Genomic DNA, 72,089 nt, shown 5'->3' on the forward strand with positions numbered 1-72,089 from the left:
GCATGGCATAGAATGGATAAAGCCTGCCAAACGTCAGGCAAATATATCCAGGGCCTTTTGTGCTAAACAACTGTTAATGACTTACTTATTTTTTTAAGAGGAAATGTCTATAAACTTTAAATTTGGGGGCAGGCAATGCTGCCCCTTCTAATGGAATGAATCCTGCCAAATTTCAGAAAAATAACTGCAATGTTTTTGGACCAATATAGCCACTATACAGTTCTTCCCATTCACTAATGGGAAATCATAATAACCGCTTACTACAACTTTTTGTTTTGTTTTGACAGGTGTTGATGAAGCTTGCAGGTATACTAGCCCCTCTGCCAAATTACACACAAAAGGGGAACTGGGCACCTTCAAAGTGTGTGTGTACGTGGAACCGCTATACCTTTTAAAACAATTTTGTGTGGAAAAGCAGGGAAGGCTCCTCCAGGAATGCAAATGCAGTGGTTTTCCTGCAAAGGCTGCCATTATAGTTTTAGGGCTGGTAAAAAAAAAGGGTGGGGAATTCCTCAATCTCTTCCTGTGTTTTAAAAGGAATTGGTTTGAAAATTACAGAGGTGCCCCTGGGAAAGAAACCTGCCAAACTGCAGACAAATAAATCCAGGGGCTTCTGTGCTATTCACCTTTAAAGTTGGTTTTGAGGTGAGAAGAACTGAAGAGGAATCACAACTAAAGAGAACTCATTTCTGGGGTAAAATCATTCTCCCTTGACGTATCAATCACTAAAGAGCTCCGCCTTCTCCTTCTCCATATGCTGGTGTTTGTTTTCCCATCATCTCATCCTGGCATTCTGTTAAACTGTCACTTTTGGTTTCAGCAGACACTTGTCTGCAATACAGTGGTACCTCAGGTTAAGTACTTAATTCGTTCCAGAGGTCCATTCTTAACCTGAAACTGTTCTTAACCTGAAGCACCATTTTAGCTAATGGGGCCTCCCACTGCCACTGCGCTGTCAACGCGCAATTTCTGTTCTCATCCTGAGGTAAAGTTCTTAACCCAAGGCACTATTTCTGGGTTAGCAGAATCTGTAACCTGAAACGTATGTAACCTGAAGCGTATGTAACCCGAGGTACCACTGTATTTTGTGATGTCTGAATCATCATGGTACAACAAAGTGCTTCCAGGGTTCCTGCTTTGACCCATTCTGCCTTGTCCAGATTTTGCTTCTGAAAAGCCAAAACTCCCTTTAGGTAATTTTTGCCTCAGGACTTGCCCAACTAACTGACACAGCACAATCAAGGGCCTCCTTACTGAATGTAGTGTTTGTTCAGAACTATGCTCGCATGTTGTGCTTGCAAATAAAAAAAAGATGCTAAATCCTGAAGGAACAACACAACTCTCTATCTTTGTGAGACTGCTATGGGGAAAGGGGAATGGTTCTCCATGAAATATTTTTTCTGGCATGAGTTAAAAACACACACATGCACACAATACAGCCGACTTTCAGAATGCAGGGCATATTTATAAGGCTCACAGTCATGCTAAACAGCAGAAGGTTGGAACAGAAACCTTTGAAAGAAAATAAATATGGATTCCTACCAGGCTGGTTTTTAAAGCACTTCACAAAGAAGCAACAATCTTAAAGAAATTTATTTTGAGATGCTGTCATTAGACCTTCACCTTAGAAAACTATTGCATTTGAGTGTAGGTCAGAGATATAAGTAACTTGCACGTGCTGTTTATTATTATACTTGGGATGACATGGTATTGTTCAAAATCATACTGGCTTATAATATCAAACAGCCATTGGAAATAATTTTTTAAAAAATATTCAAAGTGAAGTAAGGGGACGCGGGTGGCGCTGTGGGTAAAACCTCAGCGCCTAGGACTTGCCGATCGCATGGTCGGCGGTTCGAATCTCCGCGGCGGGGTGCGCTCCCGTCGTTCGGTCCCTGTGCCTGCCAACCTAGCAGTTTGAAAGCACCCCTGGGTGCAAGTAGATAAATAGGGACCGCTTACTAGCGGGAAGGTAAACGGCGTTTCCATGTGCTGCGCTGGCTCGCCAGATGCAGCTTTGTCACACTGGCCACGTGACCCGGAAGTGTCTTCGGACGGCGTCGGCTCATGGCCTCTAGAGTGAGATGAGTGCACGACCCTAGAGTCTGTCAAGACTGGCCCATAGGGGCAGGGGTACCTTTACCTTTAAGTGAAGTAAGCATCTAAGAGTCGTATCTAAAAATGAGTTGGCAGAGTTTATTTCCCATTGATTTCATGGCTGAATTTGTTTCTCTGGTGCAGTGGGATTGCTCAGACTTACACTCTTTTAAAATAATAAAAGGTTATAGCCAACTGAGATTGGCTCAGAGTAGACCCATTGAAATTAATCAGCTGGAGTGAGCCGTAGCTATTAATTTCAATGGGTCTACTCTGAGTTGGACTAGCATGGGATACAACCCAAAACTGATACTCCAGACAGCCTGTAGTAATTTCCCACAAAGCCTTGGGATGCTGCTACGTTGGAAGCAATGTGAGAAATTTCAGTGGCCGCTTCTAGCCACCTGGTGCTGATTCACAGCACCACTGTTGTCCATTGCTTTTAATAACTTTTAAGCAAACTTTTAAATACATATTAGCACCATGTTTGGCATCCCTACTTTTTAATGGTAGCTGGCTGGCTTTTAATTTTTCAAGATGGTTCTTCCTGTTCTGATGCATAAAATGAGTTGTTGTGTTTGGCATTTTTTTAACTACTACAATGTACTCTGTGTGGGGCTATTCTTGAAGAGAGAATGGGAATCCCCAGATATGGAACATTCTCCCCAGAGAAACTTGTCTGGTGTCAGCCCTGTCCTAGGAGGCAAAAATGTCCAGCCTTTTGACTTAATTTGATCGTAATGTGGTATGCGTCTACCCTGTTCTGATATTCACCTTTCAGAAGGGTAGGCTGGATAAGTTTTTTCCATTATTATTGATGGAAGAACGTTCTTGTGTTTTATACTGTGCAATGGCTTTTAAATGTTTGATAAGTTGCTCTGTAGTTTAACATTTTGCAAGCTGCTACCAGACATTCATCATCATTCATTTTAATAATAATAATAATAAAGTATTATAATAATAGGGACGCAGGTGGCGCTGTGGGTTAAAGCCTCAGCGCCTAGGACTTGCCGATCGAAAGGTCGGCGGTTCGAATCCCTGCGGCGGGGTGCGCTCCCGCTGCTCGGTCCCAGCGCCTGCCAACCTAGCAGTTCGAAAGCACCTCCGGGTGCAAGTAGATAAATAGGGACCGCTTACCAGCGGGAAGGTAAACGGCATTTCCGTGTGTGGCTCTGGCTCGCTAGAGCAGCAATGTCACGCTGGCCACGTGACCCGGAAGTGTCTCCGGACAGCGCTGGCCCCTGGCCTCTTAAGTGAGATGGGCGCACAACCCCAGAGTCTGTCAAGACTGGCCCGTACAGGCAGGGGTACCTTTACCTTTACCTTTATTATAATAATATTTTTTGTAAATAAGAGCTTACTGGAAGGTCTTCTTCCTCAGCCCCCTCATCTGCAACAGAGGGATACTGACTGACCTACCTCACATGACTTTGTAAGAATTACTGAGAAAATGCATCAGAAGCTCTTTGCCCTATATAAAAAAGCCAAACATAAATACAAGGGCTTCTGTCCACACCCACTTCCTGGGGAGTAAATCCCATTGAACTCAATGAGGCTTACTTCTGTAATGTACAAGCATGTGCTGCAAATGATATTTACAGTTTGATTTGCATAAAACTTTTTGTTGTTGTTGTTGTTGTTGTAAGTAACAAAATGCTTTTTCATTGTGTTGAGGGCATTTTCAGTTTTAAAACTGAATTTAAAACTGGATTCCCATTTAAAACTGGATTCCCATTTTTCTCTTTGCGCACCCTGGAATATAAGAAAACTAATAGGAAAAATATTGCTGTCATAAACCCAGGAGTATTGGCTGTGGGATAGTGGGGACACAAATAAAAGACCAATAAAGTTTGATGTATTTTCTGTACCAGTATATGCAGTAGAGACAGCATGGTTAAGAAATATAAGTGATATTTTTGTGATATTCATTCTGACAAACGTTAGGATGGAATGCATACTTTTTTATTAAAAAGAAAAGAAACACAACAGCAGCCTTCAAATATTGTCTGATATTGAATTCTCTTGAACAGCTTGTGACAATTGTATTGAAATTGAGTAGGAAAAAACCTGAACTTCCACACACAGAGAGAGACAGCAGCATAATAAAGCAAATTAACACTGAAAAACTTCCAAAGGAATTTAGGCTTCCACAATCCTTTCAGTTTTAATCATCTGAGGGCCTCTCGCACAACACAAAAAGAAATGATATATGCGGTTGTGCAATCCCAGCTTCCTGACACAGAGGCCGTACAGTGAATCATCCTGCTCAATTACCAGGTGGGATTCCAGGGTGAGATGGAAAAAAACAAGCCTTAGAATTGTATACCTACTACTACATCCTTGTGCAAGCAAAAAGCACTTGCAGAGAGGTGAGGGGTGAATGATTCACAAGGCAGGGGGCATAATTTTTCCTCCTGGCATTAGATCTTCAAAGCTAAAGCTTCGGAAGACTCCTGACTTTGGGCAGGGGGTGGCTGGTGCCAGAAGGAGGGAGCTGAAATGCTGTTTTGCACAAGAAGAAGTAATTCTCTGCAAGCTAAGAAATGGGTGAGGGTTCATTTCAGCTGTGATGACTAAATAATACCGTTTAGGATGAAGAACTTGAATAGGTAGCATCCTCACATGTATCTGGTTGATTCCATGTGGTCCCTTCCTTCTTTTCAAGGGCTGGGGCACAGTGGTTGAGCACACAACAGATCCTAGGTTCAAGCTCCGGTGTCTCCAAGCAGGGCTGGAAAACAACTCCTGCCTAAAGCCTGGAGAGCTGCTTCCAATCAGTGTAGACATTACTGAGCCAGATGGAACAATTGTATCTCAGTATAAAGGTAAAGGGACCCCTGACCACTAGGTCCATTCGTGACTGACTCTGGGGTTGCGCCGCTCATCTCGCTTTATTGGCCGAGGGAGCCGGCGTACAGCTTCCGGGTCATGTGGCCAGCATGACTAAGCCACTTCTGGCTAACCAGAGCAGCACACGGAAACGCCGTTTACCTTCCTGCCGGAGTGGTACCTATTTATCTACTTGCACTTTGACGTGCTTTCGAACTGCTAAGTTGGCAGGAGCAGGGACCGAGCAACGGGAGCTCACCCCGTTGTGGGGATTTGAACCGCCGACCTTCTGATCAGCAAGTCCTAGGCTCTGTGGTTTAACCCACAGCGCCACCCGCATCCCTATCTCAGTATAAGGCAGCTTCAAATATCCAGCTATCTTTCCAACAAGCATATGACGGATCCCAAACCAGATTCCCACAGCACAGCTCTCAGACCCTTCTATCTATCAACTCTGCAATGTGTGAACAATTGTCATAACAGATTACGCAAATTGCTCCTAATGTTTTCATTTACACAAAGCAAGCTTTGTCATTCACAAGTGCTGCTTTCACTCAGTAGCCAGTAGTTTTCCTTCAAAAATCAGAGCTAGTGCACTCACTCAGTATATAAGTACCAAACAGATTTTTTAAAAAATGAACATGCCTCGAAAGTATTCTCTTCCTGGAACATCGTGAAATTAAACAGATAAACCAGACAGTTCAAGCTGATATGCTTAAAATTCGATTTTAACCAGTTTGCAGAGAAGCCCCTTTTCAGAGCAGCTAGGGGATTGTCCTTAGCGACTTTGTTTCTGTTGGAGATTCCTCTGCAGTCAGGCAGTAGCAGACAACGAGAAACACAGGACGCTGCTCCAGGAAGAGAATATATCAGGGCTAGGATATCTCAGGGGCCTAGGAGCTGCCACAGTGTGAAAGAGAACGACCACAACAAGCACAATTTGGCTAGCATGTGTCGGGAAAACTGAATGGCTATAAGCACCAGGGCGGAAACAACGAAGCCTTTACAGAGAAGCACTTTGCTGCTTCCTTGAATCAGAACAAGCCTCCCAATGTGGAAATGCACTGAGAACTGGTGTGCATATGCTGCCGAATTGCAGCCAATCAGAGCTTTCCAGCAAGTGCAAGCACAGCAAAACCAAGCATATGTCAACAATAAAAAAAGAAGTCATGAGCTATACATGCACTTTGTGTTCACTCAGTCTTTACAGTCTTAACCAATTCCCTCCCCACTCCCTCCTCCCAGATAACTGCAGTGAGGTTATATTCCAAAGATGGTTAAATGGGGTCTAGGCCTTGGTTCTCAGACTGTGGATTGGGACACCGTATCGTCGGGCTGTAGACTTGGTGTGGGTTCATGAGACATCTGCAAGGGTTTGGTTGCAAGGCTTGCTGTTATGGGACTGATCCACTGTAGATGGAAGACAAGTAGTGACTAAGGGAACCTTCACCTTGCTCCCCCCCCAAAAAAAAAAAAAAAAATTCAGCAATTGTGCAAGCAATACCAGGAGAAAGGAAATGTTCAGTTACTGTCCTGTGACTTGATGCAAGGCAGGTCCCAGCAATACCAACTAAGGGCATGAGTGAGTGAGGGAAACTGATCAGCACTCATGCCAAAATTGTCTAATACTCCTCCTGTCATATGCATGTTTATTTCTGGAAGGACCGTAGCTCACTGGTAGAACATCTTTGCATGCAGATGGTCGCAGGTTCAATCTCAGGGAATATCTGAAACCCTGGAGATCCACTGCTAGACGCGGAGCTAGATTAACCAATGGTCTGACTCAGTAAAATTCAGTTTTCTATGCGTCTATGCATGTGGTTCCTGGGCCATACAGCTGGTATGGTGCAGGATTAGGGGTCCTGGGCAAATTGTGGAGGGGGGGGGTGAGTTTAGAAGAGAAGGTAAATTCAAAAGGCCTATGGAATATTTTTTTAGGTGCCTGGCTTTTTCTTGTTTGTTTGTTTTTAATGGCTTGAGGGGTGAAGCACGCAATCCCGAGACAAGTGACTAGCCGGGAACAAAACAACAGCCAAAGACCACTGCTCCGTCTGTATGCATTCAGGCGATGTGTTGCGCATTCGCCCTCCAGAGCTGCCAAACAAGTCTCCACCTGGGAGAGGATGCTTTTTTGTTGACATCTCAGGTTGCCCGCTCGCTGCCATTGGTGGGTGGTTCCCCCCCCCCTGGAAGGGAGGGGTCGGCCTGCAAGCAGAGGCTGGGGATGCTGCCCCCTGTCACATGATGGAAATTTCCACTCTTTCCCGAAAGAGAGGAAAGGGAAGAAAGGCGAGGGAGAGGGTCTCTGCCCACACTTTCTTTGCGCGTCTTCTGAGCAAGAACATCCTCATGTCCCAAGTGCCTCTACCTAAAAGAAATCGCCAGCATTCAAGGTGAGTAACTCACTGGAGATTAACTCTCTTTCTCGATGAAATACTAAACGGCTTTAAAGCCCCCCATGAGCTGCTCTATTTTTCTTCCTAAGGAATTACAGGCGAGACGGCACAGCCAGATAATTGACGTTACCGATCTACAGGTATCTTTCTGTGTCCCCCGCAGGGAGGCTGCTGGGCGGCTGCAGCTTGGAAACGAGTGTCTCTCTCTCGGAATCCCGGGTTGGCTTTTCCTATTTCAAACCATCCCGCGTCGTTGGCGGGGTGGCCGCAGCTGCGTGTGTGTGTGCGCGCGTGTGGACTGCCAACCACGTCTGATCGAGGCTCTCGCGATCAGAGAAGGTGGCGGGGGGGGGGGTGAGAAGAAGGGGCTTCCAACTGACAGGCAGAGCCCTTGTGGGTGCCTATGTTTCTCAGGCGCGTCGCTCCCCGCCACGAGAGGAGCGGGCGTTCAGACGTAATCGGTTCCGTGTCAACCCTTGAGCTGACGATTGCGCGAGCGTAGAGAGGAAGGAGAGAGGCGCGGAAAGTCGGTGTGGCAAGGAAATGGGGTCAGGGTGCTGGAGAGACGGGGTGCCAGGGACCCAACGGAATGGATATGGATGATCCAAAGTATATGGGGAAGCGTAAGGCAAAGTTTAGTTTCGGCCAGACGCTGCCGTGCGATTTAACTAAATACTGGGGTACAGGAAGGCGAGAATTGCTGCAGCCTGGGCTTGCAGGATGACCCCCCCCCCAAAAGCTCCGATTGTCTTTATTCAGTAAGAAAGGCGCTCAAAAGCAGCAGCAGTTTACTTTGGCAACCAAGCGCAGCCGCAGCTGCCCAGGCTATATATGCGTTTCGCTCGTCTCCCTCCCTGGTTGGGACTCCCGCGGAGCGTGGCTCCCCCGCCCGCCCGCCCGCCCGCCTTGCCTCGGCGGCTTGACCGCGGAGCACGATGCCCCCGACGGCGGAGAGGAGGAGCCTCTCACGGGAAGGTCTCTTGCGCACGCGCTCCTCTCCCAGCAAGCGGGGAGCCCCCTGCGCCTCGCCGCCCGCTTCCTTTGTCTCCGCCCGGGAGACGCTCGCCGCTCGGAGGCCGAGCTCCGTCTGGGCGCGTGGAGCGCGCGGCGGGGAAGCCGCTTTGCGGGCTCGCGCGGCCTCCTCTTGCTCGAGGGGAGCGCCGCTTTGCTCCTTCCAAACGGCCCGGGGCCAGCTGAGTTGCGCTAGGAGGCTTCTCCCTCGGGGGGCGTTGCAGAGCAACAGGCGCCATTTGGACACGCATGGACAGAGGGTTGGATGTGCTGCGTATCAGCTCCCTCTTTGCCTTCAGGCCCCAAGGGGACAAGCGTCAGGCTTGCTAGAGAGATCTGGATGGCCATTGGGATAACATAATTCTGCAGGAGATGAGCCTCTTATGTTCTGACATGTGTGGCTTCGCAAGCTGGTAGCCCCAGTTTTCATTTGAGTGGAAAGAATATTGCTGGCAAACTAGCTAAGCTTTCCTGGGTAAGAATTGCTCAGCTAGCAGCCTGGGTGTCTTTTCCCTGGGCACCTGAAGGAGAAGAAGGAGTGGAATTGGTGATCATGTGAAAGGTCCTATTATCCCCCACTAGCGATTTGAAGAAGGGACTTGAGCTTGTCTAGAAAGCAGGTGTGTTCCGGCATTTCCACGTATATCCCAGTCTGTGGCCCTGATTTTGCATCAGTTCTGTCATAAACTTGTCCTGCAAGTTATAACCACCGCTGTGAGGTGGCCTTGTTAGATAGGGCCAGTGGAAAGGGCAACAAAAATAGCGCTGCTCCTGCGAAACTGAAACAAAATGTTGCATTGCTCCTGCAAAAGCGGAAACAAAATGTTGCACTGCTCCTGCAAAAGCGGAAACAAAATGTTGCATTGCTCCCACAAAACAAATAAATGTTGCTCCTTTTAAATGTTCTAGCCACCAAGCCATGTTTTTTCCCCAGAACAGTTTTTGTATGCAGTTTCAACTAATACACATTTTTGCAATCAGTTTTCCCCAATATAATGCATTTTTATGTAATTGTCATGAATATATGCCTTTTTATTCACATTTGCCCCTAATATATGCATTCGTTGGAGAATGAATAATTTGGAGAAGGGCTAATTTTAAAGGATAGCTGTGTTTACATTTTGGTTTGAGTAGTGCAACTTAGGTAGTTTCTTGTTAAAAGTGCAAATAAAATGGAATGTCTCCCCTGTCCCTATGCATATATAAGGACATTTTTCTGCTTTGGAGTAAACTTTACAGAAAAAGGAAAGCATTGAGAAAATAACTGGTTCCAGAAGAGGAACAGATATAAGAAGGCAAGTTTGAGCCGCAGGATCACTGGAAAGAAACCGAGCCTATTTTTCTGTGTCATTTTTATCTATTTAGTCTGATAGACATAGTTGAAGGAACATTTTCAGGTGTGGTATTGCTATACAAAAGCAAAGGTCTTGGCTGAGGAACTAAAATGACAGCAGGCTATATTTTGTTGCATGATGTGTGTATATGTGTGTGTTATATACATGTCAGTGCCGGGCTCTTTTGCACCCTATGCAAGGCTAACTGCTTGCCTCGTTGCAAAAAAAAAAAAAAAAAAAAAAAAAAAAAGATTATTATTTTAATGCTAACTTCAATTTTCAAAAACATGTCTTGTAAAAACGATAAACTTCCTCAAAATATAAAAGAAAAGCAAAACATTACCAGAAACTTTATAACTAATCAGTATAAAATTGTCCCTCAAAGATCAGTTTCTGCACCACTCTGAGATTTGCGCCCTAGGCAATGGCCCAGTTGACCTAATGATAGCATGGGCCCTGGTGATCTATAAAATGTGGAAATGATAGCGATCTTTCAAACAGTCCTCTATGTTTCTTCCAAAAGGTCCTCTGTTTCTTAGAAGCAGCATGGCAGCTATGTGATGTGGAGGTTGCTATGGTGAATCCACAGCCTTTATTTAATGCTGTATCAAAGTAAACAGCCACGCCATCACAGCCATCTCTGTTAGTGCTGTTATTCAGCAAGGCTGTCTGCACCACCGTCGCTGGTTGCCTCCCTCCCACCCCTTGTTTTGATCTGGAAGTTGTCTTCTGGGGAAGTCCAAGCAAAAGAAGAAGAAGAAAGCAGTAGTTGAAAACAAAATCAACACTTTTTAACACAGCCATGATTTTTATAGGTGTTTTAGATATACTTCAGCTTAAAAGATGCAACTTCACCCACTGATGTTTACGAGGAGACTTGCTCAATATCTCATGCCCCTTCAAATAAAGTAGGCTAGGAATAAACAGTGGTACCTCGGGTTACATACGCTTCAGGTTGCATATGCTTCAGGTTACAGACTCCGCTAACCCAGAAATAGTGCTTCAGGTTAAGAACTTTGCTTCAGGATGAGAACAGAAATCGTGCTCCAGCGGCGCGGTGGCAGCAGTAGGCCCCATTAGCTAAAGTGGTGCTTCAGGTTGAGAACAGTTTCAGGTTAAGTACGGACCTCCGGAACGAATTAAGTACTTAACCTGTAATTTGATCTGGTTATATACATTTTTAAAAAGTCGGTTCCACGCTTTCTGCTGGTCCCCCAATATACTGAAAATTCACCTGATATAAGTTGTAGTGCTCAACTTATTAGGAGTTGATGGGGAGGAAGAGAATGTAGAGAGAAGATGTAATTAACTTCCTCCTCCAGTGTTGGCCAACTCACAAGCCCTCCCCTTCCCCAAAATAGTGCCTAAGCAGGCCACTATGAGGGGAGGCAGGTTGCCTCTCCCCTATAATGTGTGGTGGATGAACACTTCCCTCCCCTGTGAGAGGATATTCCCAGATATTCTGCCCATTAATTAGCAGGAGGAATTGAACGTTGGGGGTGGAGACACTGCTTCAGGTATACCTGAACGGTCAAGGCCATTTAGGGTTTTAAAGGTCAGCACCAACCAGTGGCGTAGCGTGGGGGTGCAGGGGGGGCCGGCCACACCGGGCGCAACATCTGGGGGTTAGGGTTAGGGGGCGCAAATCCATGGGTTAGGGGTCGCAAATCCACGGGTTAGGGGGCGCAAATCCACGGGTTAGGGGGCGCAAATCCACGGGTTAGGGGGCGCAAATTACTTGCCTTGCCCCGGGTGCTGACAACCCACGCTACGCCACTGGCACCAACACTTTGAATTATGCTTGGAAACGTACTGGGAACCAATGTAGGTCTTTCAGGACTGGTGTTATATGGTCTTGGCAGCCACTCCCAGTCACCAGTCAAGCTACCACAATGGCCTTTTCACTTCTGGGCAAAGGAAACACAGGTCCTGTCTTCCCCACAAGAGTAACCATAGGGAGGGACATAAAAACATATGAAGAGCACTGCATGGTCAGGCCAATGGCCTGTTATAGTTCAGCATTCTTTCCCAGGCTAACCATTTGCCTATGGGAAGCCTGAAAGCAGGAGTTAAGTGCATCAGCAGTCTCCCCATCTGCGATTTTCAGCAGCTGGTTGGAGGAAGAAGATAAACTGCAGTCATTTTAAGGGATACATACTTGTTAATCCATAGTACTGCTTATGAATTTGGATATATTGGGCCTCTATGGGGATGTTTTGTACCTGTGCACATGCTGCTTAGAGCATATACGTAGAAATGTCTCCTGTGCATTTATGACAAACTTAAAGTCCCGAGCTATATAGAAACTTGAATCTTAAGTGCTCTAAGCTCCATTGGTATCAAAGGCTCTAGCATAGTGAGCCACTTTGAGAAGTCGGCTATGAGCTATTATGCATTACTGATACAGTTAATGTGTACTTTCAATAACTATTTAGGCTCTAGAGAACAGTCATAGATTAAATTACATTTTTAGAAAGAGAGCTCTTTATTAGAAATTTATTTTATTCATTTTGGCTATATGAGAGATGGGATATTTTTAGCCAATCCAATGATATTTCTGAGGATTTGTTTTTCTTTTCTGTGAACAAAAGTAAGAGCTGCATATGTTACATAAGTCTTAACAAAGTATTCTTTTCTATATTACCAATAAACATTGTATATGCAAATGGGCTGACATGGGAATAGGCTATGGAGATATATCTAAATCTATCCCTGCTTTGTTCTAGAAAATCCGAATGGATGGAACATGTTGTTTGTTCCAACTGACTATATGGAAAGCTGTTGAAGACTGCTGAGCAAGCCATTCTTTCTCAGCAGTCAGTAATGATGAGCGGAATAAAATGGGGGGGGGGGTAAGAGGAAGAGAGATATTCAGGTACCAGTAACTCAGGTTTCCCCTGATGAAGTCACTTACACAGTCATTGTATAATGGAATTGGATCATATGAAGGTTCCCAGGACACAGTGAGTGCAGTTTTGGAAAGTCACAGAAAACTACCATAGAGGATTTTTGTCACACCTCCTAAGACAGGCAGCTAGGCATGTCTCTGGTACTCCTATACAGTCAGAAATGTGCAGAAATCCAGATTCTATAACCTAGTCTAATTTACCTAGGTAGGAATCTACCCATATTCTAGGTAATATTCACTGAACCACACTCACTGCTTCACAGGCACCTGACGTGAGGCTATGTCCACATACAGTATCAACCACGGTTCTTTTAGGGGTTCTGTTATCATGCCACATTTATACAGGTGCAAGCAAAAGCAATTTTTGTATGATGATAGTATTTTGGGAAAAGCAACTTCCAAAAATAGTAATATGTATTCTTAAAAATTGCACTGCCTATTTTGTTTTCCATTTTCTTAGTGAAATTTAAGGTTTTCTCACACTTTTTTTTTTAAGCTTAGCAAGTAAACCCCACCACACGTCACTGTTTGGTACTTATCTTCAAAAAGCATTGTCTAGGATAAATGGTTGACATACACCCGTTAATGATTAGCTTTGTTAATTCATAAAATAAATGCATACTCTGTCTTGGTAAGTTCATTGTGAAATTGATGGAAGAAGAGAGAAGAATCTTGAGTCCAACACAGGGAACCCCAGAATATGACCAAATAATGTACTACACAGGGACTCAGTCATGCATTTGTTCAACTGATAGTGTGCATGTCTGTTCAGAAGTCCCATTGAATTTAATGGGACTTAATCTCAAGCAAGCGTACATAGGCCTTCAGTCCAAATTGTGCTTTATCATGTAACCGCAAGCACATTCTTAATAAGATGCTGATTTTAAATAATAGATGAGTATGAACATAATTTGCATTGCATTACAATATATAAATGAGTCAGACCATGCTATGATTTGTTCATATTTGTTAGCAAATATGAATTTAATGGAATAAGCTTTTAATAAATGCATTTTAGACACAATGACACTTGCCTTCAATAGATCATTTAATAAAGCATTTAGAAAAGTCACCATGCAAATTAGCTTATACCCTCTGGTGGCTAAAGATTGTACATTGCTAGTCCTGAAAAGCAAATCATCCCCTCCTGCCTATCCTTTCAGTTTTAGCAATCTGTTCTGATGCAAAACAGGAATGAGGAAGCTCCCAGCACAACTGCCAACCTGCCCATCAACAGAAGGGTACACTGAGTCTGCTACCAAAATAAAACCATCTGCAAATATCAGAGAACAGATTTTGAAGGAGGCCCATTCATATGTAGCCATGAGAACTGGCTATATCCAAGACCATGAAATGTAACTGTTCCAGCCTAAAGAGTCTAACCTCCACATTAACATACCAAATGCCACTCACAACATACATGCTTTTTTCCATATTGTGGCAGGGATGTGGAAGAGCTACCTGGTCCAGAAACCCTTCCTTGCTATTGTCACTTTCTTGCTTTCCTATCTCATCTCCTGCCACTTGGAATGAGAAACACATGCCATGTGTGATATTCCTATCACATTTCAAATTAGACACATGCAGCCCATCCACAGTCTCTCTGTACAGAAATCTTTCCCTTTCCTCACAAGCCCATGGCTCCTCTGTCACAAGCGTTTTAGAAATAATTTAAAGTAGGAATCCTAGGGAATAATACAATCACCTGAAAAATAAAATAAAATAATGAGTGGAAAGCGTATCCAACACACTAGTTTTAATGCGAAATGTAACTCACCATGGATTACTTCTTGCTATTGATAAAAACATCTGTGAAGACTTTTTTTGATAGGCAGGCTAAACACACACACACACGCACACACACACACACACACACACACTGGTGTATCACATCATATTTAAATAGTGCCTCTGAGAAAGGATTCAGGAACAAATATGTACCAAAGCACTGGGCAGACGTACTTGTGGAGTTCAAGCTAAGCAAACATCTGTTGCAAAGTCTCATAATGGGCTTGTTTTCTTAGATCCACCCCCCCAAGGGGGTCATGGACACAACCTTGCAAATTGTGTTTTTGAGATTTACGAAATTGCAAATCAGCATTAGCACAAAATTACACCATTGTGTCATAAACGCAGTGCAAGGACTTCCTGATACATGAAAATGCATTTGCTACCGAAAGATCCTTGCTCATTTTTCAACTTATTTTTTTGCATAGGTCGTTTGAGCAGGGCACCCATTTCATGATGATCCATTGCTACATGACTACAAAAAAATAATAATACAATTCAAAGACTTTGGGCCTCTTTTTATTATAAGTTTTCCTTGAAAAAAACAAGCAAACATTGTCCTGTCAAAATATGGAAAACTTGCTTAACAATAGTTGCATTTTCATGGACATTTCTCCCACGTGATCATTGCAAACATTATTGTGGCTTGTATGGTAGCTACAGGAAACACACCTGCATCTTAACAGTCCAGCTCCATCCTCTTTCCCCACCCTACAAATGTTTGCCAAAGCTGTGGTGGTGGGTAGAGGGGAAGTAAATATCGTGCGGCAGAAATAATGGATGGAGTAGAGAGGGGCATGAGAAGGGTAGTAGGAGAGACAGGATTAGAACCCTCCTCTTCCTCCTCCTCTTTTCCTTTTTTTAAAATCCCCACTTTCTCTGTAAAAAAAATAATGGGCTATTGTACAAGTTCCTATATGCCTGGCACATTCTGCTAAGCGTAACCAGTAGAATTATTTTAGCCAAAAGGTTTTCTTAGTAGATTGAAGGCAAACATCATTTAGAAGAGTGCAACCTTGCCAAATTCAGGCTTCTCTCTAATCTGCCGTGTATTGCATAACACAAGGAGGGTGTTGCTTCACAGAGCTTACATCACTTCTGAACTGGTCGCTTTCTCCCAAAAGCAAGGCCTCTGGTTCTTTATCGTTTATCATACACCTCTGGGCTGACCTCAGCCAAAAAGGTTGTCCCCAGGGATTTCTCACTGTGGTTCTCTTCGCCCAGCATATTGTCGGGTGGGTGCTGTTTGACCTCTGCATAGTATTGATCAGGCCTTGGTGGGTACGGCCTGGAGGAACATGGGTTCAAGTCGCTGCTGCCTAGCCATGAACTCTTTGGATGAGTCACAGACTTGTTATCAGCAACTGATCTCTTGGCAATGGGCTGGAACTTTTTACTGGCTCGATCACATTAGTCAGCACGGGAATTAAGCATTAACTTTTCCCCGTCTAGGTCTTCATCTTCTTTCAAAATGCCGGGTCATATGCTCAAGAATCAAGCTGCGGTATTTCACATGTAGGGGCTGGGATTGGGAGATGGGGTGGGGTGGAGGGGCGGGTGCCGTGAAGTAACAGCTCAAACACTTTGTGCTCTAGAATTAGTTTCTCCCCATCCCACAAATGAACCATCTGCTTGAGGAGTTGAGGAGTGGTAAGAGTTGTGTCGATTGTAGGTTCAGGGGTGGAGGTGGCACTTAGGACAAGATGGGGGCCCCTTCTCTTCACTGTCATCACAACTGCCAAAGGGAAAGGCAACTCGGGAAAGGGTCCCCCTTTGCCTGCTTGTCACTTCTGAATAAAGACAGGCATTTTATGCCTGCTTTTCTAAAGTCAAATGACTCCTGTGCAGCATCCATAATGATGGTAGCTGTGCCACCATTGGGCACTGTTCACTATGTGATGTCAGAAATGCCCTTTTCACTGATGGCATGCCAGTTTTAGAATATCTTTCCCTTTAAAATAGGGACTTGGTGCCTAATCTTTTTCTCACTTCAGTGCCCAGTGAAAACCTATCTGTTTGCAGAGGAATTTGCCGAGGATATCAGATTTAATTATTCTCTGCATTTGGAAGATTTTGGTTTTAATTAGACTTGTCTTATCTGCTTTTGTGATTAAGTGGGTTTCTTATGGTGATTGTTTCATTTAAACAAGTTGTAATCATACTGAGCTTGTTTATAATGAAGGACAGGTTAGAGATATTTTAAATAAATGTATAAATATAATAAGAAATCTACAGAAAGGGTCAGCGTATTGGATAGAATGAGATGATAGACATTATTATTCTAAACTTATATGTGGAATAATGGCTGACACCAGTTTTTTTAAGTGAGGAAAAGCCACAAAATGAAGCATGTTTGTTGAGTGTAAAAAATATTCTTTTGCTAGTGGTGCACTTAGGAGGTGCTTTTTAAAAAGATGGTAATGTGTGTTATTTCAGTGTGGAGAGTGAGTCTTGTTATTTTTTTTGAGGGGTGCACCTGCTCATTCTGCTGAGTTGGGTTCTACATATCCACCCCAATGTTCTGTCCTGGTGGCATTACGAAATATATCCTTGAACTTTTTTTTGTATGTGTACTTTGTGAAGTTTGCTTTTCATTAAAATCATAGGTAAACTTGTGAAAATGACGGGGTGAAAATTTGGTTTCTTTCTGTTGTGCCACATTCCAAAGGAAGTTGTTTTGTTTTGTTTGTCATCTGCAAATCATTGTAAGGCTAATTGACAACAATTTTGGCATCTCTCAGTTTTTAATTTTTCCAGTCTTGTTCCACATTTCCACAACAGTTCACAAATTGCTTTTTTTCTGAAGTCCTCATGAAAATTCATCATCAGCGTTTTAGTGTGAATATCTTCTAATAGGCAAATTTTCATGAAATGCAGCTTAATGTATTACATTTTTTATGTTGTCTTCACTATATATACATTTTTGGGCATGTTTTACTCTAGCAAATCCATTTCTTGTCTGGAGAACTGCATTTCAAAATTAGAAGAATTGTCAATTTTGAAGAAGAGCTGTGTTTCTGTTTGCATATTGTTTCTGGAAGTGCGAATTAAGTAGGTTTGCCTTCAAATGAGAACCCAGCTGAAGTGACTCAGGCTAATGTATCTGGCAGAAACCTTAACTTGTCAAATGCTAGATGTTGACCAAACTGCACTTCTCTTCTCATTCTGTGAATACTTACATGGCTTCCCCAGAGCCCTTTCCCTTCTCTCAAGGCAGACATTTCCCTGAGGACACTTTTTCACAGCTGGAGAAGTGTTGTGTCTTCGCTGCTGGTACACAGAAGGAGCTTGTCTAAGGTAGATCTATACCCTTGAGGGAATAGAGTTTCAAGACTAGAGTGCGATGTGTGACCAGCTTTAATGCAGACCCACCTAGTCCATATTTTACTCTTTGGAATCAAATGCACATTTGGGGTGTAGGGGCAGAATTAGATGTTACAGTCCTCCTGAGAGTGGACCACTTCAGGTTACGAGAGATGGTGGGTCAAAAACATTTGAATGTTTACCCCTATAAAAATCACAGCGTTGCCAGTGGAAATCTAGCATATAACAGAATAGTTTTAGACTATTCTCCTGCTGGAGAATATATTTCTACCTATAATTTGTTTTTAATGTTGCACTGTGTCCAGCTACATGATTTTCCAATGGGCAGTCAGAAATTGGACGGACCCAAAATGGCTACCTTACCTGATATTTCTAAATTGATAGATTCTTCCTAAATCTGTTATCATCACTGGTTTTCCATGGAACCGGGATGGCACTGATGATAGATTAGAATTAGAATTAATAAGAACAGAAATTAGAATGAATGCTGGTATGCGGGTAGAGGACTGCCATAACTATTGTTATATCCTGGGTTTTGGTTGGATTGGGTAGTTGGGTGGTTGGATTCAAAGGTGCTTGGCTTGTTGCAAAGTGTTGTGCAAGAGTTGTGCCCCAATCCCATTGATTTTCCCCCTTGCCTTGCAGCCTTTTCCACCCATCCCTCATAGTTCTAGAGAGTCTCCTGGTTCTCGGAGTACAACTTCTCAGATGTGAGTCCCATTGACTTCAGTGGAACTGACTCCCAGCTGATTGTATATACTCTACACTGTATAGCATTAAAACCTCAACAGCAGACTTTCAGAGGTATGGTAGTTGGGAGATGCCCTGGGATAGGACAGCTTCATTGCACAAGAACAAGGTGGCTTGTGCGTCTCTGGACCTGACATATTATTCTGTATTGACTATCTGAAAGTAGATAACAGAGGTTTGTTTTTGAGGTACTTTTTAAAAAATAAGAGAAACCCAGACCTCAAATACTCATATTTCCTGTGCAGTATGAAATTAAGACAATAACTGTGGTTGTGCTTGGATCAATAAAATGATCCAATTCAGCATTCTATTTTCTGAGTTTGAGTATCCACAGGGAGGTTTACGTGTAAGGTATGAGAACAATATCAATACCAGAAGCTAATGCCCAACTTCTGGGAATCAGGTATACTGCCACTGATCATGGAAGTTCACAACTCATTTACTACCATGATTGACTTATCACTTTTATAGTAATATTTTTTCCAGTGACGTGTTAATTAGTGGCTTCTTGCAGCAAGGAATGTCATCACTGATTCTGCATTATGTGAAAAAGTACCTCACTCTGTTGCTTTAGCTTCTCAACCTCTTTGAAAACCTCTGCAGAGCATCTTTGTATTTGAGGCAAAGAGCAAGATAAAAGCAAGAGTAGCTGTTGACCTCTTGTAGTCTTGCTTTAGTCTACAGAAATTGTAATATCCAGAAAAAATACCTTATAATTCTTATGCCACTTCTTTGAAAGTACAGATGAGTGAAATAGGCAGCCTACAGTTGCAAAAATCTATGTCAGACCTTCTACAGATGTGCATTTTGTACAACTTCCAAGTCCAAAAAGCAAATAGCTCCAGTAACAGTGATGTTTGACCTGAACGTGCACCAGGATTTTTTTTTATCTTTTTCCTCTCTTTTTTTTTTAAAAAAAAAGCTGACGCAAGTAGGACAAATGGAGGTGTTGGGTTATCTTCATTGATGATTGGTTTATCTGATACACTCCCATTTGCTTTTAAATCGTTGTCTAGCTCTAGAAGGTCTTAAATGAGAAAACTCTGAAAGACAGGTGCCATTTTTAAATTAATAAGTTATATCTTGGTGTGGAAACAAGAGAAAGAAAGAAAGAAAGAAAGAAAGAAAGAAAGAAAGAAAGAAAGAAAGAAAGAAAGAAAGAAAGAAAGGTATTTTTTGCAAGATTCATTATGTTTTTAAGAAAGGGGGTCTTAAAATGAATATGAAATTAACAATTCATATTTAAATAGAAAAGGGTTACAAAATATTCAGTAGCAGATTTCATATGCTTCTTTTTTACTGCCAAATGTTCAACAGTTGGAATTGACTTTGCGCGCATGTGTGTGTGTGTGTGTGTGTGTGTAGAAATTCCATACAATCTTTGATTCTAAATTCTGAGATAATTTAGCTATCATTGGCTAGATTCGATTTATGTAGCTAATTATTACATTCATAATTGACCAAAGAAAAGGGGAGGTTTTAATTTTGCTCATCTTACCATGGAGGTCACGGAGCTTTTCATCTTCAAAAACGTTAATGCTTTATTTCCCAGAAGGGAGTGCCTTTGTGGCTCTCATTGAAATCTTGTCTGCAGTGCAATTGGCAAATTAATGCACGTAATAGCGAGTTAAATTCCCATCAATCTATAAATTGAAAATGATTAAGTCCAATTCATTTGCTTCTGTGTTTCCTTGTGTTTTCTTCATGGAGCACAAGACAGTATACAGGAATTTCCTGGGTGGTCTCCCATTCAGGTGCTGATCAGACCAGAACCAGCTTAGTTTCTACAAAATTGCTGTCTTCAGGCGATACCCCAAACCAATGGAATTTAGTTCCATGGAAGTCCATACCTGTAGAAACATGCAAGATTTACAACCTGCAAACATGGATGTTATCAAATCTGTGGCTTGATAATTAGGTATGCTCTTCAGAGAATGGGGCCCAACTCTTCATTGTACTTAAAGGAATGTAATATTTCTGTGGATGTGGTTTCCACTAGGACTGGCCCACCCATAAGGCAAGGTGAGGCATCCGACTCAGGTGGCAGGATCCATAGGGTCAGCAGATTTTGCCTGCAAGGAATGCATCACCCAGTGCTGCTGCTGCCACCATGGTAGCAGTGACAGTTCCAGCATTGTAGACCGGGTCTGCCTTCTCTTCTGCAGCACCCCCTCGTGCCACCTGCACAGCGTCCTCTTGGCAAATAGGAGGCACTGCTGGTCTCCTCCCAAACTTGTTCCCAATGTAGATCTTTATTCCCCACTTGCTCCTGATGTGCCTCTTCACTTACCCCTTCTTCCCTGGTGGGGAGAGCACCATTTTGCAGTTTTGCCTGAATACCACTGACAGCTTGCAGAACCCATGGCCAGGGGCAGATTTTGGTAATCTTTGGTAATATGGCACCCTGAGTGAGGCTAAAATTTCATGCCCCCAATGCATCTTCTCAGTTATGGATCTTTTCAACTTAGTGCCCCATTGGCTCGGCTTCCTGTGTAGGGGAACGTCAAGGCTCCAGGAAAGCTATTCCTCCCCTGGTTGTAGCAGAGGAAACAAAGTAGAGTCCTTTTTAATGAGTTTTATTCAATCCTAATAGCGAGAGACAAAAGAATGCAACAAGCCTTAACAACGGCATTGCTCCAAACTGGGCTCCTCCTTCCTAGCAACAGCATCTCCCCTTACGGTGGCCACTTGTGATCAAATGTCTTTGAGTCCTTTGTTCCTGTACAGTGGTACCTCAGGTTAAGAACTTAATTCATTCTGGAGGTCCGTTCTTAACCTGAAAATGTTCTTAACCTGAGGTACCACTTTAGCTAATGGGGCCTCCTGCTGCCGCCGCTGCTGCGCAATTTCTGTTCTCATCCTGAAGCAAAGTTCTTAACCCAAGGTACTATTTCTGGGTTAGCGGAGTCTGTAACCTGAAGTGTCTGTAACCTGAAGTGTCTGTAACGTGAGGTACCACTGTACTATTAACAAACACCACGTTCTGGGAGAAGGGGGATCAGAAATACAGTTGTACCTCGGGTTACATACGCTTCAGGTTACAAACTCCGTTAACCCAGAAATAGTACCTCGGGTTAAGAACTTTGCTTCAGGATGAGAACAGAAATTGTGCTCCGGCGGCGCAGCAGCAGCAGGAGGCCCCATTAGCTAAAGTGGTGCTTCAGGTTAAGAACAGTTTCAGGTTAAGAACAGACCTCCGGAACGAATTAAGTACTTAACCGAGGTACCACTGTACTCTTCAGTGACAACGTGTCATCTGGCTGCCCTGCCGCGGTCCCCCCCCCCTTCTTCTAACACTTCCCAACTTTTCTGTTCGTCTCTCTGTGAGCTGTGACTTTCCTCAAACCCCTCAAAGCTCTGCTGTATATCAAATCTGTCTCCCTCTTCTCCTGCAACATCAGGAGAAAGGGGGATTGGTTTCCACCATTCCTCCTCCTCCATCTTGCCCTCTTGAGTCCAACCCCTGATAGGGAACTGCTTGAATCCAATGTTGCCATGGCTCCAGATAACTCCTAGATTATGCAGTTCCAGCATATGCCTACATAATCCTTCCACCTCCTTTGAAACCAAATGGGAAGCTAGGAAGCTCCCATAACCAAATGGTCTTTCCAAGTATCATTGCTTCGTGTTGACGCCTCTGTGTGCCATTGGCAGAAATATCTGCAGTACTGGGTGAAATATACAGCTCACATTGATGGTACACAAACATAAGTAATGTTATACTCCATTTGAACAACTTCAGAGTTTGCATGCACCAGCAAGGATTGTGGAGTTGTTAAGGTTTACTCAGGCTTTCCTTGAATCTGTTTACACAGCTAGAGCATCCCAGGCAATTGTACAGCCTGTCCTATTCATGCTTAATGAAATGTAAGTCTCTATTTAATAGTGATGACATCTAAGTGAGGATTTTTATGACTGTATCCTTATTGCACTATTCCAGGGGTCAGCAAACTTTTTCAGCAGGGGGCCGATCCACTGTCCCTCAGACTTTGTGGGGGGCCGGACTATATTTAGAGGGGGGGGGGATGAACAAATTCCTCTGCCCCACAAATAACGCAGAGATGCATTTTAAATGTAAAAACACACTGATTCCCGGACCGTCCGCGGGCCAGATTTATAAGGCGATTGGGCTGGATCCGGCCCCCGGGCCTTAGTTTGCCTACCCATGCACTATTCTCTAATCAGAAGGAAAGCCCATATAGTTCAATAGGACTTGCTCCCACGTCAATGAGTATAGGATTACAACCTTAGTCGCATTCTTTGTTCACCATCTTGGGTCAATCTCAGGTCACCATGTGCCTGCTATGAGTTTTGAACTCTGTCTGATGGCCTTGGTTACACTGCCAGGGTCACCTCTCCTGTGATGGAGAGAGAATAGGCAAGTGACTGTGTTCAAAAGAGGCATTTTACTTTCTTTGAACTCAGTTTAGTTTGATTCTGCAAGCAAATCCAAGATAGAAGCCATTTAAGTGTTTCTCAGGTTGGAATAACACACTATAGGAAACAAGTCCTCCATTTCAATGTTGGACTAAAACAATATTGGCCTGAATCCAGCTTTAATTTTATTCAGCTAGTTGCAGAGTCAACCACATATGGGGTGCACAACTTGCATCCACATTGCAGAATGCACCCAGGAAATTCAGTATGCCCCAGATGAGCATTGGGATATGGATCCACATCCAAGCGTGCATTGATGTGCAAGTAAATCGGATGTGCACAACAAAGACTGTGCAAGGATCTGCCTTGCTAGATTGTAGTGATCATTTTGTAAACCAGGGCTCAGCTAAACTGGAAAAACAAAAAGAAGACATTATAAATGCCTTATAACATTGTGACACCAGATGGTGCAGTAGAGCTGAAATTGAAACTTCATGAAATGTTCCATTGTGAACTTTAAAACAGGTTTTTCCCCAGAGCATTTTAGAGTGTTTTTTTATAGCTATGTAAATGCAGGCCCAAAGCTATAGCAAAAAGGGGGGGAAAGTTGAATAAATACTAATTGTCTGTTATATATTACCCTAAATCTTTCTCTTGAATAATGTCAGTAAAAAAAGAATTTAGCTATTTTTCCTCTGAAAGATTAATAATTTTTGTGGTTACTTGGATTTGGGAACTTTTTAGCTACTTTTTCTTTATGTGATTTTAAACTTCCTTTCAGGTGACATTTTACTTTCAAATATGCTACTGTCCTTTTAAGTTCAGATACAGATTTTGAATATGCATTGGGTCATAATGCAATGTCATTCTGCTGGCCAGAGGACAAAATAGCTTGCCAGAGGACAAAATAACATGGCAAAGACAACATAATTTTGTGTTGCTCTAACTGGAGTTCCTTGTATCTCAGCAATCAATCCTCTGAAATGTTAGCCTAGTTTTCTCTGACCTAATGCCAGATTAGGTGATCACTCTCACACGGGGACTGGAGTGATCAGACAGAAAGCCATATGCAGTTTGCCTGTCTCTGGTAGGAAACTATATCAAACAGCATGGTGTTCTTTCCTTATTGTTTTCTTTAAAAATGATACTGCAGATTTTAAATAACAGGCTTTGCTATCTGCTTTTCAGTCTGAAGTCTTTTTTAACTTCTAGCCACTTGGTGGATACTGGGAATATGCTAATGTTCTCTGCACATCAACTCTTCAGTGTTTTCATGCTATAAATAAATATATGACAGGACGTTTGTTGGGAACGGTATGTTTACACTCAACAAAACGGTGACAGTTTTCTCGTTGTCGAGTGACTAATATTCCTTGTTGAAAAAATATGAAATTCTTATTAAACTTGGGGCTAAATAAATTATAACTGCTTGTGTTGCTGAGATTTCTCATAACATTCAGTTCTGCAACATTTTGAATGCCATTTTGAATGCTAAAATATATGGGGGGCTTTCAAGTTTATGGGACTTAATTTTGCTGGAACACTATATTAATGTGTTATACTGGCAGATATAGAGTTGAAGTGTTGATAGTTTCTTGGAGAACAACTATGTGATTCTATTTCCTTGCCTGTGGTTAGTCTCAGCAATAACCATGATTGTAAGTAATTGAATATTTCTTAAGCCATTGAAAAATGTGCCGTTCAAATATTCTATAGGAATTAGAGCTTAGCATGTATCTGTGCATTTGGATCAGGAATGTAAACTGCTATCAATGTCAATTAATTACAAATGCTAATCAAAATGACCATGCCTGTAATAGATAGATAAAGATATAGATATTAAAAAAGAAACAGATGCAGATAAGAATATATTATTTTGTCAAATAGATGATGGAAAGTTTTGTGCAGACATCTTGAGTTGATGAATTTGTGGGTGGTTTTGGTATAGCAGTTTTATTGCCGTTGTGGTGTTGGTAAAATGGGGAGGAAGGGAATCAGGTGTGCCACCTTGAGCTCATTTGAGGAAAGGTGGGAATGTAAATGATGATGATGATGCCCTTCAGACAAGTGCTACAATCCTATTTAATACAGGGCTTCACATGAATTCTGAAATACACATGGCACTGCTGGGCATGTGGGTTCCCCATTGACATCAATGAAAGGAACGACCTGTGCAGGCAAAAATAATGTTTGATCTTGTCTGACTACGTCAGTCGCTACATCAGGGCAGCTATACTGCATCTCTTTCAGATGGATGATGACTTGTGTGACTTATCATTCATATTATTTCCTCTTTTTTGCTCACATGAGTTCTTATTTTTTGTGAGCTTCCTTGACCCAGTTTTTAGAAGAAAGGCTGGCTTAAATAAATAAACAAACGTGGCATATTAATGATAATAATAATGCTGAAGAAAGCACCTTGATTATTGAGATATAATTCTTCCCTACGTCGTTTTGAAAATAAAATCTGGATAGAATTTTAATTTACTCAGAATTTTCCCAGAGGGGAAATGTCGTTTTAAAAAAACAAAATGAACATAAACCCGTGTGATGCTCCCACACATTTTACCTAATTTGAGGAAATTTTTAATGAAGTCTTTGGTTTTCTGTTTATAGAACGGAGTGTTCTGAGAGTCAACATATTGCGAAGGCAGAAGCTTTAAAGCAGAAGGTACAGTTCTGTTGACACTGAAGACGCCTCGGGGTTGTGTGTGTGTACTCGAAATCGCTGACAGCTCAAATGGATCGCATGGAACTGCGAAAAGTCAACACAGACCTTGACGAGGAGAGCAACAGCGGCGACAGCACTGAAGACACCTATACCGATATGGGAGATCCAGAAAAGGCCACTATTAGCAGGTACAATTAATTGCCAGAATGAGAAGATAAAAAAGGCAAGCCCACCCACTCGGTCGTTACTTGAGGAACAAACAGTTCTAAGTGGGTCACACATCACAAAATTTAATGATAATGTACACTGTTCTGCTTAGTATAGTTGCATTTAATGAGTTAAGCAAGGCATCCGTCTACATTTTTGTCGGAATTTTACATGTCAAGATAGGCTTTCCTAAACAAAACTGCTTCTAGCAGGTGCCAGAAATAGTGCAGTGAAGGCACCTGTCTGATGTCAATTGGCAAGGAGTTCCAAAGTTGTAGGCGCAGCCATAATGAAAGAATGATTTCATACAAGGGAAAAATGAGTATCTTGGGGCACTCGTACCAGTGCCAGTTCTGCACTGCAGTTATTGTAATATTGCTGAGATTTCTAAATATTATTGGAAGGTGCTTTGCGGAGAAGCTTTCTCAAAAAGTGGGGTATACATTTATTAAATAAAGCAATGCCGGTGTAAAACCAAAGCCTGAATTTTAAAGTGCAAAGACGTTTATTTCTTCTTTCCTTGCTTATTTCTTCGTTTCTTTGTTTTGTTTTTAGTCACTTTGTTGGTGATGATGCCGAAAGTCAGAAGTTCCTTACCAACGGCTTTCTGGGCAAAAAGAAACTGGAAAATTATTCAGATGAATATGTAAGTCCCTTAGTCACAGTTGAGTTGCAGCGGTGTCCTTGCAGATGCATAACATAACTAATGGCACATTTTCCTTGTTCTTTTCCAACAGAATCCAGGAGATATTTCATTTGGAATGTCATCATTTAACCTGAGCAATGCTATCATGGGCAGTGGAATCTTGGGGTTGTCCTATGCCATGGCCAACACTGGAATCATACTTTTTGTGTAGGTATCCACAATGTAGTGGGGGTGGGGGGGAATGGGAGAGTCTTAGTTGGAGGTATGATATCCTGAAATAAGAAATCGTGTGTGTGTGTGTGTGTGTGTGTGTGTGTGTGTGTGTGTGTAATGGGTTGGGTCTAGACTTAGTCATGTTCAGAGTAGACCTACTTTTGTTGCAATAATGCAAGGACATTGGGGAAGCATTGCAGAACAACAAATACATCCACCACTAATGCACTATTAGTGGGTCAAGGACGCGGGTGGCGCTGTGGTCTAAATGACTGAGCCTCTTGGGCTTGCCAATCAGAAGATCGGCGGTTCGATGGGGTGAGCTCCCGTTGCTCGGTCCCAGCTTCTGCCAACCTAGCAGTTTGAAAGCACGCCAGTGCAAGTAGATAAATAGGTACCCTTGCAGCAGGGAGGTAAACGGTGTTTCCATGCACTCTGGTTTCCATCACAGTTGCACCAGAAGCGGTTTAGTAATGCTGGCCACATGACCTGGAAAGCTGTCTGTGGACAAATGCTGGCTCCCTTGGCCTGAAAGCGAGATGAGCGCCATAACCCCATAGTCGCTTTTGACTAGACTTAACCGTCATGGGGTCCTTTACCTTACTTTTGACCTACTTTTGTTACAATAATGCAAGAACATGCACATGCACTGTAGCACAATTCAGTACTGTTATCAATGCTGTCGTCACATTCAAGACTGTGTCTCCCTCACTCAGGATCCCATATCACACTTTGAGACATGCCTTAGATACTTAATCCAAAAATCTATCTAATGCATTTATTATTGGTCAACTATCCTGCCTATAGCTTGGCTATATTAATTTATATTTGTGTAGGGGGGGAGTCTATCTCTCTCTGTGTGTTCCATGACATAGCAGCAACGTTGCAATTCCAACTGTGACAAATATGCCATAGGAATAAATAACTCACTTAATTTGTATTTGTGGGATCGAAGTGATACTACCCCTACTGTGGAGACTGGAAGAGAATGCTCTCTGTCCATATGGCACTAAATCTGAAACTCTGTGAATAGAAATATGTCTATAGACACGCTGCCCCCTAACATCTGACCGTGCCAAATGCTAACTGTGATGGCATGTAGCTGACATACACTATCCATAGAGCATATGTTTTGACAGGCAACAGCAGATGCGCCTGAACAACTTTCAAACTATATAGCTAGACCAATCAGTCTGGGAGACATCTTCTTACAAAGCTTTCCAGATCAGCAAATGATTTTATTCCTTAAAACCTGTGTTGTGGAACTTTCCAATTTGGAGAAGGGCTGAATAAAAAGTTGTCATGCATTATTTAAAAAGAAAAGAAGGAACACTTTTGGTGTTCTTCAAAAAAGCAGAGACCTGAGGGAAGCACATTGTTGCATTGGTAAAAGACACAAAATATAAAGCTTTTAAAAATATACTTGCTCTATTTGGCAATCTGTGGGTCAAACTGCATGCTATGTTAAATGTATTTTAGCATTTAATATGCCATAGTTTTAAGCATATTTTATACTGTGTTGGATTTAGACTAGATAAGATATATAAAAAGCTCTTAGAATACACTGAGGAATGTTGTCTTTGTAGGCCTTTGAACCTTATAGTCAAAGTCCCTCAAAATGAAAGTTCTTTCCCCTTTACTGAACTTAAAATAGCACACCTGAATTGATGTCTCTACAAAGGAATGGATAACTTATCTGTGTAGTTCATTTTATCCTTGCTCGTGGATTTATAACTTCTGTTCTTCCTTACAGAATCCTGCTGCTCAGTGTAGCCATAATGTCTCTCTATTCGGTTCACCTGTTGCTGAAGACATCGAAGGAAGGAGGTATGCCATTTATGATCTAGGTGGTGGGTGAGTCATTTGAGGAGACCACATCCCAACCAGGCAGGCAAAAAAATCAAGTTTAACTTGTGCACTGTTTGGCACACTAAAAACAGAAATAGCAAAGAACAATGACCCAGATCTCCTCAGGAACAATGACAGTGTTGAATGAATGAATTTTATTATTACGGTCACAGACCAGTTCCAGCTCACTTACAATATCAGGAAAGTCATAAAACACAACAGGAATATATTGAATTGCAGTTGGGTATAACAGAGACAATTCAGATATAGTGGCAGTTAAATATATATATTAAATCTTGATCACTAAAATATAACCTAAAATTATCATTTAAAACCTTTATCATTTTGGTAATACAGTTTGTTCCCTAAGTTTTATGGCAGTCGCACAGAATTTGGCCACCCTTAGCATGATGTCTAGATCCTTGTCCTCTACCAGTAGTTTTAGACATTGAGGTTCAGACCCATTTGGAGATTTTTGTATAACAGGAGTGATAAATGCCGAGCGTATATCCCCGTAGAAACGGCAGCGTAACAAGACATGCAATGACAGTGTTATCGCAAGATCATATTATGGCAGCCAGCTTCTATGCCTCACTGCCTGACTGGACATGGAAGCAGCCAATACCTGATCAGTCAGTGAGGCATGGCCCACCAGTGGGGCCTCTGATTGGCCCATTTGATTTTCATTTTTTGGAGGACAGTCCCGCCCTTTGGCCCAGCCAGCCAGGAAAATTCCCAAATGGCCAGCCAAGGGCTGTGGCTGAATGTGAGGGGCCACAATTGCTGCCCACCCAGGAAAGGAGTAAGTGGCCATTATGGGCACAAACTAGAATTAAGCAGCCTTAATTTCCATTTATTTCAGGGGGGGGGAGAGAAACAATCACATACTTAGACAATAGACATGGAAATAGCTTTCGGGTGACTGCACCTTCGCCCCACTATTATGCATGGTTACCCTCTGAATTTGCTTCCTTCAGAGGGTTGTACAAAACTCAATCAATGAAAAGATATTTGAAGTAAAATATTTTCTTTCCTGTTGCTCCTAGGTTCACTAATATACGAAAAATTAGGCGAAAAGGCATTTGGATGGCCTGGAAAAATGAGTGCTTTTGTTTCTCTCACGATGCAGAATATTGGAGGTGAGTGGGAAATGTCTTTTTAATGAGAGGGTTTAAAATGACAGCAATTCTCTTATAATAAAGAAATGGGGAGGGGGCATGTCTGTTGTTGGTGCCACAGCAGCCCTTAGTGCTGCACCATAGAAATAAACTCTTAATTATGGTGCCCAATACAGTAATTACCATACAATGATATTTCTGATACTGAAAGCTATTTTTAGAGTCATGTTAATGCCCCATAGAGAGAGGTCAATGCATGGCATTCATGATCTACTTAAAAGCCTAAATACAATATACAATGTAGGACCCTTTCCTCTGTTATATTTGGCAGCCAAGGTTGTATGCTTCCTAATTTTGATCCTTTATAGCTTACATCGGCCTGGGGAACCTTTTTTCTCCAAAGGGCCTCATTTCTTCATAGTGAACTTTCCAAATGCCAGTGGCGATGGAGCCCAAGGCCAAAGTGGGTGTGACTCTTGCCTTGGGCCTGGTTCTAACCTATTTAATCCTGTATAATACTTAAAGCATAACCAGAGCAGTGAAATGAAATTACAGGAACCCAAAATATAATGGGAAGTACTTTATGTGCTGTTCGTTGCTAGCTTATCATTGTATAGTGGTACCTCAGGTTACAGATGCTTCAGGTTACAGACACCTCAGGTTACAGACTCCGCTAACCCAGAAATATTACCTCGGGTTAAGAACTTTGCTTCAGGATGAGAACAGAAATCGCACAATGGCGGTGCTGCAGAAGCGGGAGGCCCCTTTAGCTAAAGTGGTACCTCAGGTTAAGAACAGTTTCAGGTTAAGAACAGACCTCCAGAACGAATTCTTAACCCGAGGTATCACTGTAACAGCACAAAATGTACTTCATTTTTCTCAGGGAATCAAAGCCTGGTGGCATAGTGAAGAGGCTGGGGGGGGCAGGCACATTTTTTGAGGCGGCACCAGGCACCCCCACAACGGAGCCTGAATCAGTCCAACACCACCAGCCACGGCAGAGAAAGGAGAGTCGCCACAACACTGCTGTTTATTCTTCTCATTTGTGCTGCGGCATGCTGCCACCGGCAGCTCTACTCCCAAGTCAGGCTTGACCCGGGGGTGCAGCGGGCTCCTTTTGTGCCCTGTCCCCTTGTGGGGGTCCCCCACATGGCTGCCCTGGGTGGAGCTAGCCTCTACTCTGCTTCTGTCAGAGCCAACCGACAATATCCTTTGGAAGAGCTGAGTTCAAAGTAGTTGTGGATGCTTCAGTATTAAGAAACAAGGCGCTGTGGTTTTATCCTAACAAAGCAACAATTTAGAATGAAATACAGTTCCCTGTTTTTGAGTGCGATGGGAAGGTTCGGTTTATTCAAAAGCAAATGAAGAAGTTTTCAGACTCCTCCTTTTGCCCAAGCATGGAAGAGAGGAATGTGACAGCCCATGCAGGCTGTGATTGATTGTTAGGTCTGAACCAAGCCATATGAAAGCATCCTTAATGACAGAGAAGAACAACCTCAAAATGAGCTGTAACTGTTCTGATCAAAGGGTAAGAAAGCATTTGGGCTTCTGGCTGTCACATATAGGAATGTAAGGGCCATTGAAACAGGTGGGTAATCCCAGCACCACGATTACAATGATGATGAGAGAGTTCAGAAGCAAGGGAGGATGTTCCAGAGTTTAAAACTCATATTTTTCTGAATGAATGATTTCCCCATGTAAGCTGACATGAACAGCATTTCTGTTTAACTGAAAATTAAATGATCTGAATGTTTTGGATACCCTTTTTCAGACCTTGTCATCATACTCTGTTCATCCTTTCTTGTTTCAGCAATGTCAAGCTACCTCTTCATTATTAAGTACGAACTTCCAGAAGTACTCCGAGCATTTCTGGGGCTTGAAGAGAATTCTGGGTATGGGCTTGGTTACATTTCTTTAATTCAGCGAAGTCTCCTTATAACCTCAACAGATTTGATTGTTACATGGCTATTCTGTCTTCTCATTCTAGGGAATGGTATCTAAACGGGAACTACCTTGTGATATTTGTGAGCATTGGTGTGATTCTTCCGCTTTCACTTCTGAAGAATTTAGGTAAACCAATCAACTACCTTATTAAAATACATCTGTAATGACTTACCTCTATCAAACTCTTAGAGTTGGTCGTCTAATTTCACCTGTGGTTTAACTGTGCATTCACTTTGTTGTTTTTGTAGGGTATCTTGGTTATACAAGTGGATTTTCACTTACCTGCATGGTATTCTTCGTAAGTGTGGTAAGTAATTATAGGAAATGGTGTAGCAACATTTGCAGAACAATGTGTGTATGTGTAATATATGTGTAAGTGGTAAGCAGTAACAGTGTGCTTATATAGTGTGGACTGTGGCCAGGGGTGCTGTTAGAGACATATCACATTCAGGGCACAGGAGCAAATTGGTGCAAATTTGTTACACTTGCTGATTGAAATGTATAGATGCAACTTTAGGATTCTGAGCAAATTGAAGAAAACTGGGGTCTCACCTGTAAACAAAGTTTTTCACACACACAAAAAGTTTAAAAGAAGGGGAAGAGGCAGGAGATCTGGGACCTCAGAACAAAAAAACAAGACTGAGTCTACACCATAACTGTTGCAACAGAAGTTTGAGCCTGTGGTTTAGGAAGTGTGCTGAGTAGCCCAGAGTGATAAAAACGAGAAAAGATCGCGGCGTGGCCTAGCCATGTTGCGAATGAGTTTAGAGAAGAAGCAGAGCAAGGTAATTCAACCACGAAAGGCAGAGCTGCAACAGTAGTCTCACCTCAGCAGTGTAGTTAGTTGTAACTTACTTGGGGTGAGGGTAAGGGTCGAGGTGACAGCAAGTTGAGCGCTGCATAGCACACTGGTGTCAGCACTGGATTGCAGCCAGTGTGCCATACTGCAGTGACCTCACCCCTTGTGAATGGCAGTGATGATGATGTTGGAATGCTATCGCTGCAGCTCTGCCTCGCTGGGCAAGCAGCTCCTGGGATTAATCATGCTTCCAAGCTGCAAAGCAGACCTGTTAAGACATCTCACGCAGTAGACCAAATAAGCATAGGAACCATTCAAATTCAAATCAATTTCCTCTTCCATTTACCTGTCTGCTTTCATCATCATACACACACACACACACACACACACACACACCTTTATGATGCACACCCCTTTAGGAAAAAACCCTTTCTTGTGAAAATTTGACAGCTGCATGCTTCAGAATGTTTTCATCTCAATCTCAGTTGAGTTTCTGTGGAGTAAGCAGGATAAGTATTGTAGCCATCTGCTGTCCAAAAGGACACCGGGGCACTGTAATATATGCAAAATGCCCATGAACAAGATGAATAAGCTTTGCTACAGAATCAAGGCTGTCGACCTGCAAGCCCTGCCCCCAAATGAAATCCTTAAAGTTGCTGCTCCTGGAGAACAAAAAAATATCCCCTGGGGATTTTGGTGCACATGGCACAGAGTGTGGGGACTAGAGTGGCCCTTCAGAATGCTCTATGCTTTTTAGTGTGCAGAGCAGACCTTTGGAATGCTTCTCCGGGACCCGAGCTCTGTGGTTTCTTTTCCCAATCCCTCCTGACAGTTCTGTTGTGCCATGAATTGATCCCTACTTTAGTGACTGCAGGGAATAAATCACAGACAGCACAAGCAGGAAAACAGAAACATCACCTAATTAGATATAACTTTGTTAGAGAACAATAGCAATGTCTTGCAAAGGCATTCAACGTTTCAACTTATTATTTGCCATATTCAGTCTCTTGATATATATGTATATTTGTAATCTTACTTTAGGTCATCTACAAGAAATCCCAAATACCGTGCCCTCTCCCAGTCTTGGGCAGCGCTGCTGGCAATTGGTCCTACAACAGCACCACAGCTCCTTTGCATGTCATGATGCTACCCAACGATTCTGCCAATTCTGAAGTAAACTTTATGTTGGACAGCACCTACAAGCAGTATTCCAGTTTTGAAGAAGCCAAAGATAAGATGCATCAGAGTGGAGTAGAATATGAAGCCCATGGAGAGGACGATGAGAAGTGTACCCCCAAATATTTTGTGTTTAACTCACGGGTAAGGCTCTATGGGACACGGGTGGTGCTGTGGTCTAAACCACAGAGCCTTGGGCTTGGCGATCAGAAGGTCGGTGGTTCGAATCCCCACGACAGGGTGATCTCCCGTTGCTCCTGCCAACCTAGCAGTTCAAAAGCATGTCAAGGTGCAAGTAGATAAATAGGTACCACTCTGGCAGGAAGGTAAACAGCATTTCCACACACTGCTCTGGTTCGCCAGAAGCGGTTTAGTCTGTACGCTGGAAGCTGTACGCTGGCTCCCTCGGCCAGTAAAGCGAGATGAGCACCGCAACCCCAGAGTAGTCCACGACTGGACCTAACGGTCAGGGGTCCCTTTACCTAAGGCTCTATTACAATTTTGCTTCCCATAGAACTGCCTGCCTGCCGTTGTCCCTTGACTGACAGGAAGCTCAGAATTTTATTGCACAGAGTCATTCTGGGAGTTGCAGATTGCCCCAGTCATTATGCCAGTCTGAAGCATTTACTGGGCTCCTCTTGAAGACCAAAGACCCCTTGGGTGTCTATCTAGATTGAGATTATTTGTCTCCTTTTAATAAATACTGATTGGGACCTGCTGGTTAAGGCAGATGGGATGTCCAGCAACATCTAGAGGGTGCAACATTGGCTACCCTCAAGTCAGCAGTACACAAGGGATGGTGGTGGCCAGTGGCTATGCCATCTCTTTGCTGCGTTTATGATTCCCCAAATTTATACACAAGATATCCTTTTGATAAGCCATTGCATAGCGTTCCTTCATTCGGCCCCCCTACTCAGGGCTTCCATCTTGTCTAGACCTTTACCTGGAACAGCTGCAGTATAAAGCCAGTCACTTTGCTCAGTAAACTGGTCCAGTGAGATGTGGAGAAAACTAACCAGCAACTGGGATCCTTGTTTTTTGTTTTAGACTGCCTATACAATACCGATCCTGGCCTTTGCGTTTGTGTGCCACCCTGAAGTACTACCCATATACAGTGAACTGAAAAAGTAAGATGGCTTCTCATCAATACACTCTACTTAAAACAGGCTCACTAATGAAACCTTCCCCCCCCTCCTTTTCTAATTTTAGTTAAAAATATATTAATTGATTTCCTACTAATGAATTATTTTCCTCTATTAATTATCCTCATATATTTATTGCTTTTGCTATTATCTTTATATTTTTATAACCTTTAGTTCAGGGATGAAGAATTCCTGGCCCAAGGGCCAAATTAATTCTGCCAGGGGCTCAGTTTCCCCCAGTCATGTCACTAAGACATTTGTTGGTGGTGGTTGGTGTGTGGACTACAACTCCCATCATCTTGACCTTTGGCCATGCTGGCTGGAGCTGATGGGAGATGGAGTCCCACAGTTCCCCACGCCTTCAATAAGAGGAATTGCTATAAAGGGAATTGCTGTATACACAAATACTTGAGCTGGTTAGTCTTTTCAAGAAAGTAATGGCTTCTTCATTCATTACATGTATTTTTAATTTATTTTTTTTCATTTTCCCATTCAGCCGATCACGAAAACGTATGCAAAGTGTTGCCAATGTCTCCATCACTGGGATGCTTGCCATGTACCTCCTTGCTGCTCTGTTTGGCTACCTGACTTTCTATGGTGAGTCAAAACTCTCTCAGTAATTGAGATGGGCGCAATTGCGGGCCAGAGTTCCTGCGCACGCGCTGAGATCCGACATTGGAAATCCCAGGGACTGTTTCCCAAGCAGCAAAGGAAGCCTCTGACTCCACCCACTTTTGCCTAATCAGCGAATCACGAGTGGGCATGGGCCACCAGGGGAGCGGGGTCAGCCTGCCCCTCCAGTATGACACATAGGCCCTTGGCTTGCCCTGCAGCTTTAGAGCAAGTTAGGCAACAAAAACAACTGCTAGTGTTTAACATGGTTAAGTGTTATTTCTGATCTGGGCCTCCCAAAGCTAAATAATTGTCTGGTCTGTCAATTATAACTTCTCAAATTGCAATCACGTGTGCCCGTGTGTCCATATATGTCTATGGCACTGAGTGGACATGAGATTGCCTGAGAAAGCTGACTTTCTTCTTTTCCTTTTTGCAGGCGAAGTGGAGGATGAGCTTCTTCACACCTACACCAAAGTGTACACTTTTGACACCCTGCTTTTGATGGTTCGCCTCGCTGTACTTGTGGCTGTGACCCTGACTGTGCCCATAGTCCTCTTCCCTGTAAGTCAAGAGGCTGTTATTCAATGATCTTTGAGCAGCCCATACCAGAGGACCTTTTACAGACTGGATATTGAACTGTTGCCATGTAGCTGCTTTTCCATGTTATGGGGGATCTTTTGATCAGACCAGTCACAACCCTGGTTGAGCTTTTCAGAGGGAAATGAAACTCAAAGTTGTTGACACTATTTTCTGGGAAATTCCAGACGTATGGCAACCCTTTTTCTAGTCTGGACTTGTGATTTATCCCTGTTGCCCCATAAACATAACATGTTATGAAAGTAATACCCATCTGTCAAAGCCACTAAAATCAAGTGTTAATAATTATTCACAAACAGGGAGAGAGAGATACACAAAAAACGACCCTAATTACATCAACAAGAAATGCACCCGGTGTTTGTTTTTCCTTCTTACTTGGATTTAGCCACTTTACACTTACCCACGTGGGCCTCTTTTTGACAGAGCTTATAAGAGAATTTGAGGCATCCTCAACTGTCTGGTAGTAGCAGTTCCTATCTCTTTTTAAGCATTTAAGGGGAAATGGCAGAGGTGCAAGGAAAAGCCTCAGTGCCGCTTTTACTGTAGCTGTTGGTGACTTTGGGCTATGTATTTGTTGCTGTTCCTGTTCCCAAAGTAATAAGCGCACATGTGCTTTCTCCAGGGAGGTGACTAAGTATGAAAGCAGAGGCGCATTCAAGTCAGCTTGAATTGTTGACAGATCCCCAACAACGTGTGTTAGAGCCTCTCAGCTTGCACACTACAACAGCTATCAGCTCCCCTGAGTTTCTCAAGTTACAGTTACACAATGTCCTTAAAGGAATATTGCACTGCAAGGCTGAAGGCTTCGTTTTGTCTCATGCTCATAGGGTTCAGATAAGCTATGTAATCTCCCCCTACCCTCCCCCCCCCCAAATTCAGAGAGTAATAATATATTTCCCCATGGATCCAAATGGCATAATGCCTCTGTAAGCCTTACATTGTGAAGGTCATTCTGAAGTGCCGGAATCACTCCAAAAAAAGCTCCAGATAGTGTGGAAAAGTGGGAGGTGTAACAAGATGTGGTGTGGGATTTAGTCTTCCAGACACCCATTCATCCCTCTTCCAGAACGCCATCCCATTCTCTTCTTTGGTTTTCCCTTCTCCACTAGATATTCTGATTTTCTGTAACTACAGAGCACATTTGATTCTCACTGGGCTATTCTGCTTTGGGTGTATGTGGGATTCTCCCCCCCCCCCCTTTTTTTTTTTTTTGAATCCCCCCTAAAAGTTTCTTAACTCCTTCAAACCTTCCTCCTGCACTTGGGTGGTGCATTTTTGGCTATATAAGTTTGCTCCCAAACATTGGTACTAGAATGTTTATGAACAGGGTCAGATTAAGACCTCTAGAGTCCCCAGACACAGAAAAGATTATGGTGCCTTCCCCCATGTCATTCAAAATAAAAAACAAGCCTAAACCATAAAATATGGTTTTGTTCTTCCAAAATGTCACAAAACTTACATGTATGCTGAAAGTGAAATAGCAGCTTATCGCTATGCTTTCTGGTTGCAAAATTCTGGAGAAGTTCCTCAGCGAAGCATGTCTGCTTCCCTACACAACAGGGAAAGTGAATTGAGTTTGTCCTGACACATTGTTGTTCTCTGAGGGCCTTTTATAGGTGGCATAAGTAATATAAAGAGACAGAAAAATGGGGGAAGTATGTGTAGCAGAGGACAAGGAAGTCAAACAAACTTCTGATTTTTCCAATGACGACTACTTTTGAAATATCAAGTGTCAAATTCTTTTTTAAAAAAACAAAACATTTTTGGGTGCTTTCCTGGTAATTGGGTAATCCAGCATGGCTCTGAATTGACCCTGATCTGCTAGCCGTTTTTGCTGTCCTGTTGCACTTAGAGATTTTTGCTTCTTCAGCTATGCGAAGGACTTGGAGTGTAACCCTATCCACAGTTGCCAAGTGGTGCTGCCTTGACCTTTTACCTAGTTATTATCTCTGCAAGTACAAAAGCTGCAGGAAAGCTGTTCAGGTTTGGGTAGTTTGCAAGGTCAGGGCCAAACAAAACTGACATATCTCTGTCATTTATAGATTGAATGATCAAGTGTACAAGTACTTACAATGCACTTTTTTCTCCACTGAAAGCAAAGGTGTCTGCTTTTTTTATAACCTGCAATAATTTTGAGAATGAGGAAAAAATCCCTCATGTACTTAACCATTACTGAGCCGGGAGGTTCAAAGGACTTTTGCATGTTGCATTTCTTTTTTACTAAAAAATAAATAAATAAGAAAGTAAATGTGTGCTATTTTCTTCTAGTAGCAGAAACATCTTTTCCTCAAAGTATTTATCTCCCATTTACATACTTTTTATCAATATTTTGAATTCTGCTGCAAAGTACACACATTAGTCATAAAACTATATTAGCATTGTTGGTTTGTTTTATTTATGAAAAAGATTTATATATTGCTGTAGCATTATAAATATCACAGTGGTTTACCACAATATGAAAAGATAAAACCAAACAATAAAATTGTGAAAAGTTAAAAACAAGTTAAAAGCAAAAAGAACTTAAAAATAAACATTGATAGACCATTGTGGGAGATGTACTCTTAACTGCCTGCGTAAGCCTGGTGGAATAGAAACATTTTCATCACTAAAAGGGAATGCTTATAAAGATGAAGAGAAAGACAGGATACCTTTTTCTTTTTCCTTTTTGCTTCAGAATTACCCAGCATCAATTCTAAATTTAAGATGATAAAATATGCTGGTTAACATTTCCTTTTCTTTTTTCTTTAACAGATTCGTACTTCGGTTACCGCACTCTTGTTTCCCGGAAGGCCTTTCAGTTGGATAAGACACTTTTTGATTGCTGCAGCAATCCTCGCCTTCAACAACGTCTTAGTTATTTTTGTCCCTAGCATTAGAGACATCTTTGGATTCATAGGTATGCTTTGGAACAAAATCCTTACTTATCTTACTATGCCTCCAGGGGAAACAAATCATATCTGTCGAAACACCTGTACTGTAGAATTCAGTGCAGTAGGAGCAAAGATGGCCATACCATTGGGCAGAGTGGGGCAGCTACCTCAGGCTACACAAACCCTGGAATTGGGGGGTGGGGAAAATGCTGACAACCTCCAGGTTGTTCCTTCTCAGTGCTTAGGCCATCCCCCTCAGTTGAAAGACAGAGCTATGTGTGCCACGTGGCCTTCTTTACAACCCCATAACTAACACACACACCAAAATCAGGCTGTTGGCAACCAACAAAACGCTCTGAACACCACGCTCTGAAATCAGTTACCAGGTCTGATATGACAGATTTCAGGAAACCAGCCCTTTTAAATAAGACCTTTCAGTTCAGGCATGCCTTTTAGAACTAAAGCTTGCCTTCCGATACACACTTACCTGGAGGTGAGTCATATTGAACTTAAAGGTAAAGGCAAGATGAGTGCTGCAACCTCATAGTCGCCTTTGCCTGGACTTAACCGTCCAGGGGTCGTTTACCTTACCTACCATATTGAACTTATGATGCCTACGTCTTAATAGAGAGGCATAGGATTGAACTATTATATATGGTTTAACGCTGCAGTTTTGTAAACAATTAGCTGTGAGTAGTTCCCAGTAAACTCAGGCACCATCTGCACTATACATCTAAAGCAGTTGTTGCTGGCCTCTGCCTTTCTGGCCAGCATCTAAAGATATGTAATGAAGGCGCCAGGTGAGCTTCCCTGAAGAGAGCATTCCAAGGAGCTATCACAGAAAAGACTTGTTCTTGTGTTGCCATCCACTGGGCCTCTCATAGAGGTGGCCCATGAAGAAGGACCTCAGATGATGATCACAGGGTCCGGTTCAGTTCATATGGAGAGAGGTGGTCCTCTAAGGCTGCTGTCTAAACATTAACCATTTGTGTCTTCTGCTTCAGGTGCCTCTGCTGCCACAATGCTGATCTTTATTCTTCCTGCTGCTTTTTATCTCCGGATTGTCAAGAAAGAACCTTTCAGGTCCCCTCAGAAGATCGGGGTAAGTAGAGTGGAAGCAATCAGCACCGCAGTTCAGTATTGCCAAATCGTAAACCCTTTCCCCCAGTAATATGGGATTTTCTTTTCTTTTTCCTTCTCAATTACAGGCTCTGGTTTTCCTGATTGTTGGTGTGATCTTTATGATTGGAAGCATGACACTAATTGTCCTGGACTGGATTTACAACTCTCCAGGTTCCAAGCAGCATTAATCTGGAAGAAAAATAGAAAATATTTGTTTTTTCTTTCGTGTTGGAAATGGTTGAATGCTATCATCCAAAACAAGAGGGAAAAAGACTTTTGACACATAGAAGGGGACATTGCTTCTAGTCAATAACTGCAAAATTCCAAAGACTTTTACTAGTAATGCCACTAGGAGGATCCTATGGAATATTCAAGTGCCCTTTAATAAGGGATTGTTATTTATGCATTAAAGCCTGTGCCAAACTCTTCTGGACCAGGATAGAATAAAAAAATGTGTATATAGTCCTTGAAACAGACTGTTACTGCTATTGTTGTTTTGATAACCACAGTTTCTAGAATACGGAGACAATGTAGTAGCTCAGAAGTTACCCTAGTGCCTTGTAAAATTGTCTGTGGGTATGGTTTATTACGGAATATGTTGCACCCTATTTAAAGATAGAAGCTGGAATATTTGGGAGTCGTTCAAAAGCTAAGACCATCAACATCTCAAAACTGAGTGTGTGTATATATGTATGTATAGTGTGTATGCATGTACATAGACACAGAAGGGAAGAGAAAATAAAAGCAACAATTGTGTTGAATGGTTGTTCATAAAGTTAACAAGTATGGTCAAGTTGTGAGCACCAACCCTTTGTAAGTATTTTACTTATCAAGCAATAAATTATATGGACAGCTGATCACAGAAGTGCTCTGTATTGAAGGTGCACAAGTATGGTCAGTTCTTGGCCATCATAACTTTCAGCAATCTCATTTTCCTGTTACAAAAACTGGCTGCCATTGCTTTTGGTGGGGCATAACTGTCCCATCTCTCTCAGCAAGTTGCAGCTACTGTCAATTACAATCAACAACTAGCCACACCAATAAGATTGTGTCTTGCCCTAGGGGACCTTCAAAGTTTCTCCAATTGGCAGTGATGCTGCCATTGTGAGCATTATATGAAGTCTCTATGCTCTTGTCAGGTATTCCTGGTGGCCACTGGAGGATGAGTGGAACCCTTAGCAAGATGACAACAATCTCATAGCAAGTGCATCTTATCTTTGTCACTGTAGCACACTTACTTGTTAGAGGGAGGCTGGTTCTGGTAGGATCCCTGTTGGGAGCAAAATATTATGCCTATGCCAGCCGGAAACCTGATCCTGCAATTATAATTCTGTTTTGACGACATTCTAAGACAAGCTGGATCTCTGTTTGCATTTTGTCTGGGAGACATGAACAGGAGAGGACTACCACACTCAGGTCCTGTTTGTGGCTTCCCGGAGGCATCTAGTTGGCCTCTGTATAAACAGAATCCTAGACTAGATGGGTTTTTGGTCTGATCTACCAGAGCTCCTCTGAAGTTCTTAAGTCTTCCACTATAACTCAGATGGGTGTGAGGAGATCGCAAGGAACGTGAAAAGCACACTTACCAGTATTGTTAAATGCATTTTTGTTTGATAAATGGTCAGTGCAGGAAACAGTGATCATTGCTATATATGTACTATATAAATATTTATGTATATAATCTTATTCGCTATTGAATGTTGCTGTATGATACAATGTTTTGATTTTTATATATCTTATTTGTGTAGTTGTTTTCACAGTCACAACCTTTATACCATTTTGAAAGCAGGGGAGGGAGGTATTTCCCAGAGGGGCTCACTTTACATCTCAGTGTTTGGAATTTATCTATGGAAGTCCAAAAGATTACCCAAGTAGAATAAGGCAGTCAAATGTTACCAAAATGGATTATTACAATAAACTTCAAGAATTCAGGGTTATGACCTGCTTTTGTCAATCTGTTGTTCAACACTTTATTTTTAGAACAGACCGACCACGCTTGCAATTTAGGATTCAACACTACTTGCTGGGAATGGGATTTGTTTCCCAGGTATACAGTGTTGCAGATTGTGGCTTTGCACTAAAGAGAAACATAAAAGCCCCAGCTTGAACTGCTTTGCCAGTGCAAAAGCACATTATTAGGTGTTCAGTGGACGCTCGGGTTACGAACATGATCCATGCAGGAGGCACGTTTGCAACCCACAGCGTTTGCAACCTGCAGTGCCACGTCTGTGCACGTGCGGGTTGCGATTCGGAGCTTCTGCGCATGCGCAAAGCACAATTTAGTGTTGCTGTGCATGCGCGAGTGCTGAAACCCGGAAGTAACCCGTTCCAGTACTTCTGGGTTCGGCGTGGTGCACAACCCGAAAACACCCAACCTGAAGCATCTGTAACCCAAGGTATGACTGTATTTGGGTGGTAGACAATGAAGTTTTACTCAGAGTAGACCCACTGAATCAATGAAGTTAGGTTCATTTAATTTCAATGGGTCTCCATTCAATGGGTAAAACTTAGTTGAATACTGTCATCGATATGGCTGAGAAACCAACAGATAGCTGGGGACTTTCCTCTCCATGAGCAGGATGGGAGGTTGGCAGGTCAAAACCTTCCTAGTGCAGCAGTGGGAAGCTCTATCAGAATTGCTTTTCTATTAATGGTGCTCTATGGGTAGTAGAGCTGGAAATGGGACATAGTGGGGTAGATGAAAGAGTCCTTGCATCTGCAGGATCCAAAGGCCACTCATTCTCCCAACCCCTTCCCATCCTCAGAAGAGGGGGGGGGGACCTACACCATTCAGTGGAGGGAGAGATACACAATAAGTGCCCTTAAATACTACTTCCTGCAAATCACAAGTTGGGGAGGAGTGCCGTCACTCTGGTTGCTGGTTATGGGCTCTACTTTTTAGTTTTCCTAAGTTAAAGGCAGATGTTGGGACTACAACTGCTATCAACCTTCTCCATTGGCTATGGTGCCTGTAGCTGATGGGAGCTGAGAGTCCAACATCTGCAGGAGAACCATGTTGGCTACTCCTGGTTCAAGTCTTTGGAAACTTCAAATTGTTCTTAATAATAATAATACATTTTTATTTGTATCCTGCCCGCCCCGGCCAAAGCCGGGCTCAAAGCAGCTAACAAGTAAAAATAGCACAGTGTACATAAAATCACACAATTAATTAAAAGACATTCTAAAATCAATTCAGAATCAAATTAATGGCAACCATTGGGCTAGAGTTCTATGAGGATTACAGAAGGAGGGGGTCAGACTGTGCCTTGGCCAAAGGCCTGGCGGAAAAGCTCCGTCTTGCAGGCCCTGTGGAAAGATGTCAAGTCCTGCAGGACCCTGGTCTCTTGTGACAGAGCGTTCCACCAGATCGGGGCCACGACCAAAAAAGCCCTGAGAGTCCCGGGAACTGTTCACAGTATAGTTTCCACTGGATCATATGACTAGGTTTTGAATCGAAGTGTGCAGCTTTTTCCATGCCCTGTTCCTTCGTTCCCATAGATTTCCACTCCTTTTTCACAACCGTAGTTCATTACTTGCAGTCAGACATCAGCCTCCCCATCTTGCAACTTCCGTGAGCCATGGAATAATTCTCAATTGGCAATTCACAGAAATGGATTCTAGTCCAATATGTGCCTACACAAACAACATACACACCAGGGTCCTACACAGCTCGCTACAAACCCGTTCAGTTAGTCAATAATTCCATGGTGATGAAATATTGTGGAAACTTGTGAAACACACTGTAGAAATAAGTTTTGAAATGTACGCAGATATTGGCCTTTTAAAACCATCCTGTCCACTCATTCTCTTGGCTGATCCCGTCAGACAAGCACTGAGGGGAAAAGGCAGACAGAAAGGAGTTTTATTCTGGCAGGCACACTGTTCCCCTCACCCCAGAGACATATTTAACCCTGAATTTGAAGACCTAGAAATACTTTTAAGGGGGACAATGTGTGGATGGGATTGATTTTAGGACCAAGTGTGGGTTAAGGTGGTATAACAGCAATTTAAAAACATGGTGTGGATGTGTGCCATTAATAAACAAAACCTTCTTTATATTAACTATATGGACAATGGCCTCTCCACAAATGGATAAAATAGGCAAGAAAACACAACAGAAATTAGGCAGCAGCATGCACACACACACAAATTTCCCCAGGGGGTATATCCCAAAATGTACACTTGGAGTGTAATGTATTATCTCTCCTTATTGTGGGCATCCAGGTCAATATCGCAAGGGACAAAATTACACCTGTGTATATTTCAATAAGGGAAATATAAGGTGGCATTGTGGACTTGCCGATCAGACTAGGACTTGCCTAGGACTTGCCGATCAGAAGGTCGGTGGTTCGAATCCCCGCGACAAGGTGAGCTCCTGTTGCTCGGTCCCTGCTCCTGCCAACCTAGCAGTCTGAAAGCACGTCAAAGTGCAAGTAGATAAATAGGTACCACTCCGATGGGAAGGTAAACGGCATTTCCGTGCGCTGCTCTTGTTTGCCAGAAGCGGCTTAGTCATGCTGGCCACATGACCCAGAAGCTGTACGCCGGCTCCTTCAGCCAATAAAGCGAGATGAGCGCCGCCACGACTGGACCTGATGGTCAGGGGTCCCTTTACCTCCCTTTACCTTATATTTCGATATGCGAATAATATGGTGTAGATATTCTTGAAATTCAGAACTGAGGTCAGCTAAATTTAAATGTCTGCAGCCATTTCACATGTTCATCTGCACATAGCTAACAGGGTATTATGAAATGTCTTCCATGTATGAAAATGCTACTATATTCAGCAGTCACCCTTCTGTTTCCTGTAGTAACCTGCTGAAAGTTATAGATTATCAGTTCAGCTGTAGCAATGCTGCCCTCCTCTGGAAGTCATTGATAATTTCTGAGGAAATGTCTAAAAACATTTGTCTTCCATTCTACTTAAGAACTGATATATGCTGCTCCAAACTTTGCAATTATTTTATTAAGCATATTAGCCCACCCTTATAAAAATTAATTAAAGTCTTTTAGCTAATTAGTCAGTGTATGAACAAACACTCCTTTTTATTTTACTATTTATCTCTACCAGCTCCTCACAAATCAGACTAGAGGTGGTCAGGAAGAAGCTTATAACTATCTTTGACTACATCCACAGTTCCACACCATACATTTAAAGCATTAATATACCACTTTAATGGTCATGGCTTCCCCCACAGGTTTCAACTATTCATAAATATTCACTTTTCACACATCACATTCACACAGCATTTCACATTGACCACATTCAATGCCTCCAATTCACTCACACAAATATATATTAGCTGACATCCATGAAGAACACCAGAGGGCATATTCATTCATCATTGACTCTCCATTCATACACATTCATGCTCTGTCTTGAATTCACAAATATCCACCAGCTTCTTTCAACCAACTACCGAAGGAGTACTGCAACCAACTCACACCCACAAACATCAGCTTGCTTCAACCTTCCAGCATCCACAGCTTCTGAATGTGAAGTCCACTGATTACCAGTCACCAAAATCTGCTAGTTTCCATCACTAGACATCAACCAATTTCTGCAATCCCACTCACCAAGTGGCCTGGCCAAGGCAAAGGCCTCTTATATACCTGCTGGGATTGACAAGGCATCTGACCCTCACCTGAATCTCATAACTCTCTTGACAGGTGATTTGGTCTGCAGCCACAGTGTGGAAATAAAGGGTGAGGTTGCCCACCAGATACCAGTGTTTTTGTTACAAACCCCTTCTCAGTTAAGTAATCAATTTTAATCCAGAATTTAAATTCTCAAAACTTTCTTATTTGTTAATTTGAGCAAGTAAACAACTGCTCTCACTTCATTACAAACAGTATTTCTACCTGCAACACATGAGCAAACCTGTTCCTCTTCCTTTCACAGATATTTTGTTACCATTTGCAACTGTAGCTGCCTCTGATTCGTTATCATTTAACTCTTTGCAGAAATAATTAGCATCACACGTCATGTGCATGGAAGTTGCCAAACCAATTAACCAACCAATTAACCAACTAGAAGGATTACTGTTAATAGCACCAGTTTTCCTATAACTTGATGTTGCTGGATAGTTTTGATGAACTGCAAAAGCATTTTTAGTTTGCTTTCTGTTGCCACCCTGGAACTTTTCTTTATTAGTGCCACTTTGTTTTGTACGATTCCTTGCAAATGAAGGAAAACAACTTTTCTGCTTGTATATGTTGATAATATGATTTTGGTTACTGAGAACAAACAGGATTGTACAAAAACAAGATTGGGCGCAGGCCTGGTCAGGACATAGGCGTCCTGGCTTTGACAAAGGTGACCTGTGTGCTTGCTTGCTTGGTTAACAGTTGTTGGAAACTTCAAGGTCCCTGCTCTCCCTTCCTATGGTCTTTGTACTGGACCTGGAGACTCCAGTAGAGAGCATGAAGTCTTGGGTTTGCAATTTTGGGAGATGGCAGTCTGCCCACTGGGGAACGGGCTGGCTGGCAAGGCCCCCTAGATTTAGAGGCCCTAGGCTTCAGCCTACTTATCCTATACATAAATCCAGCACTGGTCACATGACTGGAGACCTTTCTTTCCAGCAGTATTTCAAGCCCAGGGGAAGTTTTGTACTGTCACTTCTATCCATTTCCTACAGAGCCCAAAGCAGCAGGAAAGGGAACTGGCAGCAGTGAAGGCAAGCCTGATTGTCAACAATGGGCAAAGCAAATAACCTTCTCCCCTCAAAAAAAAAAGTATTAGTTCCCCTAGTCCAAAAGTCCCTCATGGGTGTCACAATGTAAAGATGGTTCAGAAACTGCAGTTAAACACAGTGGCACTATTATTGACTTAAGTTTCTAGGCACAAGTCAAAGTTCCTGCTTTCAGATAAACCTTGCCCAGCCATTGAAATAATCTGCTTGAGTTTTCCTCAATGTTCCTCCACTATATGAAATAAGGCACTTCTTAGTGGTGGCACCCATCTCTAGCATTCCCTTCTGATAGAGATTTGATTGGTATTGTCTTTAGGTGGCACCCAACTAAGTCATACCAATGAAGCAATGGAATCAATGGACTTGACTAAATAATGGGTCTACTTGGAGTATTAGCTAGTTCAGGGATGGGGAATTCAGTCCTCCAGGGGCATTTTTATCTGGCTCTTAAGACTTGCCCTATTCTTCTGCCTTCTTGGGTGCTTTGGCCTGGCTGGAATGTGTCCTTGAACTGTAATACTGCCTTTTGCTTACCCTGAATGGAGAAGTGTGTGTTATGTGGGGATACAGAAACACATGACTTTTGCATGGCCTGAATATAGCTACTGCACAACATCCATTGCTTCACCTATTTTTGCCTCAGGAAATATGGTCCATGTTGTGAAGGAAGATGTACTCTTACCTGTGTTCCGTCAAATTCATCCTGAGACTTATGCCACCTGCACTATAGGTGCCATCCTTGCTTCATGGTCTGCAGGTCTCCTGAATACCAGGGACCCTATGGGTTCCACATCAGAGAGGGCACCTAGGAACAATCCTGTCAAGAGCTCCCATCAAGAACATCAACAGGAGCACCAACCATATCAGTATGAAAATACATCAGGGCACTCAGGAATCCATTAGATTCTGTGAGATGCTGAGGGTGGACCATCTTAATGTGCCCCCATCACTGTTGTGGTTCCAGCCACTGTCAGACCATGACAACAAGCTTACTATAACCCCTCTGCCAACAGATTTCACACCCTGATGAGAAGATCAGATCAAGAGGATGTCCTACCACAGACTGGACATTTTATATATGTGATACAGCTCCATGTCAGGGGGCAATGAATTCCGGAGCTGGTAATGTAGAGTTGGTCTCAGCACAGATGTTAAAAGTACCCCAACACTATTGGGAAGCAGAGTGGGTGGTACCAATAGCTTCTTTATTCTGTCCTTCAGACTCAACATCAGGAACAGACCCTCAAATTCAGTCACATGGCAGGTCAGCTTCCTGGCAAGGACAATAGAAGTTTTATGGATTCTAGTAACTCCCCACCCATCCAGTATGAGATGGGAAGCAGCTAATTAATGTTTAAAACTATCATGAAGAACAATAAAATCAAATTCCACTGAAAGCAGGCAAATTCTCAATTATCAATATGTCTTACTTTTCAGATCCATAGTGTATTTGCATGTGTCAATGTGAAACTATTTAATCAGACTTTCCATTAATCGGAAAATCTGATTTCTGGAATGGTTTCTTGTCCTCTGGGCTCGATGGATACTGTAATGGCACAAGAAAGCTTGATAAAAGCCGTACAATCAGAATGATGCCTATATCCTTATACACTGTGAGGGAGAAGATTTAGTATCTCAGTAACAATGGAAAAACAGCATTGAAAAGCTGGGCAGTCTAAATTATTCAAGACAGTGTTTTGTTTGATTTAACAAGTGCTTCTCTGGCATTGACTTTTAAATCAATCAATTACTACAAGATTTGAGTCTAATAGAGTATCTTAGGTTAAAGATAGAGAAATCCCCCTCCCATGTTATTCTAATTAGAAAAGAAACCTACTTTAGTTTTCCTAATAAGGTGAAAGCAATATGTGAATTCAGTCCCACCCCACAAGACCTCCCTAGCTTCCCTGTCATTTCATCCCATTGTGTCCATATAGTCTAGCTTCTTGAAAAGAGGATATAGCTCTTCCTACTCCAAGACCACATGTGAGGCATTTTCCAGACAAAGTGACCTTTTACTTCACTGACAAAACTTGTACCATTTGTGAGAATTCCCTTGCTGAACTTTTCTCAAGATGTCCAGGAACATTATTGCCCAGAAGGTCAGCCACTGTTGAAATGAAAATGGGGTTTTCAGACAAGAAGTTGAGAAGCAGGGTAAACAACAAGCTGGATTAGAAACAAGAGAAGAACTGTAACACAACTCATATTGGAAGAGATTTGTGTAAGAAAGCCTTCCTACTTTCTAAAAGGCTCTCAGAAATTGCCAACACATTTTTCACATGTTCTACATAACTGAGAATAGTTAGGTGTTCAGGCCTAAACAATTATCTTTCCTCCCTGCACTTGATTCTGGGTTTTGCATCTTTGAGCGGATGAACTCATAATAGCAGGTTATATTCTTGCCAATGTCTATGAGATAATAATCTCAACTCTAGGGTTTCTTCAGGTAACTGGGTCATTGCGGTACATTTTCCCCAAACTCTTTGAAAGCAGATCTGCCTGTAAAATGCACATTTCACACATACTGTCTTTTGATCAACGAATCCCTTCCCACTGCAGGAGTCTAATTAGATACTGACACATATTAGTTGGGGCACAACACTGCCAGGAAATTAATAAGAGTGTCTTTTATCAAAAGTCCAGCTCCTCAAAATCTCAGTTTAGGCAATCAACCATTTTGTCACAATGCTGTTGAAAATATAGGTAGATTTCCAGTTTCTATTGTAGCACCCTGCTTGTGGTTAACACTTAGCTGGAATGAAATATTCAACGCAGCAATAGAGAAATTAAAATAATAATTTATTTGTCAGACAAATAAATATGAGGCACAGTGGTATATGGTTACCAAGCTCTGGCCTGGCCTCTTGCCATTCTGGCCAGCACTTATATTTCCTTAATCCAGCCCCCTTGCTCCTCCTGTGGCTGCCTCTGTCCAATCAGCCTGGTTGAAATTCCTATTGGCTGTTTGCTAGAACCAATCACAAAAGATACACCCATTTCCTTCTTGCCCTTTTATGGGAATCAGAAAGCTATATATTCTTCTATCTATAAATGACAAATAAGTAGTAATATATCTTACATGTGTCTCAACAAGGAATCTTAATTACCAGCTCACCTCTTGCCCTCCTTGCCCTATTGCCTTCCAAAACAGATGATTAATCTTGAATTTTTATCTTAAACATATGTCAAGGATTTTGAGTACACATCAACATTGAGAGATCTCCTTCATTTGAAGGTTTCTAAACAAAAGGCCTGACAACCATATATCAGGAGTGCTCGATGGCGTCTCCTGTCTGACAAGGGGGGGGCTGGTGGCTGATGGCCCCTGTGATCTCTTCCAACTATATGAAATAAGAATCTAGCATTTCTTAAATCCTTTGCATAATTATATTTAAACTAATATATTTAATACATAAATAACCTTTTAAAAGGAAAAGAAATCTTAAAAGGATCTTAGTTTAAGAAAGAAACAGCTTTAGAAAAGACTTCCCAAAAATGCTCTGTTTCTGCCAGCCAGACCAGTTGCTTTTTCACTGCTCTTGACCTTTTTAACCTTAGGAAGAAGATATGGCTCATTTTACTATTTATCCACCCTTAATTTGTAGGGTCAGTGTAACCTTGGCTCTCAGCCTGTAATTCCCTTTTTACGACTTTGAGAATTGTTTTCTGCTATAAATCAGGGGGCCCCTTGTCTAGGAGTAAAAACATTTTGCCAAGGTTCTTAGGCAGCTGGTCTTCTGCCTGGCATAAAACATTTGAAGATCTTTAAGCTCATTTTTAAAATACAAGCCCTGATTAAACATATAAGCTTTAATAAAAATGCAGGCTTATGATTAGATGCCTCACTATCACACCCACTAAATACTGCATGCACCAATTATAACATGTTTAACAAGAGTTGCTAAAAGAAATCCAGGTTTTGCAAACTCACAAACTTCTTTGGCGCTAGTGCTCAATTAACTTACAAATGTCTCTTTTGATGAGGAGCAGAATTCATTTTGGGCAGCAAGAGGCTGGAGACTTTGGCCAGAGTGAAGCAACTTGGCTGCCCAAAGAGGCCTCCATATTATTTTTTTAGGGAACTGTGTGTGAACATCCACTGACAAGGCTGGACCCATCCCAAACACTGTCAAATTGCTTGGCTATAAAGATTTCATAGTCCATCTGAGCACATTTAAAACTTCCAAGTCCCGAACTGCTGCACGTTGCTGATAAATTCATGAAGAGGAAAGGCAGACTATTCCTGTGTGAAAAAAAGAGATCCATTCTGAAGGAGCTGCACTTTAAAATAGAAATATAAAATTGAAAGGGAGGGGCTGCAGCACAGGCTGCATTGAAGTTCACACACGCACACCAAAAATCCTGGGAACTGTTGTTTGTTAAGGGTGTTGTGAATTGTAGCTCTGTGAGGGGTGAACTACAGCTCCCAGGAATCTTTGTAGGAAACAGCATGCTTGAAATGGATGGTGTGTACGAAGCCACAATGTTGTTGTGTCTCTCCAGGCCTAGGAAGAACGCTCCTGTGTGTTCATGGCTCCGTTCAGTCTGGAACAAGCGTTTTGTAGTGCTGTCTGGCCCTCTGGATGGGGGATAGGAGTGAGACTCAGATAAAGAACACCTTCTCTCTCCTCAGCCCCAGCCACCTCATCTTGTGCTATATATTGCTAGACGGATGACAGACCTAACCCTGAGTGTTTTATAGCTGTATGGTGGGAGGGGATGCAATTCTAGACAGCAGAAAAGGTATTCTTTCTCCTTTCCTTCTTAAGCTGCCCCTTATAATGTGATCCCTCCCACCAGCAGAATACATATTACATACTCTTTAAGTGTCCCGGTTTTCCAGGGATGGTCCCCAAATTATGAAAGCCATCCTGGCTTCTGATTTCCTCCTGGAATGTCCCTATTTCCCCCACCAGTGCTGTCGCTGCTGAGCTCAGGGAGCCAGCGCTTGTCCCGAGCTGTGACAGCAGTGGAAGTGACAACTGCAAGGGAGCATCCTGTGACCTCTCCTCTCTTAGGCAGCTTTCAGCAGCTGCTGGAGAGCAGGCAAAGAGGGGGAATGGCATGATGTGCCGGCTCTGAGGGGCAGGCAGAGGGCAGGGCCACCCTGGGCGAGAAGAAAGGGGATGCAGAGTGGAGCGTGAGGAGTCTTAAAAAATAAATTCTTTTTTTAAAAAAAATGCTTTGTGCATCCACGTCTAACCTTGCTCCTCTCCAAAGTTTATTTATTGGTGTGTGCTTTTCTTTTTGTACATCTACCAAAGGAATAAAATAAAATCGGGATTAAAGGTTTTCTCAGGACAGTGGAGGGCATTTGCGCTGTGTCCCATTGGAATGGTGGTGGTAGCCCTTGCCCTTCCTCTGACAGGAAATGCAGGGTGGGGAGACACAAAAAAATGGGGGTTCGAGGAGGGGGAGTTGGGGGAAGTGAGAAATGTCCCTGTTTTCATCTGCAGAATGTTGGGTGCTATGAAGAAGAAGAATCTTTATTTGCATCAGCCACTAGCCATAGCAATAAAATAAAATAAAATGTACTGAGGTAAAAACTTAACTATACAAAATACATTTTGGAGGTTTACATCAATAATCAAATAATAGATTTTATTCTAATCGCCCCCACTAAAAGCCTTGCAGTTTTTGCTGTCACTTGATGTCAGAAGGTATGATATTACAAGCTGTCAGGGGGTTGAACAGGCATCTTCCCTCTCCCTTGCTGCCCTCCATTTTCCTTCCCTTCCCTTCAGCTAATATCCCAACATTCAGTGTCTCAACTTCAGCCATACTGCATAAAGCCTACTACAGGGGGCTTCTACTGGCATTCACTTGCTGATGCAGTCAGAAACCCCCACTTCATCAGGATCCCCAATACCGCACAATGACTCACATTCAAGCAAGTGCAAGTAGAATCCCCCTGCACACTTTCCCTGTGCAACACATGGAAGGCCACGGACCAAACAGTGCAAATACATTGGGGTGCTCCTTATGTGTACCACACTTTCAGCATTCACATGCTCTGCCAAATTCCTGAACACACAAATAGAAAACTCATGGTTTCTTTAGACCAGGAATAGACAAAGCATTATTCTCTGGATGTTGCTTGGCTTCAGCTTCCATCAGCTCCAACCAGCATGTTTAGAGATGATGGGATTTGTAGTCCACAACATTTGGAAGGCGCCATGTTGGTTAACCCTACCTTAGACTCTTGTTTCCCCTTCTATCCAGCCATCCCTCTATGCATCCCCATAGCTGAACTATCACCTACATCCTGCTAGCCAGGAAGCTTGCAGGGCCCTGTCAAGCTGTTTTGGATTGATATATTTAACAAATTTACATACTAAGGAGTCCCTCAAGTGTGTCAAGATTACTGCCATGTTTTTAGTGGCCTCCTTTCCAACCGGAAAGGCACTTGAACTCCACAGTTTGCTATTAGAGGGAATGCTTCCTTTAGAAGAGCCGGCGAAAAAATGTTTCCGTTTCATTAGGCCGAGGCTGAAGGTTTTCATAAAAGATAAATGTTCATTTTACTCAACATCAAAGAGAGTTATCAGTCTAGCCCTGCCTAGTTTATAAATCTAGAGATGCATTCGCATACCAAGATATCCCACCTACTTACGCCTGTCGCTGGGCCTCTTTTGATGGTAACCCTGGCATAAATCCAAACAGCATGGACAGACTCTGTCATCTTGCAAATCCACTGATCTGGCGCTTGTTTCATGGCATGTGAAAGTACTGTAAAGTCTCACTCTTATCCAGTTTCATAACCTTGAGACTTCACCTCTCAGCATGTGACTGCGTTGTTTCCTAAAGGGGTGTTGTTACTGAAGACTTTTTTGAAATGGCGCTATCACAAGACACAAGTTCTGCCCGTCATTACCACAAAAGACACATGCCGTCAAAAGGGGGGGCAGGAGAAAAGGAGAGAGATAGAGAAATGCCATTCAGATTTCGTGGGCATGTGGTGATGCGGGGGTGGGGGGAGTTGAGAAGCTTTAATATCATTTTCGCCAGAGCTTCCTGGACTTCTTTACTGTGGCCTATAGAAATCTGCCGGCTTGCTCTATGCCAGCCCAGTTTAAAACAACAGAGCTTTGTTTAAACATCTTTTGAATTAACGTTTAGACTCCAGATATATGAAGTCATCCTTTCCTTTTGGTCCAACCAGTGGCTATTTCATTTGATGATTCATCTCATGAATGTTTAAAATCACATCAAGTGAGAGGCAGATGGAGGCATGAAAACGTAAAGTTGGAACGCTTTAGAAGATACCCCATTCCTGGTGCCAAGCTTTTCCAAAGTAATGAAATGTTCTTTCCTTACACCCACTGCTACTTTAATTTCCTCCTGCCTTACTATCTCCCAGATCAGCCTTTGCTGACTTGGTACCCTCCCTATGTTTTGAACTTAAACTCCTGTCAGTCCCAGCCAGCCCCAGTGATGACTTATAAAGCCTTACACAACTTGGGACCTAAATCCTTGAATGAGTATTTCTCGTATCTGCCTGCCCATGAGTTAAGAATCATCAGGGGAAGCTTTCCCAGATGTTCCCATGTAAGTTCAATTATGTGGTGACATGGCAGACGGCTTGTGAAACTCCCCTATTGGACTTCGTGTCCTCTATATGAATTTTCCAAAAAGGATTTTCTCTTCAGCACTATCTTTCTGTGGACCCCATCCTGAACCAATGGGGAACTAATCCATACAATGGAATATTTCATATAATGGAAAGTGCGTAAGAGAGGAAGAGGATACAGTGGTTTTGGAGACTCTAACTGCTTCCTACCAGGATCCAGAACAAACTTGTCTAAAGAGCTGTATGAAGCTTTAAAAATCATGTATCAAGGGGAGCCAACATACTGCTCTCCAGATGTTGATAGACTCCAGCTCCCAGCAGCCCCAGCCAGCATGAGCAATAGTAAGGGATGCTAGGAGTTGTAGTTCAACATTTGGAGAGAACCAGCTTGGTCACCACTGTGCCATATGCTCTTTGCTGAAAAGTGTATGTACTTTTCTGCAGGGCATGCAATTCTTCAAATAAACCCCCAAAGAAGGTTTTCTGCACAAACCTCCCTTGCTCAGCATATTATGTCAAAGAAGCACTGCTGAAATAGCAAGAAAGTAGTATCAGCAATACCTTTTCCTTTGTTAGTGGCTGTTTTCCTGTTTGTGTTAAGGAAGTCACTACAAATCTAAAGCAGAGACATGAACTGGTGAGTGGCGTAACCAGTGGCAACTTTTGGGTCATGGGAAAACAATCTTACCACCAGTGGTATTCATTCATTTAAATTTTACATCCACAATGCTTATTACCAAAGATGGAAAGTGTTGTAAGGCTAGATGATGGAAAGAATATCGAATAAGAATATTGATATGCCACTGGCTTACAAAATATCAAAGATTGTGCTTATAGGGCGTGATGTTTGATGTTTCATTATGCTTTATGCTGTAAGCCACTTTATCCCACCAGATGTAAAGGGTAAAGGTAAAGGGACCCCTGACCATTAGGTTCAGTCGTGGCCGACTCTGGGGTTGCGACACTCATCTCGCTTTATTGGCCGAGGGAGCCAGCGTACAGCTTCCGGGTCATGTGGTCAGCATGACTAAGCCGCTTCTGGAGAACCAGAGCAGCACACGGAAACGCCGTTTACCTTCCCGCTGGAGCGGTACCTATTTATCTACTTGCACTTTGACATGCTTTCGAACTGCTAGGTTGGCAGGAGCTGGGACCAAACAACAGGAGCTCACCCTGTCGCGGGGATTCGAATCGCCAACCTTCTGATCGGCAAGTCCTAGGCTCTGTGGTTTAACCCACAGCACCACCCACCTCCCAACCCCACCAGATGGGTGGGGTACAAATAATGTTGTTGTTGTTGTTGTTGTTGTTGTTGTTGTTGTTGTTGTTGTCCAGAGTCATGCCAATGGGCACAACTGGATTTCCCCTTCTTGTCCTCCCCCTTGCAGCCCCCATCTCCCACATCTGTTCTGATGTGTCGCCCAAGCAGAGGTGCTATCTTATTAAGAGGATTGAGGGGGCCCATGCGTGACACCATGTGACACCATGATGTCATGCATGCAACACCACGCAATGTCATGACATCATGGATGCAATGTCACACGACACCACAAGGAGGCAGGGAGTGGAGCCAAATGCCCCCTGAATATTGAGGGAACTCAGCCCCCTGAAAAAATACTTTTGGGGGAGCAAAACTGCCTTGGCCCCTAGGAGCTGACGCGCCTGCCTCCAAGCCTCCAGAGCAGATGGGGGGAGACTTGAAAGAGAGATGAGAGGACAAGGAAGTCCTATTTAGACAAGCAGAAGTCCATTTTGCAAGCTGGACACCACAGCTGAATATCCTGAGAGAATGTACTGTACATCACATATCCTCATATTCACTTTATCTAATTCCCCACAAGGTATACTGCATCACTTGTAGATTTATTACCTAATTAGATGCTGCCCTAGGATTCTTTGGAGGGATGTGCAAGATATATTTTTTATTAAAGAAAACAAAAATGAATATAACCCTCCAAACCAATATTTTGCCTAAGATATTCAATCTCTTGATACTAAGGAAGTTGGAGGCAGCGGAATTCATCTACCTCAGCGTGTCATCCACTCATCTTCAACAATGATATTTCATGTTTGTTTAACTTTGGGATTCTTTAGCACTCTATATTTAGGCTTTATCCATTTGCCATTGACTCTTAGGAAACGCTTGGCTCCAGCAAGTCTCATTCCATTTAAGCTAACTATTAAGACCTTGTTTTCCTAGGCCAAGTGAGTGCCAGCAATTGTGCAGTATGCAGTATATGTAAAGATCCTGGCCTATCTGGAGTGCTCATTCTGATAAATATGAAGAGATTTGGACCCAAATTACATTGCCCATAGTCTTTAAGCTGTTATTTTTAAAGCAATCTAGCTGCTTCGGCCAAAAAAGCAGAGAGAGAAATGAAAATAGAAATATTACTTGTATTTAAAAGGGCTGGACACAATCTAGTGAGAAGTTCTGTTATGCAGGCTCAGTTGAAATGAATGGGAGCTTCGCAAGTTCCCTTGTACAATTTCAACTCGGTGTTTAAAGTTTCCATGGGATTGTGTCAAATGTTTTGTTTTAAAATGGAAAGAGACTGCAAAATGACAAAATGTAACCAAACACCATGTCCAAGCCATAAACTTTGGCTTATATTGGACTAGCCTCCTCCCTCTTTGCCAATCTGAATAACTATACAGTTATACAGTCGTACCTCGGATCTCAACTGCCTTGGCAAACAAATCAGCTCCCGAACAATCGAATCCCAGAATGACTGTTCAGGTATTCAAATGTTCTTTTGTTAGTTGAACATCTGACGGGGCTTCCGTGGCTTCTGATCGGCTGCAGGAACTTCCTGCAGCCAATCAGAAGCTGTGCTTTGGTTTTCAAACATTTTGGAAGTCGAATGGACTTCTGGAATGCATTCTGTTCGACGTCCAAGGTACTACTATATACATATACAATATATACCTATGAAAGATCATATACAGATCATTACAATAGACACACCACAGCACCAGCCCTAAGAATAGATATCTTAGGTCAAATGTGATTGCTCATTCATTAAGGCAAGGCTGGATCTTATAGCTGTGGCCCCTCAATTTTACTGTTTGTGTGGTGCATTCTTAATTTTTTAATTAGTAGATATTTGAAGTTGTGTCAAAATCCTCTGTGGAATTTTCCTCTGTGCATTTTGATGTAAAATATTCATTCTCCTCTTAAACATTTGATAAGGAAAAATAGTATTTGACATGCTTTTTGCAGTGTCATACACACTGCCCAGCCTTGCGCCCCAGGAAGGTCACTTTGGTTCTGCTAACACAGCAGTTTGATTTTACCCCCAGAGGCTCACTCCATTATCTCTTGAGACAGATGGATGACAACAGCAACAGGATTTAATATTGGACCATGTCTGAGCACTAATATGCAAGAATATTTCATATTTTGACTATATTTGTTAGCTGACATGCTGTAGCATTTGGCACCTGGAAGGGCAGGAGAAGTGATAACCAGTGGTTTTTTGTATTTGAAAGATAAGATGAAATGGTACTTGGCATGTGGGAGTCAGTGGCGGAGCTTCATGCTCTGGCACCAGGGGCGGAAAGCAGGTGGGGGAGTGGCTGGTGCACGTCCCGGGGGCATAGCGTGCATCCTGGGGGCGTGGTGCCCAGCGCAGGGGAGCAGCCACAATGGCAATGGTGGCAGTATTTCTGTTTCAGAATTGTCACACGCAGCCCAAGGGTAGGTTTCAGGGACAAGAATCCAGGATGACTGCAGTACATTCTGAAAGGGGAGGTGCCTCCTCTACTGTGTTAGAAACACAAAACTGACAACTTGTTTTGTGAGTTTAGAAACACAAAACTGACAACTTGTTTTGTGAGTTACAGCTGTGAAGTGTGTCATTATGACCACCTTACATTCTGCGTTTCATTTTCCCTCCAGCAATCCAGCATATGCTAGGCTTTTCTAAGTGCCACATGACTTTGTGTTGTTGTTATCAAGTTCCTGTTTGACTTGGGGAAGGGTCATCACACAGTGGTTAGTGTTGGGATGCTCCCTTCCTGGAACGGGGTGCAGGATCCCACCCCCAATCCTCCATGCCGTGCAGATGCCACCACACACCCCTGCTGTGCCCTGCCTGGGCTCCAGGGAAGCAGGTTCCATAAGCGATGCTGCCTTTGACTCGGGGCAACCGTGGAGGGAAGGGCAATGTACCCAAAACGTCCCCCTGTCCCAAGAGTCACGCTCTGGCTCTTCTGGGTCGAACAGCAGCCATCAGCAGCCTTACTCTCGTGTAAGTGCCATGGATAAGGCTGATATCGTAACAGTTAGAACAACATGCCTTGCATACAGAAGGTCCCAGGTTCAGTCGCTGGCATTTTCAGGTAGGGCTGGGAGAAAGCCCTGGCAGAAATCCTAAAGAGCAGCTGCCAGTCAGTGCAGTGCTAGATAGACCAAGAATCAAATTCAGTATAAAGCAGCTCCCTATGAGTCTGTTCATATTATAGCTTTAGAATACAGTGAAGTTCTGCAAAACTGCATTCTGCAAAATGCTCATTTTATTTTTATTTAAAGATACCATCCAGACACACTTAGTAAACTTCCATTCAGCTGTGCTAGGTATAAGTGCCCTGAGTGATTTATGGTGAGCCGCATCAGACAATGGCTTCCTCTATTACATGATCAAATTTATATTTTAGCCTTTGGCCAAATGCAATAAACAGGCTTCAGCCTGTTGGAAATTAGCAATTATGGTGCAATATAGCTAAATGACATTTATAGGCTGCGCTGAGCTTTTTATTCCCTGCCGTTTTAGAAGTAAACAATGCAGGGTTTAATTCTCATGCCTGGTACTATGAAAGGAATATTCAGATAAAAGGGAAATTAAGATAGTCACGTCCTTTCCCTCCCCTCTCCCCCGGCCCTATGACCACAACTCTCTTTTCAGCAACTGATTGGTACCCTAAAAAGTAGATCAACACTGGTAGGAAAACGATATAGTCATAGATAATTATTTTAGACTGTGATTCTCAGGTGCAAACGAGGACACTCATCCTCTACCCTTTATAGTTATGCAGAAGTGGGATTTTGGCAGGTACAGCTTGTCACATAGGAGTACAAAATGTCCACCTGCCAAAATATCCTCTTCTGCACAACTCTTAAACGGTCAGAAGCTCTGTTCCCTTTTGCATCTTGTCAGCCTACTAACAGATGACATACAACATATCAATTGCTGTCTGTTAATATGTAAGTAGTTTTCATATTCTTCCACTAAGGAAGTACAACAAGGATTCTAGTGGTTCCTCTTTATTGGTTTTTGACTGGGCGGGGAGGCCATGGCATAAAAATTCATGGAAGAACACAACCATCCTGAGGGCCGTGCTCTAGGCACAAGGCTGTGGAAGATAAGAATGTGAGAACTGTCAGTCCTGGGTCAAAACCAATGGCCCATGGAGCTTAGCATTCTGCCCTTGGCAGTTAGACGCTCCTTGGGAAGTTCACAAGAAAGAACAAGATGGAGCTATCTACTACGGCCCTAAGGTATTGTTCCTGGTCTATTACTGCCAGTTCAGACCCCACATGTGAAATTAAAATTATTATTTTTTGCTCTGAGACACATCACCTGACACTTGCATTGAATTGCTTTCGCCATTTTGCCACCCAGTTTGGAGAGGTACTTTTGGAGCTCTTCACAATCTCTTTTTGTTCTGCTGACCTTGAACCATCTAGAATCATCAGCAATCTTGCCCAACTCACTGCTCACTCCTAACTCTAGATTGTTAATGAATAAATCTGGAGCAATACATTCGCTATCTCAGCCTTTCCCAGCCTGATGCCCTGCAAAGGTTTGGGACTACAGATCCCATCAGATAGGACCAATGAGAGTTGTTATCCAACACCTTTGAGAGAGCACCAGTTTGGGGAAGTAGCATGTTTGCTGGATGGCTATGGTCTTTGTCATTTATGAGATAATAAATACACTTTTTCATATTTATTTTCTTCTCACCACATGATTTTATAAGTGATCATATCCCCCATCATCTTTCATACTGCTTTTCATGCTGCCATTGAGAACGTAGGCTCTTACATCAAAGCAACAAATGCTTAGAGATTAAACGCATATACTTTCACATTGTATTCCCAATATTGGCTACAAATGGAGGTGTAATTGGATGTGACTCAAGGACAGACGCAATTTTTGGTGCCCTTAGCTGCTGCTGTACTTTACACTTTGTTCCCAGTGCTGAGTTGCATGTGAACTTGCCTGGGTAGGATCTGAACCACTAGAAGAAAGAGCTTCATGTTTGCTAATAGTCACTGAGGCCGAGATAAAATAAGCTTTGTTGGAGGAACTGTTATCGGTCTGGACAATACGAGCAAGCAATCTCAACTCTGCAGCATGCACAGCTGTGAGATATAAGCAGATGGAAGCACGTGTTTTCCATGTGTGCACATTTCAACTTTATAGGCACATATAAAACACTCTGTGTGTGTGTGTACCCATAAAAGTGTCATTGTGAAGCAGGTCTCAATATTGCTAATACTGCAGCGTTATGTGGGCCCTGAGGACTTGTTTGTATACCACGGGGGGGGGGGACATTAACCTCTTATTCTTCTAGGTAAATAAATTGTGAAAATCAAATGCTGCCACTTACAACATAGCCCTTCCATCAATGCTGTAAGCCCATAGACATATTGAATTCAAGCTGTGACTTTTCTAGCTCAAGGGGATTGTATTCATAATGCTTCATAATGCTCAGGGAAATGCAGTACCCACTGTGTAGTTTGCAGTATCTACAAATAGTGCTGAAACATATGAGAATCTAAAAGTGTGGAAAAGAAAGAACGGTGAACTTTAAAGTTCCTGGCTGCTGAAGATGTGTGAAGGACTAAAAGCCAATCCCAGTACAAGCAGATTCCGATTACCGAACACAATGCATTCCCTGGAAATCATTCGTTAGATGAGCATTGGTAAAAACAAGTTGACAGTTTTCACTGAATTATTGTGCATTCCCAGCTATGGAAGTTTGACCCCCAAATGCTTTTTTTAAAAAAGGAAACCCCAGAAAAAAGGCTCTCTGAATGTCCCAATCTCTCCCATCCATCCTTCCTTCCCACTGTTCCTCAGTCAACCAGAAAAATGTAAAAAAGGAGGTAAAAATACACTCTGTTTGGATGTCTGAATCTGTGGTGTACATAGCAAGGTTTGGTACTAATTCCACACGTTCGGAGAAGTGAATTTTCACATAACGAATGTTTGAAAAGCAAGACCTGCGTATATCATATTTGTTGCTTACACAAACGCTTTTCAAAGTGATCCTCTAAGAACAGGACTATGGAAAGGTTACAATGGGGTGGATTATTGGAACCAGGGATGGGGAATTGGATCTGGTCTATTGGCCTTACCCATATGAGCCAACTCCTAGGGGCTCAAATAAAATATTTGAGGGGGCCTCCCCAAAGTTGATGGGGATTACCATTCAAATTGTGTGAATGCACCACATCTTGTGATTGATTATGTGGGGTGGAGCTTACCCCCCCCCCCATATTTTATTCAACTTTGCACCCCTGGTCTCAACCGCCTGCTTTGGGCCAAATCTGACAGGTGAGTAGGGTCACCCACCCACCTATCTTTCACTTGAAATCTGAATGGATCAGGTGAACCATTTTTGCCCACACAAGGCTTTGCAGGCACCAACCATTAGCCAGTCAGCGTTGCCTCCAAACCTGTTTTCATTCCAGACTCATCTTTACCTGCCCAAAGGTGGGTGTGGCTTGTTCAAAACAGCCTCGCAGGCCAAATAGTGATGCCTTGGAAGTCCACCACCAATAGAAATATTAGACAATATTTCTAACAGCAACGTTTCCTCCACTGGAATTTTTCATATCCTACTCTGATAAGGCTTATTTTTGAGTTATTTTGGTTACCTAAACCAGAAAATCCCATAAGCACCTCTTCCCCTTTTTGGCAGTGAAAAATACAATAGAAATAGATATAATGACTCACACACCAGTCTCATGTCATGGTGTTGTTTATTCCCTGGCTCAGTAGACTAGAGAACATATGTTCTGGGGCAGCTATGCAAATATAATAAAGTAAACAAACAAATAAATAAATAAACTCTGCCAGGCAAAAGTACTGCAGGTAATCCATACTAACTCCAGTAGTATTGTGGATTTAGCTTGCAGCATACTTGTTTAAATAGTTGGCCATAACTTGTTTTTGTGCTAATAGTGATCATATGAGTGCTTGTTTACCAGCAAACTGTGTTATACTACTGTAACCATATATTCTGTGGTACAGTAGTTGCTACTGATGATGTTCAACTATTATAGAGGATAGATTCTCTGGTAATCAGACACGACATTGACAAGAAACATATTTGTATGGCCTGATTCAACATTATCCAACGCTTCAGTTTTCCTTTACTGCATGGAAATGTCCTTAAAGTGGTATCTGAACCACCTGTCTCTTTTAAAATGAAAATTACTCACCTCTATTTTTATCACCTGACTACAACACCACTGCAGCTGACTGTGCTCTGCTAAGCCTCTCAGCTCCTGCCAAGGATACAGATGGTGATGTTGTGATTCAAATGCCCTTTTAAATTCAGCAAGGCTTGAGTTAAGACCAGGAAGTGCTATCCAAAAACAGGGGAATAAATAGGATGAACCTCACAACTGTATGTCGGAGAGGGGTCCTGACTTTGCCTTCCTTACATCATTCATGGATGGCTTTGGCATGCAGAACATAAACACCAGGTGTATACACAGGTCTTGAGAAATTAGTTTTCTGCTATCATGAAATAAAGGCACAGTCTCACGTTACTTTTTTAAAAAATTATCCACTCCCATATTTTGCCTACATGTGCAAAAGTACTGTATAAATGAGTAAAATACATGTTGGACTCCTGGACAGGCCTGCGAGCAAATCTCAACCTGAGAAAGTCATATGATAGCCACAGGGATGCTACCTTGACAAGCAAGCAATTTCATGGCCTCTTTGATCTTGTGGGATAATTATAACGTGGGCTCATGCTGCTGAAACTATGAGTCTGGTTTTTCCGATGTCAATCTCCACACAATTGTCAGGGCCTGTATCAAAGGTAGGTCTTGTTGGCACCTGCTGAAGGCCATGCCCCACAAAAAGCTGTGCTAACAAGCCTTGGAGCCTCCTGTCCCTTCTCTTCACTGTGGCAGTGTGCTCCATTTGCTCTCTTGTGAAAGCAAGTGAGAGGAGTGAGGAGGAGCAGGAATCTCCAAAAGTCCTGTCCTTGCTCTTTGAAAGGTGATGGTGACTTGGATTCAGAGGGAAAGAGAAGTAGCAACAGTAAAGGAGGAGGAGGAGGAGGGTCTACTTAGAGAGGAGTCCCACTGAGACCATCTTGTCGAGGGCACCATAAAACCTGATTGTGCCTTATACCATGACAGAATTTGTCCATTCAGCTCAGTATTGTCTACACCAGTGGTCCAAAATATCTGCGTAGCTTTCTGGTACCTTTCTATTTTCAGTTAGCCCATGTTTCTCCAAGAACAGTAAATATCCCAGTGTCTATTTGTCTTCCATTTCTTTATTATGATGTTAATGTGGTTTTGCACTTGTAAACAACTTGGAAGCCCTCTTGGCAAGTAAGCAGTACATAAAATGATGATGATGATGATGATGATGATGATGAAGAAGAAGAAGAAGAAGAAGAAGAAGAAGAAGAAGAAGAAGAAGGTCTTCTTTTTGTTTAGGAATAACCTGTAGTGTTTGGAAGGAAATGTTTTTGCCTTCCTTCATTCAGTGTGTTTAATGGAGGTACTGTCAGTTTTGTTTTGTTTTTAAGAGCTGTCCAGTAAATTCATCAGCTTTATTGTTTTTCAGTCCATTGGTGATTTGGAATAGTTCCTCCACTGCTAAAATTTGTTGAATGCATTCTCCCTCCTCAGCTGCTGAGGAAGGCTTGTAAATATTCTTGTGGAGCATTATTGGTTTCCATTCTAACTTCAGCTATGATATATATTGCTCCCATTTCAACTTTTGCTGCTAAAAGTTTATCCTATTTGTTACATTTCTAGAATATTCTCTTGCTTGAGTAACTGCTTATTGCTATATTTTGGAAAAGTCACCACTTGTCTGTTGCCGCCAAGTTTAAGGTGCAAACAGAAAGCTGCAGCACAAGCTATGCCTACAGCAAAACATTACTGAAAGTGAAAGAGTGGGGCTAGGAGCTGTCCATCTGGAAATAGTTTCCTCCCAGGAAACACACTTTTCTTAACTTCAGTTCCATTAAACGTGTTACCAGAGGTGTACCTATATTCACTTGCAGCCTTGGCAGGGAGACTTCCAAAGACAGGAGATTCCGTGGACCAGAAACTCAAAGGGTTTGTTTTTGGTCGCCTTTTGCTCTCCACCAGTGACTTCATTCAGGCCATCAGGGGGTGGGTCTTCTCAGTTTCGCCTCCCCTCCTCCTCCTCCTCCATCTGTCTGTCTGTCTGTCTGCCTGCCTGCCTTCCCACCTTCCTCCTTCCACTTACTGCTTTCCCTTCTGCCTCCTCTCTTTCTTCCTCCCTCCCTCCTTTTTTCCTCCTCCCAGAACTCACTCTCTCTCTCAGGTTTTATTCCCTCCAAGGCCTACTGGGCATTCTGCTCACACTTCTAATAGTGTCTCTGGCAGACTGAGGAACAGGTCTTGCAGAGCTGCTACAACAGCCAACACCAGAGACTGAATTCCTACACTGAGGAGCCCAAAGGAGACTGTGTGCCTCGCTCAGCTGCCCACAGCAGCAGCAGAGTAGCAGCCTGGGGAGCATGCAAACTACAAGCCAGAGTGGAGAGGCACAAAGTTGGGGCTCTACCCCCTGGGCCTGTGTCCTTGGCAGGGGCCAACCTAGCCATCCCCTAAGTATGTCCCTGGGCGTTACACCATAGAAGGAGGAAGGCAACCTAGGATCAAAATTGCTATTAAGGAAATGTCAGTGCTCAACTGCTCACAATCTGCCAGGATCATCTCATATTTAGGCCCGACTTGAAAGAAAGGGGTTTTCCACCATTCATGTTTATCTTTCAGACAGAACTCACTCACAACTCGGTCTTGTGCAACAACTGACATTAATTTTCAATGCATCTTGCACAGGAGAACGCATGAGAGCCATTGCGCCCATTCGTTGTGTTCAATTGGTACTTTCCTTCCCAATATTTGATTTTATCAGACAGAAGTACTGTAATAAAAATAAAAAGCATAGATGTTTTAAAATATCAGTGAATTCCAGGGGACACAGCTAGTGCCAATTGTTAATAACTTTAATATTATAGATATACATAAACAAACACAGAGAGAGGGGGGGAGAGAGGGGGGGAGATCTGTAATACAGATCCACCATTCAATCTACTACAACCTCAGAATGCCTCAGATGTTTTGTCATATATGTTTGTTTGTCTAGCCTTTTGGCCAGGCTGCTTAAGATGAGCGGTGGCCTGTGTGGAGCCACCATTTCCTGTAATGTGTTGGGTACCTCATCTGTGGGCGTCCACCTACTTCTTGAGCAAAAATTCCACCATGGTGACGTTTCTTTCAAATCAGCTCTGAGGAAAAAATAAAGGAAATTCATACTATCCCCTCATATAACTCAGTGGGACCACTAATCAAGGCACACAGAGGTTAGCTTCCTGACCCAGGCGACACAGGAAACCTACAACAGAACCAGGAATTGATTCATTTCCATGATACTTTGACACAAGACTTGTTTTTTTTGTCCCCTTCTTCCCTCTGTTGTCTCGTTCCAGAATTCTGAAATGATAAACAGGCCAGTGATTTAATGGCTAGACAGCTTAGACAATTACTAATTTGTACAGAGGAATCGCCGTGGTTTCTGTAACATCTTCCGACAAATCTGATGCTTCCCATGTCGAAGATGACTAGCCCTCCACTAAAAGAAAGAAGGGTTTGCTGTTAGCACTCTGCTAAATTCTCACCCTTTTCCAGGGGAAGCAAAAGAAGGGGCATATGGGCTTCGTGGAATCTTAGAAGGAAGGAGGGACTCTACCATAGCTGTCAATGGGAAGAACTGGAAGAGGAGAAGAGACAATCACAACATACCAATGAGAATTAGAAAGCTGGCCATTGTGGAACTACACAGAAAACTACCTTATACTACCGGTATCTAGGTTAGTTTTGACTGGCAGCTATCTTTCTGTCTAGAGATGTTGAGGACTGAAGGAACACTGCCACTGAGCTATCAAACATCCCTGGTAAACGTATTGTTTTGTGGTGCTTCATGCTTAATATGTTTATGTATCATTTTACAGCTGCAAGGATACTACTTGCCCAGCGATGGAAAGATGAGAAAATGCCAACAAAAGCGGACTGGCAGATGAAACCACTAGAATATGCAGAGATGGCGAGGTTGACAGGGAAAATCAGAAATCAGGAGGATCAAAACTTCAATAGGGAATGGGATAAATACAAATTGTACTTAAAAGAACACTGTAATCACTTGAGCTCTTTGGCAGGCTTTCAGTACTGTAACTCCTGCAGTGTTACAAAGACTTTGGATATTTTGGAGGACTATAGTGTGGACGAACCATAATATGCAGTTTTTCAGATATACAAAGGACCCACGGAGGGGAGTCCTAAGATTCAGAAGAATCTGGTTTGATTTTAAAATTTAAATGTGTTAAATGTAAGATTTATTTTGTAAAACTAGTACAATTATTTTTGCAAAAAGGATGTTTATGTATCATTGTACACTGCTTTGATAGTTTATATGAGTTGTTGGTGCACAAATATTTATATTAAATTAATTATTGTAATGCCTACCCAGGAACAGCCAAAGAGAGCATTTGGGCTTCACAGCTCCAATTCCTAGAGTTTGCTCTTCTGTATCCTTCCTGGATCTGATCTGTTCCTCTGTGCCAAGGAACCTATCCTTGAGTTATTGTCCCTACAACTGCCTTGCAGCTGTTCTGAAAACACTACTCCTATAATGCATCTGCCTCAGAGTGATGTATGGTTGACCCACATGACAGATTCCTCTCCTGCACAAGCGTATTTAAGAGGCAGGTATAGAGGGCTTAGAGACGCAGGTTGTGCTGTGGGTTAAACCACAGAGCCTAGGACTTGCCGATCAGAAGGTCGGTGGTTCAAATCCCTGCAATGGGGTGAGCTCCCATTTCTCGGTCCCTGTTTCTGCCAGCCTAGCAGTTCAAAAGCAGGTCAAAGTGCAAGTAGATAAATAGGTACCGCTCTGGCGGGAAGGTAAAAGGCATTTCCGTGCGCTGCTCTGGTTCGCCAGAAGTGGTTTAGTCATGCTGGCCACATGACCCAGAAGCTGTAGGCCGGCTCCCTCGGCCAATAAAGCCGCAACCACAGAGTCAGTCACAACTGGACCTAATGGTCAGGGGTCCCTTTACCTTTACCTATAGAGGGCATGCACATGCAAGAAACACATGAAACTGTACACTATCTAAGATATTATGGGTCTTCTCTTGCTTTCTCAGCCCCAATCCCCTGGGACTCAAACACCTCCAGTTTCATTTCCATGATCCTAAAGAGGATCTTTTTCTTTGATCTCTGCCAGATCAAATATACGCAATATGGTCAGGTAAAAGTCCTTCTTCAAAATGTGCTAGCTGATGTCAGCACCAGTGTCATCATACTTTTGGTGCTTGTAGCAACTCTGGAAAACTCTCATCTCCATCTAGACTTTATTCATCCGGTAACCATTAACTCTGGATTAGCAACCTTCTGTTTACCTTGGCCAGGCAAATATCACAGACAGGAAAGTAAATCAATTAAAATCAGAACTTTAACAAACAGATTAGCCAATAGTGCAGTGGAGGCAAATGGAACTGTTATATCATTGAATTATTGGAGGAGATGGCCCTGAACATCACCCTAATCCCTCAATCAATCATCCATATTATAGCATGCCATAAAGAGAAGGCAGAAGGTCCTGAGATGCACAACATTGAATGTGCCTATGGAACAAAGAGTACATTAAGGATTTTATACATCCAGATGACACAAGCAATAAAGCTGTTGATGTTCTGTGTACACACCATGCATTTAAAGCTCTTGACTTCCCCCAGAGAATCCTGGGAAGTGTAGTTTGTTAAGGGTGCTGGGAATGATAGCTCTGTGAGGAGAGAAACCACAGTTCTTGGGAGTCCTTGGGCTTGTGCTTTAAAAGTGTGGTGCACAAGCAGCCAATTTTCACCAAACTATTAGGTTTTTTGCCTATTTTTACATTTCTAATTCTATTTTCAATGCACTTATCCTTCCGTTTCATTGCTGTCTGTTTTGTGGTACTTCTCTCTGATGTCTGCCGTCTTGAGTATCGTTTTCAAGACAGAAAGTGCAGGTGAGAAATAATTTAAGGATCTGCGCTTCCACGCAGAGACACAAGGCGTCGGCTGCATCCTTTTACCTCTGTGTTGTTTGCCTGGATACAAAAGTGAGCAACCGGGTACTTTTCCACTACAGTTGTTTTACCAATTGCAACTAGAAACCCTGAGTTACTTGATATCTACATTCCTTTGAGATGACTGCAAAAAGCGCCACCCTGGTGGAAAAGAAACATTCACACATCACACTGAAAGCATTGTTCCCTAGACCGTTCTGAACAATGCAGCAATCACTGCAATGTGGCTGGAGCCTTGTGAACAAAGAGCTTGTTTAAATGCACATCAGACTAGGGTTCCCCCTAGAAGATCCAGGTCTGTAAAATATGGCTATTTCCTTCTTTCCTTCTCTCTCTCTCTGTGAAAGCATTGAGAACATTAAATTTAGGCCTGTGCAATTTGTTTTAAAAACCCAACAGTGCAACCCTAGACATGTTTACTCAGAAACAGGCACGGACAAATCTCTCATTTGTGGTTTCTCTCAGTTTCTTGTTTTTCAGGCTTCAGTTCACCACATCTGCACATCAGTCTGTAATTACGCCACCTTGAGCTTCATGGAGAAAATGGTGGGATATAAATGCAATAAACAAATAACAAATAAAAAGTCATCACACACACAAAAAAAATTGTCAGCATTTTAGGCCAGCTTTTTCCTAACATACACATTTTTATGTGCAATCTAGCTGAATAATGATTTCTCCTAATTATAACACATTTTTGATGGTAGTTTACCAATAGATGAATTTTATGCCCCCCCCCCATATCTGCATTTCAGTACACATTTTTGGGTTGAAAAAACTGCATCACAAGATTCAGAGAATGGCATTTGTGGAAACCAGCACTTTTGTAAACTAGGGCTGCTAGAGACAAAACAGCTATGCTGTGCTCAGGCAAGCTTATGGAAAAGGGCAATTTATCCTTTGAGGGTAAAAGTTTCCTTAGACCTGTCGAGCGGGGTTGGGAAACATTTTTCAGATGGAGGGCCACATTCCCTTTGGGGCAACTTTCCGGGGGCCACTTATTTGTGGTGGGTGGGGCCAGAAGCAAAAGTGGGCAGAGCAAAAAATCTAAATATCCCCCCACATCCATGGGGGCAATTGAAGAAGAAGAAGAAGAAGAGGAGGAGGAGGAGGAGGAGGAGTTTGGATTTGATATCCCGCTTTATCACTACCCGAAGGAGTCTCAAAGTGGCTAACATTCTCCTTTCCCCTCCTCCCCCACAACAAACACTCTGTGAGGTGAGTGAGTCTGAGAGACTTCAGAGAAGTGTGACTAGCCCAAGGTCACCCAGCAGCTGCACGTGGAGGAGCAGAGACGCGAACCCTGTTCCCCAGATCATGAGTCTATTGCTCTTAACCACTACATCACACTGGCTTTCTTACACTTTTTCAGATACAGTGGTACCTCAGGTTAAGTACTTAATTTGTTCCAGAGGTCCGTTGTTAACCTGAAACTGTTCTTAACCTGAAGCACCACTTTAGCTAATGGGGCCTCCTGCTGCCGCCGCACCGCCAGAGCACGATTTCTGTTCTCATCCTGAAGCAAAGTTCTTAACTCGGGGTACTATTTCTGGGTTACCGGAGCCTGTAACCTGAAGCGTCTGTAACCTGAAGCGTATGTAACCCAAGGTACCACTGTATAACACATTCCACCAGCTCTTCCGTGTCTCACTAGATGCATAACAGTCCAGTGGGATCTGTGCCTTCTGGAAATCTGTTGTACAGAAATCTGTTGTACAAATGTAGGGACTCTATCTAGCCAGACATCTTCAGAAGCCCCTCCCACAGCACTGTCTTGCCCTTCATGTTGAGAGGGGCGCTGTAGGCTGATTGGCAGTGCCTGCAAGCATCTTTTTGGCCAAGGCCTGCCCCATACCTGATGTCATGTGTAGGGCAGGTGGGCAAAGCTTGACCAAAATGCCCTTGTGAGCCAAATAGAGAGGTCTTGTGGGACTAATTAGGTTCATGGGCTAAGGGTTCCCCACCTGACCTATGACATTTGCTGAGAATCTGCCCTGTTTTGGCACATTCTAATATTGTCATGTCTTGTTAATGAAATCCCCCTTGGCATCATTATAACTTGTGCCATCAAGCGTGTCACATTCATTTTTACTAGTCGGTCCCTGCTCCTGCCCACCTAGCAGTTCGAAAGCACATCAAAGTGCAAGTAGATAAATAGGTACCGCTGTGGCGGGAAGGTAAATGGCGTTTCCGTGCGCTGCTCTGGTTCGCCAGAAGCGGCTTTGTCATGCTGGCCACATGACTCGGAAGCTGTACGCCGGCTCCCTCAGCCAGTAAAGCGAGATGAGCGCTGCAAGCCCAGAGTCGGTCCCGACTGGACCTAATGGTCAGGGGTCCCTTTACCCTTTACCTTTACCTTTACCTTTATACAGGAAAAAAATGGGACTTTGTATCTGCATAGGGCAGACTGAGAGAACATATAGAATTTATGGATTTGTGTTTGTGGTGTATTTTTGCAGAGGAGGTATGTAGATTTGGCATCCACCCAGTGCTTTTTTCTGGGGGGACACAGGGGTACGCATACCCCTAAACATTTTCTGAATCTAAGTTTGGCCTCATTGAGGGGCAGTATTTCAGTATGAGCGGTAAAATGAGAGTATCCCTAAACATTTTTTTAGAAGAATGAAAAAAGCACTGCCTCTACCTACCTATCTTTAAAGGCCTTCAAGCTTTGGTGTGATTTGCGCCTGCTAAACATATTATATTGAGTACAGCTGTAGAGGCAACCATGAATTGTTAGGGATCCACAATATACGGCAAGTTATTGTTTAAGATGTCATGTTTTGTACAGAAATCAAGACTATTAAAATTGCAATACCCCGGACTGGTCAAAAGGCATATAGTTCTTAGTTATACATGAATATGTATTATGAAGGAAGTTGCTTTTATTGATTTGCTTGAGAGGGCCACTAATGGCGATACAAATCTTACAGCAATTTGTGTATATTTATTTTAGAGTGGTTTATTGGTTTCCTGCTTTTCAAATTTGTAGTCATAAAGTGTGTCTCATCGATTCTTAAGTTTTTGCATAACTTGGAGTTTTTCAATTTCTTAAAATTTATCCATCCCACCTGGCTGTTTGTCCTTTTCTTGTAGCCCAGCAATTTTCTCTTTCTTTTTTCCCTTTCCTTTTCCACTGTATTTTTCAGATCATGCTCATTTTACCATGTAGATTCACATGCTTTGTGGCACCGAATGAACTAAACTGGATTTTTCCAGAGCAACATCCACTTAAAGCAAAATTTTGACATATCTCATTATACATTGATAAGAATGATATTGTTCTAAATACTGCAGAATACTTTTTGTGTGTATTAAACCAGTGCTCATTTTAAATACGATCAGACTACCCACTAGCACCAAATATCAGCTTAATAAATATGTAAATATAGTGGGCTGGATCCAAACTGAATTAGATGGACTTAATTCCCATCAAAAGCATTGGAACTTAAGCCATGACTAACTTTCCCATTGGTTTCAATGGGCATTTCATCTAATTCAATCCAATGATTTTTAGCATTGTACATAGAACATAAAATACAGGTGGTTAGAGCAATCTGAGACTAAATGTGAAGCACTTTGTGTTATTAGCTGCTGTGGATCACTAACGAATGAGGGTTATCTATACTGCAGTACTCAGTATGGTCCCACATTACTTTAGATACCAAACTATATT

General features: G+C 42.6%; 1 protein-coding gene across 4 annotated transcripts; it reads left to right on the forward strand.

Moving 5' to 3' along the window:
- Window positions 1-7,185: 7,185 nt before the first annotated feature.
- SLC38A4 (solute carrier family 38 member 4) lies at window positions 7,186-41,719 on the forward strand. 4 transcript variants are annotated; one of them, XM_079994263.1, is made up of 16 exons: window positions 7,186-7,319; window positions 25,431-25,673; window positions 26,248-26,338; window positions 26,430-26,545; window positions 28,305-28,378; window positions 29,446-29,538; window positions 31,328-31,409; window positions 31,505-31,587; window positions 31,710-31,768; window positions 33,302-33,580; window positions 34,484-34,563; window positions 35,075-35,175; window positions 35,630-35,754; window positions 38,542-38,686; window positions 39,665-39,762; window positions 39,869-41,719. In XM_079994263.1, the coding sequence occupies exons 2-16, from the start codon at window positions 25,555-25,557 to the stop codon at window positions 39,968-39,970; spliced, it is 1,647 nt and encodes a 548-aa protein (XP_079850389.1). In that variant the 5' UTR covers window positions 7,186-7,319; window positions 25,431-25,554; the 3' UTR covers window positions 39,971-41,719. The 4 variants fall into 4 exon arrangements, with proteins under 4 accessions (XP_079850389.1, XP_079850390.1, XP_079850388.1 ...); XM_079994264.1 differs by lacking the exon at window positions 7,186-7,319 and adding an exon at window positions 15,986-16,013; XM_079994262.1 differs by lacking the exon at window positions 7,186-7,319 and adding an exon at window positions 19,461-19,606.
- Window positions 41,720-72,089: the final 30,370 nt, after the last annotated feature.

This window comes from Podarcis cretensis, assembly GCF_951804945.1.
Source record: "Podarcis cretensis genome assembly, chromosome: 10".
In the NCBI taxonomy this organism is placed as follows: Eukaryota; Metazoa; Chordata; class Lepidosauria; order Squamata; family Lacertidae; genus Podarcis; species Podarcis cretensis.

Coding starts and splice junctions, on each gene's coding strand:
- SLC38A4 (XM_079994263.1), top strand. CDS start 25,555: ATGGATCGCATGGAACTGCGAAAAGTCAACACAGACCTTGACGAGGAG. Junction 25,674..26,247: donor GAAAAGGCCACTATTAGCAG/GTACAATTAATT, acceptor TTTTGTTTTTAG/TCACTTTGTTGGTGATGATG. Junction 28,379..29,445: donor GAAGACATCGAAGGAAGGAG/GTATGCCATTTA, acceptor TGTTGCTCCTAG/GTTCACTAATATACGAAAAA.